General features: G+C 53.1%; 3 protein-coding genes across 6 annotated transcripts in view; all 3 read left to right on the top strand.

Annotated features, from left to right (window-relative positions):
- Positions 1–18907: 18907 nt before the first annotated feature.
- RAC2 (Rac family small GTPase 2) lies at positions 18908–34738 on the top strand. 2 transcript variants are annotated; one of them, XM_006207051.4, is made up of 7 exons: positions 18909–19086; positions 21000–21071; positions 28344–28461; positions 29222–29284; positions 29727–29886; positions 33249–33381; positions 33976–34738. In XM_006207051.4, exons 1-6 carry the CDS (start codon positions 19052–19054, stop codon positions 33377–33379), a joined length of 579 nt encoding a protein of 192 aa, XP_006207113.1. In that variant the 5' UTR covers positions 18909–19051; the 3' UTR covers positions 33380–33381; positions 33976–34738. The 2 variants fall into 2 exon arrangements, with proteins under 2 accessions (XP_031527558.1, XP_006207113.1); XM_031671698.2 differs by lacking the exon at positions 33976–34738 and having other exon boundaries at positions 18908–19086; positions 29727–29893; positions 33249–33324.
- A 15698-nt stretch (positions 34739–50436) lies between these two features.
- On the top strand, positions 50437–51793 carry SSTR3 (somatostatin receptor 3). Its single transcript, XM_072973944.1, has one exon. The coding sequence runs from the start codon at positions 50466–50468 to the stop codon at positions 51735–51737; it is 1272 nt and encodes a 423-aa protein (XP_072830045.1). The 5' UTR covers positions 50437–50465; the 3' UTR covers positions 51738–51793.
- Positions 51794–58470: 6677 nt separating this feature from the next.
- The window catches only part of C1QTNF6 (C1q and TNF related 6), an 11264-nt gene continuing 345 nt past the window's right edge, over positions 58471–69389 (top strand). The window contains exons 1-4 of one of the 3 annotated variants that reach the window (XM_072973466.1): positions 58471–58545; positions 62144–62272; positions 64632–64890; positions 67370–69389. The exon at positions 67370–69389 is cut by the window's right edge and continues 341 nt beyond it. In XM_072973466.1, the coding sequence (XP_072829567.1) occupies positions 64644–64890; positions 67370–67917 (795 nt within the window). In that variant the 5' untranslated portion in view covers positions 58471–58545; positions 62144–62272; positions 64632–64643 and the 3' untranslated portion in view covers positions 67918–69389. Of the gene's footprint in view, positions 58546–59730; positions 59788–62143; positions 62273–64036; positions 64434–64631; positions 64891–67369 lie in introns of those variants that run through there. The other 2 variants (XM_072973467.1, XM_072973468.1) reach the window with 2 other exon arrangements.

The raw sequence follows: 69389 nt of genomic DNA, 5'->3' as shown, positions 1-69389 counted from the left end.
CCTTAGAGTCTGATGTCCCAAGTGACTCTCAGTGCCATGCATGGACTCCTCAGGCACCCTCACTTCCACCTCCTTATTTGGGGCCCTATCACCTTTCCTTTTGTAACAACCCTGTGGGTCCTTTGGCCTCCAGCCTTGCCCCGCCCCCAACCCTGACTTTCTGCCCTTATGGTTTCCAGGCTGATTTTTCTAAGACATGAATCTGGTCATATCACTCTTCTGCTTAAAAACCTTCAGTGGCTCCTGACTGCCTTCAGGATGGCATTGAGACGCCACAGCATGGCCCACAAGACCCTCTGGAGTCTGACTGCTACCTGCCGCTCTGCCTTCTCCCCTCCACTCTGAGCTGCAGCCTATGGGCCATCTAGCTTTATCTTGACCAGATCATATATGCTCATGCCCCAGGGCCTTTGCACATGCCCCTCCTGCCACCTGATGTGCTCTGTCTCCTTCCCATCTCTGGCCAACTCCTCAAGCTTCAGGTTTTGGCTTACTGTGTTTCCTTTGGGCAGTTTTTCCTAACCCATATGCTCGTGGCTTTCAGCACACCCTACTGGAATCCTAAGACCCATTACCATAATTACTTGCTCAATATTGTTTTCATTGTTGGATCATAAACTCTGTGAGGGATGGGGCTGGGTTTATCTGCTTAGCCTGTGGCACATGGTGATGCTAAGCCAGTATTTGTTGAATTAATAAATGGCTCAGATGGGGTGGGTGTCAGAGTTTGACCAAATTAACTCTAAGGGTCTTTTGATCTCTGACCTTCTACAGTCTACCACTGTAAAGTTTCATCTAACCGAAAGGCAGATGGCCAGCCGGCACCTTTCCTCCATCTGCTAACCATGGTTTGGAAGTGGTAAGACTCCCAATGGGGCCCTGGGGTGAGATAAGCTGAGTCTATTGGCCATTTCCACCCATTTTCTGGTGTTAAGCTTGAACTCCTCGCCTTCACTTTGAGACTGGTCATCTTCATACGAGCATAGCAACTCTGTTAACCAGAACCTTCAGTTCTCAGGCAGCCGGGTCCCTTGGCCAGGCTGGGCCGTGGGAGTCACGTCCAGGGATGGTGAAATAGACCAGCCTGTGACTGTGATGAGCTGGCATCCCTGAATCTTAGAATGTTTTGCTGGAAGGTCCCTTAGGGTGTCTGAGATCTCCCCCTTATGGTTTCAGAAGAGACAATAGTGGCTCAGGACTTGGGGCCTCGTAGGTGGGGGTCACACTGCTGGGGTGAGGGCACTGGATGGTGCTGGGCAGACCTATGTTCCCCTGCTCTCTCTGTCCCTCCTGGCTGTGTGACACCATGTGAGCCTTGGTTTCCAACCCTGCAGAATGGGCCTATTTGCTCATTGATTCCCAAGAGCTGCTTACAGTGCCCTCCGTGAGGCATGGCGCCCTGGGCACCTGGTGAATTCTTAGCGCAGGCCCAGGAGCCCAGCAGACATGGCCAGGCCCTCCCTCCCTACCAGCTGCCGCCCACAGGTACTTTCCCTCTCTGGGCCTCTGCTTCCTTTTCTGGAAAATCGGGGATGATCATAGCAGCTCCCATGAGGGCAGGTGAGAGGGATTTCATGAAGAATCCACATAAGGCAGCTGGCACCCAGCGTGGCTGTGGGAGACCCAGGAGGGTCTGACTCCTTCCTTTCCCTTGTCCTCTTTCTTCGTTTCCTTGGAGACCCAAAGCAGCCCACGAGCTCCACCCTGTGGTGGCTAGGGGGATGCCACCCAGAGGAGCCAGGGCCTGGGGCTCCCCCGGGGCCGGGGGGGGGGGGGGGGCTGTGGGCAGTGACTATAGGTGGGACCAGGGCTGGGCGTAGGGAAGAGCAGTGGCAGCCCCCTGTCCCCCACTCCCGCCTTCGCTTTCATTTCCCATCGCACCCCTCCCCAGCTCTCCACTGCAGGCCTCAGCGTAGGGGTGGGGGTGGTTGTGAAGTGATGGGTTAGAGGCACAGGGTGGGGCATAGGGAGGTTCTGGGGGGTACGCAAGGCCTGGGCTGTGGGAGGCAAATGAGGTTGTGTGAGTGCTGGGTCAGATCTGATCTTTATTTAAATTTTAAAAATCTAACTTTATTTTGATATCTTTTCATGACTTTTTTTTGGCATTGATTTTGATTTATAAAGATACCACTTCAGGGATTATTTCTCTTGATTAATGACTTTACCTTCCCCTTAGATTCTGCACCCCAGGTGAGTGCCCCACGTATCTCCCCCTAGCCCTGCCTCTTTTGGGGAGTAGGTGGGAGGTGGCTGGACTACAGCCGGGAAAGCCTCACAAGGAATCCTCCTGACTCTGTCCAGTGACTGGCCCACCCTCCCAGCCTCCCTCCATCACTCACCATCCATTCTTCCAAGCATCCCTCCACCATCTGTCCGTCCGTCTGTCTGCCACAGTGATTAAGAACTTGCATTCTGTACAAACTTGTAGTTACCGGGGGTGAGGGGATAAGACTGGGAATTCAAAATTTGTAGATACTGACAGGCATATGTAGAATAGATAAACAAGAATATACTGGATAGCACAGGGAAATATATACAAGACCTTGTGCTAGCTCACAGTGAAAAAAATGTGACAGTGAATGTACATATGTTCATGTATAACTGAAAAATTGGGCTCTGCACTGGAATTTGACACAATATTATAAAATGACTATAACTTAATAAAAAAAAGTTAAAAAAAAAAAAAAAGAACTGGCATTCTGCATTTCCATGGCGTGAGTCTGCATCCTGGCTGCCTGTCCTGGGTGACCCATGACATCCACTCAGCACCTGTACTTCCCATTTGATACAGTTTTACATGAAAAGTGAACCATGTAGTAGTTGAATCCATGTTTAAAAAAGTCCACTGAGCTCTAATCTTCACAAACATTCGGTGAAATATATATGTTTATCCCCATTTTTACAGATGAGGAACTGAGGCGGGGAGTGCAAAGTGTCTTGCCCAGGGTCCCAAGGTCTGTACGTGGTAGAGATTTGAGACGCCACAAGTCTGAGTCACAAGGCCGTGTCCATCTTTTCACATCACTGCCTCTTCTCAGGATGGAGAGAGATCCAGCCCTGCCCAGGTGAGAGTGTCCGATGGGGCAGACCATTCTTATATGACTCTACGGGCACGTGATGAGTTCTCAGAACAGGTATGCAGGTAATGATGGATTCCGGGTGGGGAGAACCAGCATGGAGACCACAGAGGAGGAGGTTAGGCAAACTGGCTTAGAAGAGAGACTGCAGAAGAAGGAAGGGCATCAAGTGGTGGGAACAGCCTTGCAAACTGCAGAGGTGGAGGCTGAGCAGGCGATTTCTAGGCACATCCATCGGCCACGGCACATGCTGTTAGGGATGTAGTTTGTGTGTGTGCTTTCGTAGGGGGTGAGGGGGTGAGCCTCAAAAAAAAATGGGGACCAGACTGTGAGAGGTTTTGCATTCCAGAACACAGCTTGCACCTCTTATCTTACCTGACTGGTAATAGGTAAGAAAGGACCCACCTTTGGTAGGAAATCTCTCTTGTGCCAGACACCACAAAGGCATGTTCACATCTCTTGTCTCAAGTGCTCCTCATCACATCCTTCTGAGATGGCTGTTGCGATCCTGTGTCATGGATGATTGAGGCTGAGACTCAGAGTTTCCGTAACTCCCCCTGGGTCACACAGCCAGACGTGGGGAGCCAGGAGCCAACCCAACTTCCGATTTGCAGTTTAGAAAGATTTCCCTGACTGTTGTGTGAAAAAAGGATTTGATAAGACAGATGAAAAGCAGACAGACACAAACGTTTTTTGACAAAGGGGCCAAGACCATTCAATGGAAGGAAAGACAGTGTTTTCAACAAACAGTCCTGGGAAAACTGGATCTCCATGAACGACAGAATGAAGTGGGTCCCTTACCTAACACCACATACAAAAAATAACTCAAAATGGATCAAGGACCTAAAGGTAAGACCTAAAGCAATAAAATTCTTGGAAGAAAACATAGGACAAAATCTTCACGCCATTGGATTTGGCAATGATATCTTGGGTAAGACAGCACAAAGACACAAGTAACAAAAGAAAAAATACACAAATTGGAGTCCATGAAAATTAAAAAAATTTGTGCCTCAAAAAACACTATCAACAGAGTAAAAATTCAACCCACAGAATGGGAGAAAAAAATTGCAAATTATATATCTGATGAGGGATTAATATCCAGAATGCACAGAGAACTCCTAAAACTAAACACCAAAAAAAAAAAAAACCCACCAAAAAACCAAAAAACAAAACCCCACATAACCCAATTCAAAAATGGGCAAATGACTTGAATAGACATTTTCTCAATGAAGATAGACAGATGGCCAGTAGGCACAGGAAAAGATGCTCAACATCACTGATCATGAGGGAAATGCAAAACCACAGTGAGATCCCAGCGCACACCCATAAAGATGGCTGTTATTTTAAAAAGCATGCAAACAAAATAACAAGCATTGGCAAGGATGTGGAGAAATTGGAGCCCTTGTGCACTGTTGGTGGGAATGTAAAATGGTACAGCTGCTGTGGACAACTGTATGGGTTTCCTCAAAAAATTAAAAATAGAATTATCATAAGACCGAGCAATCCTACTTCTGATATATACCCCAAAGAACTGGAAACAGAATCTCAAAGAGATATTTGTATATGCACGTTAATAGCAGCATTATTCACCATAGCTAAAACGTGAAAGGAACCCAAGTGCCCACTGATGGATGCACGGATAAGCAAACTGCAGTACATATGCACAACGGAATGTTATTCCGTCTTAAAAAGGAAGGAAATTCTGCAATGTGCTGTAATACGGATGAAACTTGAGGACATTAAACTAAGTGAAAAAAGCCCCAACAGGACAGATACTGTATGATTCCACTTAGATGAATTACTTTGTGTCGTCAAAATCACAGAGACAGAAAGTAGAATGGTGGTTGCCAGGGGCTATGGAGGGAGGGAGCGGGGGTCATTGTTTAGTGCGGACAGAGCTGCAGTTTTACAAGAGGAAAAGAGCTATGGGTGGTGGTGCTGGGTGCACAATATGGTCCATGCATTTAATGCACTGAACGGTACACTTAAAATGGTTAAGGTGGTAAATTTTATGTTACGGGTGTTTGTTATATGTATTTGTGTACAACAAATGTATGTGTGTGCTATAGGTGTTTACACATAGCGTGGTGTCATGGATTTTCAGATCTGGAACTCCACAGCAAGGTCCAGTCTGGAGAAAAGCATCTGGGCGTTATCACCGTGCAGGTGACCACAAGGTCATGGGACAGAGTGAGCTCGTTCACGGAGGCTTTGGAGTGAGAAAAGGATTGCTCTCAGATCCCAGCAGAGCACAGTGTTATGAGGTCCAAGCTGGAAGAAGGGTCCAGGGATGAGGATGGGGTCAGAGAGGCAGAAGGACTGGGGGAGGGCCAGTTTCAGGGAGGGTGAGGGCAGGATCTAGAGACATCTGCTATTTGTGCTTGTGTGGCATCTGCTCTACCTTATCCAGAGAGGGTCTTTCCTTTCTCTGGGGGAACCTCACATCTCCACTTTCAGCCCATGTGATTTATGAGGCTGACCCCATCCCTAGCTCCAGGAAAGGGGTGGAGAAGACATGACCTAGGTCCAGTTAATAATATTCCATCTCCTGGCTGCGCTGATTGGTTCAACAGTGGCCCCAGGACTGAGTAGGGCCAATGTCTCCCAGCTCCGCAGGTCTGGCTATGTGATCCAGGGGGACAGTATGGAGGTTCCTTAACCAACAAAAAATAGACTTAAAACAGAGAAGGAGCCCTTCGTGGAGGCTGCAGGGTGCTGGCTCGGTCCTGCCTGTCTAGAGCAGCATTCTTTCCCTGGGGGACCTCTTGCTTTAAGTACCATCCACACCTGGACAACTCCACGCTTACGTCTCTAGTCAGATCCTTGCAATAGATACATCATCCAACCCCACGCTTGGCTTCCCCATGTCAGACAGGTTTCTCAACTGAAATTTCCAAAATGGAAGCATCAATTCCCAATCCTGCAAACCCTTTCCTCCCAGTCACTCCCTCCTGGTTAGACTGAACTTCTACCTGCCAAGTTGGTAAGGATGAAAATGCCACCATCCTTGACTCCACCAGCAAATCCTGTAGACTCTGCGAAATATATCCTGGGTCCAGTCCCTTCGCACATCCTCCACCACTACCTCCCTGGTCCAAGCCTCCCTCCCTGCTCTTGCCTGGACACCTCAGTGACCACAGGGTCTCCTAGCTTCTGCCCTTGTCCAGTCTATTCCTCACATGACCATCAGAGGGCGCCATCTAGTGTCAGATCCCACACTTCCCGGGCTCACAGAATGAATGCAAAGCTTTACCGGTGCCTCACGGGCCTTGCTGCCCAAGATCACTCGGAGCTCCTCCCCACCTTCGCCCTTGGCAGGTCCCTCTTGCAGTGCTGCTCCTCCCCAGATCTTTGAGAGCTCAGTCTGGTTCCTAATCAAGTCTGCCTCTTCCTTTCTGTGTCATTCTGTCCTCCCGGGACTCCTTTGTTATTTTTCCATGGCACTTCCCCACCTGTGCTATCATTATATTTATTCTCTTGTTTATAGTCTGTGTTCGTGCTGGGCTGTGATGTCTCCCTAGCAGGGACTTGGCTTTGTCTATTGCCATGTCCCCAGCATGTGGCAGCCAGGACGAGTTATTAAATATGTGTTGAGCAGTGCCATCAGCCTAGCGGGGCACAGGGGACCTGCAGGCAGGGAGCATCCTCCCCATCCCCTGGGCCGGGGCCCACTGAAGGTGTCTTCCTTCCTCCTCCTGGCTCAGCGTCAGAGCCCCCTATCCTCTCCGCATGGAAGCAGGCAGAGCTGGACAACCTACACCCATGACCAAGGAGAAAGGCAAGAACGAAGGAGTTAAATGGTCTGGACGTCCACGTGGGAGGGAGGGGACACGGAGAGTCAAAATCCAAGACCCTCTGTTGGAGGAGATAGGGGAACACATCAGATGGAGTGGAGAAGTTGCCCCAAGACTCCTCTGTCCACTGGAGCAAAGGTGTGTTGTACATTGGCTTGTTCTGTGCAGCTCGTGTGGGTGCCTAGGGGCTGGCAGGTGGGCTGGGTGGGGGTCTCTGCTCCTCCCTGTCCATGATAAGGTGGAGGGGCTCTGCTGAGGAGTGGGGAGGTAAGTGATGGGTGCCAGGGGCCCACGGGGACACCCAATGTGGAGTCTTGGGGAGAAATAGGATCTGGCCAGGCAGGAAGAGGAGGACAGACTTCAGGAAGATAGAGTGGGCAGTGGAGGACCTTCGAGGGGTCTGGCCTGGCAGCAGCAGCGGGGGAAGGTGGGCAGGGACGGTCAAGGAGATGGGAGTGGGCCTTCTTTGGGGAAACAGGATCCCGTGGACATCTCAGAAAGCTCAGGGACACGGACATATCAGGATGCCCCTGGGGAAACAGGCTGAATTCTAAACCAAGCCGTGGACATGAGAGAAGGAGGCCGATTCAGGGACTACTCAGGAGGGAGGACCCCTGGGCCCTGGATGCAGGGACTCTGGGGTAGGAAAGCCTAGGGGTGCTGCCCGGTCACATGGGCGAACGTGGCACGAGATGAAGGCCACTCTCAGTCAGCAGGGAGAAAAATACACTTTTGGTCAGTGGGTAGACATCCGGAAAAAATAAGGTCGGTGCAGTACCTCACATGGTACAGCGGGATAACGTGAGATGTATCAGATAGTTGAGTCTAAAAAGCTAGACCACGACAGCAAGAAGAAACTGTAGGATGTTTTCTTTTTTTTAATTTAATTTTTTTATTGAAGTGTAGTTGACTTACAATGTTAGTTTCAAGTGTACAGCAAAGCTATTCAGTTATACATATACACACATATATACATATATTTTCAGATTCTTTTCCATTATAGCTTATTACAAGAGACTGAATATAGTTCCCTGTGCTATACAGTAGACCTTGTTGTGTATCTATTTTATGTATAGTAGTGTGTATCTGTTAATCCCAAACTCCTAATTTATCCCTCCCGCACTGTCCCCTTTGGTAACCACAGTTTATTTTCTGTGTCTGTGGGTTTATTTCTGGTTTGCAAATAATATTTGTATCTTTTTCTAGATTTCACATGTAAGTGATACCGTATGATATTTGTCTTTATCTGACTTACTTCACTTAATATGATCATCTCTAGGTCCATTCATGTTGCTGCAAATGGTATTTTTCATTCTTTTTTATGGCTGAGTAATATTCCATCATAGACACCACATCTTCTTTATCCAGTTATCTGTTGATAGACATTTAGGTTGCTTCCATATCTTGACTACTGTAAATAGTACTGATATGAACACTGGGGTGCATGGGCCTGTTTTTTTCATTCTTAATTCTTTTTTTTTAAATTGAGTTATAGTCGGTTTATAATGCTGTGTTAGTTTCTGGCATACAGCACAATTTTTCAGTCATACATGAATATACATATATTCATTTTCATATTCTCTTTCCCCATGAGCTACTACAAGATCTTGACTATATTTCCCTGTGCTATATAGTATAAACTTGCTTATCTATTCTATATATACCTGTCAGTATCTACCAGTTTCAGACTCCCAGTCTGTCCCTTCCCACCCACCTCCCCACTGGCAACCACAAGTTTGTATTCTATGTCTATGAGCCTGTTTCTGTTTTATATTTAAGTTCATTTGTCTTCTTTTTTCTTTTAGATTCCACATATGAGTGATATCATATGGTATTTTTCTTTCTCTTTCTGGCTTACTTCACTTAGAATGACATTCTCCAGGGACATCCGTGTTGCTGCAAATGGCATTATGTTGTCTTTTTATGGCTGAATAGTATTCCATTGTATAAATATACCACAATTTCTTTATCCAGTCATCTGTTGATAAACATTTAAGTTTTTTCCATGTCTTAGCTATTGTAAATAGAGCTGCTATGAACATTGGGGTGCAGGTGTTTTTTTGAATTAGGGTTCCTTCTGGATATATGCCCAGGAGTGGGATTGTGGGGTCATATGGTAAGTCTATTTTTAGTTCTTTAAGGACCCTCCATACTACCCTCCATAGTGGCAGCACCAATGCACATTCCTGCCAACAGTGTAGGAGGGTTCCTTTTTCCCTCTCCAGCATTTATTATTTTGTAGACTTTTTAATGATGGCCATTCTGACTGGTGTGAGGTGATACCTTATTGTAGTTTTGATTTGCATTTCTCTAATAATTCGTGATACTGAACAAAGAAGAATGTTTTAGAAATGTAATTTCAGGTTGTAACTCATATGACCAAGAGCTAATTTCCCTAAAATGGAAATCAGTTTAAAAAAAAGACCAACCCCAAATAAGAAAATGAGCAAAGAGTACGAACACAGTTCACAGAAAAGGGAAATGCAAATGGTTTTCAACGCTCTGGAAAAAATGCTTGCTTATGTTAAAAAAATGCAAATTAAGCCTCCATTGCTCTGTCTGTTTTGACCTCTTGGAATATTAAACATCAGAAAGTTGTCTAAAAGACTGTTGGTGAGAACATGGAGAAACAAGCTTTCCTTTCCTGCATTGCTGGTGGGAGGATGCTCAGGTCCAGCCCCGGAGGAGGGGATTTGACACAAATGACACAGTCTATCACCTGGCAACCCTCCCACTGGGAAGGCAGCCTTCAGACACTGGCATCTGGCAAAGCAGCACTTGCACATCGTTACACAGGGCAGCACAGCTGGAGGAATGGCAGGTGGGGGAAACCTAACCATCCTTCAGTGGGAACTGATCAGATTACTTCCAGCTTGCCGAAACAGTGGCATTCTGTTCAGCTGCAAAGATGAATGAGCGAGCTCTTCGTGAGCAAATATGGAACAACCTTCAAGGTAAATAGTAAATGGAAACCAGCAACGTACAGGACACCAGGCATCATGTGCTCCCTTTTGGGGTGAGATAAAGGAAATTAAGCAGCTTTTTTTCTCCTGCTGGGATATCTCTGGAAGGACACACAAAACAATCAGCAATGGAGGTGGCCTTTTGGGAGGGGACTGTGTGGCTGGGAGGTGGGCTGGAAGATGGGCATGTCATGACTTTTCATGGTAAGCGCTTGTGTGCCTTTTGAGTTTTGGACCATGTGAATGTTTTACTCATTCTAAGGTAATGTGAAAATATTACAATAGCCAAAAATTTATTTTTAAACTTCAAAACGACGCTTGCTGCCTAGGCCCCCAGTTTAGGGGACTGGGATGGTTGTGTTGTACTGGGAGATGGGGAAGACTGTTGGAGTTCTGGGGGCCGATGGGGCATCTGGGGTTGGGGTGAGGGGCATCGCCAGCAGGCAGTGGAGATGGTTTCTATGGATCTAGAAGCTGTACTTTGGGGACCATGATGGAAGCCATGGCGTGGCTGAGATGGCCCCAGAGAAGTGTAAACAGAAAAGCGCAGGCAGTGCGCTGGGGAACAGATGTGGGAAACAGAGGCAGAGGAGGATGCACCTGCCTGGAGACCAGGAGGAGCAGCTCTCGGTAACTTGTCAGTCGGAGGGTGGCCTGTGGGGAACGCGGGGAGGACTCTCGGGGTCCGAGGGCTGGGGGTCAGTAGGGCCAGGCTGAGCTCAGTCTCTGGGTGCATCTGGGGCACAGAACCTGATCTAGGGACCGAAGGAGAGCCCCTGATGAAGAGAGGGGCCCGCACTCCACATCCAGGGCTTCACGGGGATCTCCTGGGAGAAAATTCCCTCCCTGTGCCCTGGACTTGCCCCCACGGAGGCTTCTGAGCCTGGATTTGGCTCTTCCGGCAGGAAGGAGGGAAGTGACTGGAACTGAAGCATGGCCCGAGGTGGTGGGCGGAGGCAGCTGGGCTGGGAGCTGGGGCTGGGGAACAGTCATCAGCGTCTGTCTGAACTAGCCCCTGAGAATTTGACCCCAGAGCCCAGTCATTCTGGAAGGACCGTGCCAGGCTGGGGACCAGACTCTAGTCACCGGAGACTGTCCGGAGCTGGCCACCCCTCTTCTGACACCCCTAGGGTGTACTGATGAGCCTGGGGCTGACCCAACGCAGGCTCCAGGGGTTCCCGGCGCTGCCTTCAGGGGGACTGCCAGGACACCCAGGGCACCCACTTTAAGGGGTTTCTTTTTTTTTTAATTTAAAATTTAATTAAAAATTCTTATTTCTGTAACAATTTATGAAGTGCTAAATCTGTGCCAGATCTTAGACTACAAGCAAAGACTTAGAAAATGTTGCCTATTATTTTAATAAAAGGTTAAAATTGTTATGAAGATATATTAATTCTGAAGTTATAGGCATTTGATGATATAGCCCAAAGATTCATAAAGCAAAAATCAAAAGCGACAATTATAAGGAGAACTGACATGTTCACCATCATCGTGGGAGAGTTAACATACCTTTCTCAGGAGCTGACAGATCAAGTGAGACAAATAAAAACAATTTGTAATGATATAAAAGATTTAAGCAGCAAAGTTAACATCTTTGATTCGTCAGACAGGCATGGAATTCCGAATATCTGCACATTAATGAAAACAACGAACCTCGTGCTAGGTTCTGCATAAAGCAAGTCTCAGCAAATTTAAATGAATCAGTTTGATGCAATCCATGTGCTTTGATGAAAATACCATTAAGGAAACAGTAAAAAAAAAAAGATAACGATCTTTTCCCCCAGCATTTGGAAATTAATAGCACACTTTCAAATAACTCATTGATCAAAAACACTAATGAAAATCTTAAGATGCTTAGAACTAAAGCATGATAAAATATCATGTATCAAAATTGTAAGCTGGGGTAAATTTTATGTATATTTTACCACAATTAAAAAAAAAACTATAAGTTGCAGCTAAACTAATATTTGAGGAAAATTTATTGCCTTAAGAGCTAATATTAGTAATAAAACAAGGCTGCAAATTCATGAACAAAGCACTCAAAACTGAGCAGTAAAATCAGAATGATAGAATAAACCCTAAGGAAAAAAGAAAATAAATAATAAAGATAATAACAGAAATTAAGTGGAAAGATTATACAGGAGGAAGGATAAATAAAACCCAGAGTTGGTTCTTTGAAAAGATTAATAAAGTTAACAGACTTGGGGGGCGGTTAAGAACAAAGATTGGAGGCAAAAATAGTCAATATAAGATGAAAGGAAGAGATATAACAGAAATTATAAAGTAGAGATTAAAAAGATATAAAGTAATACCAGAGTAGCTTTATATCAGTAAATTTGAAAAACCAAGCAAAATAGAAAAACGCATTAAATATTTTTATAAAAATATATAAAAGGTGACTCAAGAAGTAATAGAAATACTCTTATATCCATTAAAGAAATTGGTTTAGTAGTTTAAAGTCTACCACTGCTTCCTCCCACATAATCCAAAACCAAGCCCAGATGGCTTTACAAATATTACAAAATATTCGAGGAGGAGATAATTCCACATTATCCAAACTTCTCTAAAAATAGGAAGAAGTTACATCAACTCATTTAATGAAACTAGTCTAACTTTGACCCCCCCCAAAAGACAAAGACGAGGTGAGAAAGGAAAATTACTAGCCAGTCTCACTGATGAACATGGGGACCCCCCCATCAATATTGGTGATTTGAAGCCAGCAGTGTATAAAAGGCAATCACCATGACTGCGTTTGTCAGGGTATCCTTTAAGCTGCTGTAACAAAAAGGCCCCAAAACTCAGTGGCTTAAAGAAGACAAGGTGTATTTCTCTCTCACATCCAGAGGTGAGTGGATCCCCCAACATCCAGGATTGCACCAGAATTTCTACTTCCTAACCAGCGGGGAGGGAAAAAGATGTACAGGACATGGGGCATAGCCTTTAAGGAGATGACAATGGAAGTTGCACTCACCACTTCCATTCTTTCTCCCCATGTAATCATGGGGCCACACCTTGCTACCAGGGACACTGAGAGATGTGGTCTTCAGCCGGGTGAGTGTGGGGCTGGCTGCTAGTCTTGGAGCTCTGTTCTTAAAAAAAAGAAGTGGAGAATGGCTGCTGGGGGACAATCAGCAGCATTCCCCACAGTGACTAAGTTAGGTTTACGCAGGAACACACGGGTAAGTGAACAGTAGGGAATGTATTAATGTTGTTCACAGCATCTCCATAGATACAGGAAAAAAAAAAGCATTTAATAAAATCAAACACTTATGATCAAAACAGAGCTGTTGCTACTAAAAACAGCATGCAACCTTCTTTAATTGATAATAATATCTGCCAAGAGTCTACATTATATTAGATGTTAAAACACTGGAAGCATTCTTTTTAAAATCAGAAATATGCAAAGATGCTCGCCATCACTGATTCTATCCACCCAAGGAAGTACGTTGTAAGTATGTTATAAACAAGCCAAAGAAGGAAGAAATAAAGCTGTCATTTTCCACAGATAAGAGTGTCTACAAAGACAGTCTGAGACTTGTTAGTAGCAAACTCTCTAGATAAGTTATAATAAGAATTTCCATCCAGGTGGCCATATTTTTAAGTCCAATCTGCAACGTTTGACATTTTCCTACATTTAAGCAACAGAAGATGCAATTTAAGAAGGTATTAGTTACAGTGGCACTGAAAGTAATAAGGTATCAAGGAATAAATCTTATGAAAAATGTGCATGACCTTTCTTGGGGGGAAATTATAAAGTTTTATTGAAAGATAGAAGAAATATGACATGTTAAGGGATAGGAAGACTGAATATTACAGAGATGTCAATTCTCCCCAAATTCGTCCATAAATTGAACAGAATTCTAATCAGAATTCTGACAGAGTTTTTCTTGGAACTTGACAAGCTGATTCTAAAACTGATACGAAAGAGAAAACGGTCTGTGACAATTGTAACAGCCGTGAAAAAGTTCAAGAGAGGAGAATTTGCCCTGCCGGATGTAGAGACCTGACATGGAATTTTGGTTATTAAGGCGGCATTGTGCAGGCTCAGGGTGGACAAATAGACCAATAGACAGAGGAGAAGCTGAGAATAGACTCCCACATGTATAGACACACTTGCCGTGAGACAGCTTGGCTCACTGGGGAAAAGGCAGGCAGCGCTCCTCAATAAATGGTTCTGGAAAAATTGGTCATGGACACGATAAAATTAAATCTTGACTCTCACAAAAACTGAAGAACTCCTATCTTACCATGCCTTAAAGTCCATCCCAAGTGTGTAAAGACCTGAATATTATGGAAAACGAAACTTTAAAAGCCATAGAAGAAAATGTAGTAACACATCTTTATAAACTTGGAAGTAGGGAAGGACTTCGTAAGCAAGACTCAGTCCAGAAGCACAGGTCATTAGGGGAGAAATTTAAATTAGATGACGTTCAAATGAAAATTCTGTGTACTAAAAGTCACAGTTGATTAAAAGACATCCCAAAGACTGGAAAAAAAGATTTGTAACACATATGACAAATTTGAGTTTGGAAATCAGAATATAAAAAGGACTCCAAAGAAGTATCAGAGAGGAGAGAAGCGAACAAAAGAGACAATTTATGGAACAGGAAACACCAACATGCAGTAGATACTTGCAAAACTGCTTGACATCACCAGAAAGAAGTTAATGTAAATGAAAACCACGAGATGCCAATTCACTCACGTATAAAGCCTTATGAGGCCAAGCGTGGGCGAGGGTATGGACCGCGAGGACCCCTGAAGAATGACTTCTCAGTCTATATTCAGGTGCAAGATGTGCGTGTCCTGCAGCTCTGCTGTCCCACTTCTAGAAAAACCTCACCCGTCCGCTCCAGGAGTCCACAAATATTTGCAACAGAACTGTTTGTAAAGCAAACATCGCCAGCCTCATGCATATCCATCAACAGGAGATTGGAGAAATGCATTTTGGTATATTCATATCATGTAATATTACACACAAGCAAAAATAACTGAACTGGAGCTGTCAGTTAAACATTTACCAGCACACTCCTTGGTGGAGCCTGTGCTTCTGAACCCTGAGGCCCGTGGTGGGAAGGAGGGGGCTGACTGATCTGAGTGGCCTCTGGATGAGAAGACCTCTGTGGGCACAGTCTAGGGAGGCGGATTGGGCTGAAAATGAGGAAGGGTGTTCCAACAGGCCCAGCTGCCCAAGGATGGAAGAGACTGTCTTCTAAGGGAATGAGTTCCCCATCATTGGAGATATGTGAGCAAGGGCTGGGCAGCTGCTTTGTGGGCAGTGAACCAAGTGTTGGATACCAATGGTACAAAGGCAGGGTTGGATAACGATGGCCTTTACGATCCTTCCACGCATGCCCAGAGGCCCCGTGCTTCTGTGATTCAGTGAGCTGGCAAAGTGTGATTAAAGGAAGATAGGACTGGATGAATAACCAAACTGTGACACATCCCTGGACGGAACGCTGCTCACTAATGAAAGGGGATGGACCACGGCGCACGCAACAGCACAGAGGGGCCTCAGAAACATGCCGAGTGCAAGAGGCTGCATGTGTGTGATTCCATTTATGTGAAATTTCAGAAGATGCAAAGTCATCTGTCATGACGGAAAGCAGACCAGAGCTGCTGTGTGAGGGGGTGGGGGTGGGGGTGGGGTGGGTGGGCTGAGCAGGGGTGTGAGGAAACTTTCCACGGCAGTAGGAGTGTTCTGGGATGTTCTGCATCTTGACGGTGATGGAGGTTTCATGGGTGTGTATTTCTGTGCAAACAAATGGAACTGTACACTTTAAATGGATTCATTTATTGTCTATAAACTATATCATAATACAGATATTTTTTAAGAAGAGGAAAAAGAAACAGTGAAGAGGACTGGACAGGAGTCCAGGGCTGTTGCATCTTGGCTTTGGTCTCAGAGACATGGGCCTCAGTTTCCCCATCTGTGAAATGAGGGTATTGAATAAGGAGACCTATATTTACTTCCAGTGTGGTGGCTACAGGTGTGTCATCTGGACAAGTCCATGAGCCTCTCTGGGCCTCGGTTTCCTCATCTGTAAAATGGGGGAATAATAGAGCCACGGTGCATGGCTCGGCCCCAGTTCAAGATGCTGACAAACTTCAGGGCTGGCGCTTGAAAGAAGCTTTTCAAGAAGATAAGGTGTGTTTGAACATGTGATGACTGGCTTATACGGAATAAAGGTTTTGGCTTTCTTTGTCCCTTTCATGGCGGTAGCAGGGGTGAACTTTTGGAAAGGTGCCAAGTATCTGTAACAGCATATATCTGCCCCATAAAAAATGTCTGTAGAATTCAATTCTATCATTTAAAATCATTTTTCTTCCAACCAGCCCCAGCCTGAAGCTTGACACAGTAACTGGGTTGATGTAGTTACAACTACCGTAAGTCAACTTTGTCAACCACTTTAATTTTAAGTCCCATTTCTTTTGACTGTTTTAAAGATTACATGTTCCAAGGAATCCTCTTAAAATCTTTATGTGCTTACAGTTTTTTCTATAATAGATCATTCTAATGATTAAATTTGGTCCCTTTGACAGATCTATGGGTTCCTAAAGATCAGGGAGGAGTTTGTTTGCAAAGGGCTTGGGGGACTTTTGAAGAACTGTTCTGTACTTTGATTATGGTGGTGATTGCGTGTGTCAAATTTTGGGGTGAATTTTACTGAATGTAAGTTCTACTTCAACGAACGACTTTTTAAAACTTAAAAAAAAGAAAACAGAGCCACCACTGACCAGGGCTGAGAGCAGCGGTCGCTGTGCTAGAAGCACCCTGAGATTGCTACTATCCTTCCAGCCCTGCAGCCACCAGCTGCTGTCATCCAGCCTCCCTCCCCATCTTGTTCCCCTCCTGGCCCTGGCCTCTCCTCACAGCCTGAGGGCCACCTGCAGATCCCAAGATGTCCTGTGAGCCCACAGGCCCCTATCTAGCTCTCCTTACAGGTCACGAGTTCTTCAGGGGCAGCTTCTGGTCTTCCTTGTTTTGTAACCACTGCAGTGCCAAGCCCAGAGCTAGATATTCAAGTGGTGCATAATCAGTGCATGCAGAATGAAGGAAGGAGTCTGGTGGCTGTAAGTCAGCGAGAATTTTTCTTGGGCTCTCCTGGATAGTGGCCTTCTCAAGATGGAGGGCAGGTGCATTTCTAAGGCTGTCGTGGCTGTGTACGGTTGGGTAGGTTGTTTACTGCACAAGGAATCTCCACCCCAGGCGGCTAATGGGGAATAAAATCCAGTACATATATCCCTTAGCAAGTCATGTGACCATATTCATTGACTGTATCTTCCCAAAGAGGTGCATTATTCTTTTTTCTTTTCCTTTTTTTTTAATGAACACCTTATTTTGGAATAGTTTCAGATTTACAGAAAAATTTCAAGGACAATAAGAGAGCTCATGATATCCTTCACCCAGTTTCCCCTATATTCACAGCATTTACATAACCAGAGTGCATTTATCAAAACGAAGACATTAACCTTGGTACAATACCGTTCTCTAATTTTAGATTTGTCTTGGACTTCACTACTTTTCTCACTGACTCCTGTTCCAGGATCCAATCCTGGATCCCACATTGCACTTAGTATATTGTTTTTGTTAGATTAACACAGAGGTTGCCCTTACGGGATCACAGTGGTTGGAAAAAAGAATGTGGATGCGGGGGGAGGGGGGAACAGAACAAGACCTTAGGTGGCCTGTGAGGCACCCAGGTGGGTCACCAAGGGGACACTTGGCCTCCTGACCCTGGCCAGGCGCTGTGAAGTGCTCCCCACTATTTCTGCTCAGCCCATGCAAAGCTCAGAACAAACACATCAAAATTATTGTCAGATCTTAATCACTGGCTAGCCAAATGTTGGAGCAGGTCCTTGGGGAGGCAGCATTTCCCTTTCTGCAAACCCTGCAGCTTGTGTGGAAGCTCTGGGAAGGCTGGGCTCGGGTGCTCCCACCATGGGGAGTGGGAGGGGCACTGGCCGCCCAGCACACCCAGCGCTCCACACTCTCCTGCCAGTGTCCCAGTTTGTCCTGAGGGAATCTGGGGTGGGTGACCAGCGGCTCTGCCCATCCCCTCCTCACCCCTCATCCTTGGAACCGGAAGGGTGCTGGGCATGGGGGAGCCATGGCAGCGAAGAGTAAAAGCTGGGTGAACTTGGAGCCCCCTGCGGAGACACAGTGCCCGCTCAGATCCGGAGTCTCCCTGTGGCTGAGGAGGGGCACTCGCCCTCCCCACCTGACTGCAGAACTCAGGCTTTGTCCCCCAGATGGCAGCTGGGGTGACAGAAGAGTTGGGAGTCACTTGGCCCCGGAGTTGATTTCAGCCTGGGCAAGTCTAGTGAATCAACTGACTTCTCAGATCCCGTTTTAGCATCGTTAAAATGGACATGGTTCCTGAGCAAGTGTGCCTGGTCCCCAGGGCTGCCTCCAGTGGAGGGCCGGGCTGGCATGGGGCACTGCCTACCACTTCCCTTCTATTTTCCCTTCTCCATCAGTGCACACAACCCCCCACTCAGTCCCTTCCTGCCTCATCACCCTCCCCCTGTGTCTCTCCCATCCTTCCACACTCAGGGGACCCCCACTGACCCCTCTGACTTGCTCAGAATCCCTTCTGGAGTGCCCTCTCTCTGACCCCAGCTTTCAAGTGCTGGCTTAAATGCCACCTCGCAGGCCCCAGCTCACCCTCTGTGTAACTCTGAGGTCCCCTCCCTGTCAGTCCTCCGTGGTCCCCCATCACTTCCTGCCTTGTTTTGTGGACACCTGTGATGAGCTTGTATCCTCCCAAGGGACCGGCTATAATTCCTGCATCCTGGACTCATCGGCACCTGATACCGTACCTGGCACACAGTAGGTGCTCATTAAATGCTTATTGCTTAGAACTAAATTCTTGGAAGCCTCAAGTTCTTGGAGAACAACTCTGGCCTCATCCATGGAAGTGAGTCTCCCGCTGGTGCTCCAGAGCCAGGATGCCTGTGGGGGTGGCCCAGCCCAGCCCAGCACCTGAGGGCCACCCCACCCTTGAGCTGTTCTGCCAGACCACATGCTCCGCCTTCTGCAAACGGCCGTGGGGGCAGCAGCTTGGGTAAGTTCCCCTTCCGCTTCCTCCTGCCTTCTGTCTCGCTGCTGCTGCTCCTCGGTCAGGGCGCCTGTCCAGGCTCTCATCACCCCCGGTGCCTGCAGAAACGCTCCGTGCCCCGAACTGTCACCACCACCGCCCCCCAGGCCTCGGACACGATGCAGGCCATCAAGTGTGTGGTGGTGGGAGATGGGTAGGTACCTGGCTGGACTTGCACACAGCTCCCTCCTGGGGTAACCCTGAGACCCCCGCCCCGGGCAACTCTGGGGAAGCCCCCTGCCCTGCAGATATAGGAGTCCCTGGGAGGCAGCTGGAGGAAGGGCTCCCTTTTTCTCTCAGGGCCCAGAGAGAACCCCGGGGGGTGAGCTGAGAACAGCTCCACTGTTGCTGCCTATCTCACCCCAGAACCTGCCTAGGTGGAGGGTACAAGGACTGTGGTTGGGGGTGCCTGGGGCCCCTCTCTCCTGGATCCTCAAGTCTTCTACTCTGTGGATGCTAGTGAGGGTGGGTCCCCAGGCTGACCTGGGCTTTAGTTATTGGCTTTAGTTACTGACTTGCACTGCTGTGTGGCCTTAGGCAAGTCACACTGCCTCTCTGAACCTCAGCTTGGCAGTCTGGGAAGAGGTCCATGCTCTCAGGGTTGATGTGGTGTCACTTGAGATGCTCGGAGCGGTTGTCCTGCATGCACACACATACTCAATAAAGGTGGCCTCCTAACGTCAGCCTGCCTGGCTGGGGAGGATGTGTGGGGGATGAGGAGCAGAAGGGGGAGGGGCACGGGACACAGAGCTAAGAAGGGGGGAGGGGGCGGGAGGGTGACTGTGGGGGTCAGTGCGGGCCAGGCTGGGCTGAGGGGCCTACTCAGCTGTCAGATCTCAGGGACAACCTCAGGTTGTCGTGTCCCGCTACAGACCTCAGTTTCCTCATCTGTAAAATGACAGGTTCAATATGCTAATCTCTCCAGCCTCTCCAGCCTGGCCAGCAACGCTGTCTTAGGGTCCAGCCCCCAGGTACCTCCTGGGGTTTCCTGTAGGTGCAGCCCTGGCACCCCAGCGTGTTCCAGCTGGACAGGCCTCTTATCCAGCCCTATCATCCTACAGAGGGGCAGCCTGAGGCCTTGAGACTCGATTTTCCTGTCCTGGGGCGGGCTGGTTTATCAGGCAGGCCTCAGCTGATTCTGATGCATGGCTGCCCGTTATCTGCCCGCCTGCCCAGCCCCGCTCACTTCTGCTTTGTATCTGATCTGAAGAGGGGAGGGCGGAAGCCAAGGGCAACGTTCCAGTTGTTCAAAGTTACCTTGGTGGCAGGCCCTGGGGAGGGGTGAGGAGGAGAGGGGGCCAGCCCCCTCTGAGCAGGAAGTGACGAAACCTGGTGGAGCAGGGGAAGGCCCAGAGCTACCTGCACCCCCTCCCAGCCCAGCAGGCTGAGGGTGAAGACAGCGCAGATAATGGCGGCCATCCCTAATTTAGTACTATGTGTCAGACCCTGGGCTGAGTCACATTTTCTCTTCCCACCAAACCTAATATTAGGCCCATTTTACAGGTGGGAAAACTGAGGCTCAAAGAAGTTAAGTCATTTGCCAAGACTTCACGGGATTTGAACCCTGGTCTCTCTGATTCCTGAGGCATAGGGAGGTTAAGTGACTTGCCTAAGGTTGTACCACTACTGGGTAGGTGGTGAAACAGGGATCTGAATCCCAGGGGAGTGATGGCAGCACCCTGGTCAGGCACCAGGGGCCTGCGGCCTTGTCCATTGCAGCTGGCCTCCTGGCACCCCATGCTCTTAACCCTTTGGCCCACATCCATGTCACCTGGGGACAGCCTATTAAAAATACAGATTCCCAGCTCCACCCCACACCCATGATCCAGAGTCTCAGGGGTAGGACCCCGAAGTCTGCCCTTTAGTGAACACCCCAGAGAAGTCTTCTGACTCCCAGGTGTGAGAAGAAGGATACAGGGAGTCTCAGATGGGGACACTGAGGCCCAGAGGGGAGGGCTTGGGTCTTCCCTGAGGACCAGGCTAGGGAACCCGGCAGGTGCCCAGAAATGTCGTGGTGTCTCAGGCAGGGCCCGTGACGACTGGCCTCTCGAATTTCCTGTCTTTCAGAGCCGTGGGCAAGACGTGCCTGCTCATCAGCTACACCACCAACGCCTTCCCGGGAGAGTACATCCCCACTGTGTGAGTTCTGAGGGCGGGCTGGCTGCTCAGAGGACGGGGGGTGGGGGGGACATGCATCACCAAGCCCACCCTTTTCAGGCACTTCCTGTGTGCCAGGCGTGCGTGCGTGGGCACTTGGGGTCGTGCCACAACCAGTCTGTGCCCGGCACAGCTGCCTGCTGATCCAGTAACCAAAGCCAGATGATCGCCGAGGGCTCCCAGGGGAGCGGAGCGCTGGCCTGAGGCAGCGCAGGGTGGAAGAGGGGCTGGGTCGGAGGAGTGGCAGGATAGGGGTGGGGTGGGTGGAGGAGGAGGTAATTGAGGGCCTTGACACAGAGAGCCGAAGTGGGGCACACGCGTGTCCCGGGGGAAAGGGCAGTGCCTCCTGGAGGCCAATCGGAGGCCTGCCCTCGTGTTGGGTGTGGAGGCAGGGCTGTCACCTGACGGGTCTGTTCGTAGGAGGACGTGGGTGTCAGACTCAGGGAAGGGTAAACCGCAAGCACCAGTCCCTCCCTCACCAATGCTCAGCGGGCCCCCATCCCTCTCAGGACAGCCCCCCAGCTCCGTAGCTCGGCGTTCAAGGCTCTATGGGACCTTCTCTGGCTTCAGGGCTCAGCACTTCACTTCCTGTTCTGTCTGCTTCCCGCCTCCTGGTCACCAAACACTCCCTGGGCATTTCTACCTCAGGGCCTTTGCTCCAGCTGTTCCCTCTGCCTGGAGGGCCTTTCCTTCCCACGTCCACATGTCTAAGAGCTCACATGCCCCCTCCTCCAGGAAGCCTTTCTGATCCAGCTGGAGGGAGTCTCTTATTCCCCAGAGTGACTTTGTCTGATCTTTCCCAAGACCATGAGCTGCTGGAAGGCAGGGGCCGTGCTTGGTTCTTTTCAGGTCTTCCCACTGTCTTAGGAGAGTGTCTTATGCACAGTGTAATCTACACTTTGTCTTATACACGATACACGTGTTTTGAGTTAACCTGAATTGAACTTCATGGAGAGGCCCTAGAAGGATGTATCACAGCTACCATCATTGAGTACCTACTGTGTGCTGGGACCTGGATGAAATGTCACACACAGGTCACCTCGTTTGACCTCACGGGAGATGGGTGTTTTTATACCCAGGGTGCCCGTGGGGTAAGCTGAGGTTCACAGCAGCTCGGGGGCCTGTCCCCTAGGTGGGCTGGGCTCCCTCTACTTACAAATCTCCCCGGGACACTGATCCAGGCTTCGGTTGCCTCAGGGACCCCAGCCCGAGGAAGGAGAACGGCAGACAGCCAGGAAGGGGGCAGAGAAACCTGAGTAGGAAGCCTGGGAAAACTGATTCCTGCCCCAGTTCAGTTCCCAGCTTCCCAAGTGGCCTGGCACCAGGGCCCCTCCCCACGCCTGCCCTTATCTGCACACTCACCGTCAGCCATCAAACATTTCTCAGCACCTTCCAGTGCCGAGGGAAGGGAGGCCGGTCCTGCAGAAGGTCATCGTCACCAGGCCTGTGCTGGCACTGCCCGTGCTCCTGTCTCTGCCTGTCACAGCAGGGCTGGAGACCCCCCTGACTCAAAAACCTTAGACCAATGGCTTCCCTTCTCTGAGCCTCAGTTTCCCTTTCTTTAAGAGGCGGTGTTGGGCTGAGAGACGCTGCGCTCATTGCCTGGGCGCCTACTCTGTGCAGGGAGAGGGGAGGCGAGTTCTCTGGGTGCAAGATGGCAGGACTAGAGGGGCCGGGGTAGGGCCAGTCGCTCTCAGCAACCTGGAAAGGCTGGCCCCTGGTGGCCCCAAGTGGATTTGGTTGTCCTGGGCAACACTGCAGACGGACAGACAGGACTCTAAGGAGTTGAGCCGGGGAGAGGGCCAGCTTCTGGGTGGGCAGAGCACCCCGCAGTCTGAAGGGTCCTGCACTTGGTTTAATGCTCTAATGTCCCCATCCTGAAATTCTCTCTTGTTGGTGTTGTTTTTTATTTGTTTGCTTTTTTTTTACTGAAGTATAGTTGATGTACAATGTTGTGTTTCTGGTGTACAGCATAGTGATTCAGCTATACATATATATATATTCTTTCTCATTATTAATTATTACAAGATATTGAATATAGTTCTCTGTGCTATCCAGTAGGACCTCATTGTTTATCTACTTTGTACATACTGAAATTCTTTTTTTAGTAAGTTTTTTTTAATTAAGGTATAGTCAGTTTACCATATACCGAAATTCTTAACGTTTGAACACGGGGCCCTGCATTTTTGTTTTGCATCGGGCCCTGCCCTGTATGCGGCCAGTCCTGCACCCCACCCTCTTTGCCTTCCCTACAGAGTTGCTCAGTTCTGTACCAGCTGCTGCAGAGCCTGCACCCCTGTGACAGGGAGGGGAAATAAGTCACACTGAGCCCTCTGCACTGGAGGGTGGGGGCAGCCGGGCAGAGTAGAGTTGGGGAAAGCAGGCAGCTCGTGATCTCTGGCACAGAGATAAAGGTCCAGAGAGCGCTGGAGCCGGGGATGGGACGGTTTGGTGGGGCCAGGAGAAGCGAGTTGGATCAGATAAGAGGGAGAGCTGGACTCAGCTTGCTGCGGGGGTTGGGGGTAACAGCTCAGGGTCACACCCCCGTCTCACAGGCGAGGAGACCGAAGCCTGCTCTCTGGATGGTCCTGTGCTGGGTGTTGGGGATACAAAGACCTGGCAGGAGACCCTGCTCTCCGGTGCCTGTGACATTGGAGGGGAGGTCCTCCCTGACCTGCCCTCCTTTCTTACCATCATTCTCAAACGGAAGCCCAGCTTTCAAATCAAAAATTAGATGGAGCCACATGTTGACCCAAATTCCTCCCTTAAAAGCCATCTCTTAGCCATTCCACTCTGGACTCCCGGCTTCCTCAGGGACCAGACCTGACAGCCTCCCCCAGGCCGCTGCGCTCCCCACTTCTGCACTCAGTGCCCTACTCAGGTATCCCCTCCCTGACCCCTACCTCTGAAGCCGCTCCACCCTCTCCCCGGGCCCTGTCCATCCCACCCCTCTCCTGAGGGTCTTCATAGCCCGTCCTGATCTGACTTCCCCTGCTGGGATGGGAACTCCATGAGGACAGAGCACTGGTCTGTCTAGTTCACTAGATCAGTGCCGAGCACACTGCGGGCGCTCCATAGTGACCCGACCACCTGAGCATGCTCCAGCCTGCCCTGAGAAGGTGCTGGAACCCAGCCACCAGCAGGGGCTCAGCTCTGTGGGGCTTCTCTCTGGGAAGGAAGGACGCATGTGGTTAATTTAGGTCAGATCAGCTGGTACTTAGTTTTCACCTTCCTTTGTAAACTGGCAAAGCAAGCAATTCCCATAGACAGGGTGCCCTCCAGCCTCCCGAGGGGGACGCACCAGGGGTCCTGCCGAGCTGCCCTGCCTGGCCTCCCAACTCCCCTGACCCCGTACTCCTGCCACCAGGCATGCCGGCCCCGCACTGTGTCCAGCTGGCTCAAGACTCCCCGCTGCTCATACACCCTCTCTGTCCCCTCGAGCCCTATCTGGGGCCCCTCTTTGCTTCCCCCATCTCCTCTCTGTAGGAGCCTCCTCCCACGGCTCTCCCGGCTTCCCCTCTCACCCTTCTCCAAGACTTCTCCTCCCACCGGCCAAGAGGGCCTTTTCCTAAATGCAGAGCTAATCACGTCACCTCCCTGCCTGGGTGGATCCCCACTGTCTGGAGAACCATGGCCTTCAGACAACAGTGGTCCACGCTCCACCTGACCTGTCAATCCTCCCTGGCCCCCAAGTCACCAGACAGGCACACCCCCTGGTCTCTGTGGTCTGTGAGTGCCTTGGCGGGGGTCAGGTGATGCCTGGTGCTGAGCCCCCTTTCATGTCCCCCATCCCCCTCCTCCACTCCACGCCAGGCCTGCAGCCCTGGTGCGGGGAGGGGGTGCAGAAAGAGGCCACACGGACTCTGGGTGAGAGCACTCCAGCCGTGTGGCCGTGAGCACTCTCATGCCAGGCGTCTCTCTCAGGCACTGAATCTTAGTTTTTTTCCTCATATGTAAAACGGGCACAATGATAGCATCCTCTTTCTGGGCCCACTGAAACCATCTCAGTTTAAGAAGATCATTGAGCTCCCTGCCCTCTCCACGGCTCAGGGTCAGCCCCCACACCCTGGCTCAAACGCCACTCAGTCTCCAGCCGGGAACTGGGAGTGATGCTTCCACCGTGGGCTTTTCTGAACTGGGTAACAAGATCGAGTCCTGGCTCTGCCACCAACTGATTGTGAGATCTTGGGCAAGTCCCTTCCTGTCCACGAGCCTCAGTTTCTCATCTGGAAAATGGAAGTAAGGGTTAGCCATGGTGGTGGTGTCAGGTTCCTCTGGTCTTGGCTGCCAGTGGGTCTCCGAAGTAAGGGGGACACCAGGAGTTTTGGATCATTGTCCCTGCAATGACCACTCAGGCTCTGGCAGCTGGTCCCCTGGGGAGGGGCCGGGGATGGGATGTTTAGGGATGAGAATGCTCAGCTTATCAGCATCTCCCCATGGGGTGGCTTGAATATCCTCTGTCCCTGGATCCTCCTAATGGCCCCAAAAGATAGGGTTTTTTCACAGTGAAGAAAGCGAGGCTCAGAGAACCTGGGTTGCTCACCCAGAGTCACACAGCCAAGATGAGGCTTCACAAGGAATTCTCTGCTCTCTCCCAGCTCTGGGAGGCTATCAACCCTCCTGCAGTGCATTTGTCTACTTGCTCGCTCACAAATGAGCGTGCAGAAGGAGCCAGTCTCAATCCTAGCTCCTCTGCTTATGAGCTGGCTGGCTTTGGACAAGTTATTTGACCTCTAGGGGCCCAGGTTTTCTCAACTGTCTAATGGGAATAACTTCAAGTTCTTTTGTCTTGGGTCACATGGTCCCTAATGTATGTATGAAGGTCCCTGGACCTCTGCCCAGCCTCAGAGTAGGTGCTCAGTGTTGCTATATGTCCCAGAAACCAGCTCTTTCCCCATTGCTACTGGAGGTAGCTTGGAGAAGACAGATGCTTTTGGCTCAAGGAATCTTGGGGGGTTTTTTGGCGCTAGAATTTCAAACTGGACATTAGAGGAAAATGTTCCTACATCCTGAGCTCATCCCAGAGGAGTGTTTCTGGCCAAAGCCAAAAAAAACCACAGGCACTTCTTTCCCCATCATGCCCAGCGGTGTCTCTCTGGACAGCTCCTTCTATCTGAAATCCCACGGTGGTGTGGGTGGTACCCAGAGTAGGTACACAGAGCACCGACTATGTGCCCAGTTCCATGCTGGCCTCCAGGGGCAGTGAGGAACAAGCCAGGCTTGATGTCTGCCGTTTGGGTGCTGAATTTACCAAAGATTTCTGAGCTGGGATGGGGTGGGGGCCCCGAACAGGCTGGGGCTCAGATCAGTCTTCCTGGAAGAGGTGACCTTGAAATGGGCTAGACCGGGGATGAGTAAGAGTCAGCCTGGCACGGCGAGAGAAGAAGAGTGGGAAGTCAGGCGTTTGCAGGAGCTTTCCAGGCAGGAGGGAGCAGGGCCGTCTGCGGAACCAGGGCTGAACAGGCACAGCGTGTTAAACACGTCAGACTGCTCACTCTTTTTAGGGGTGGGTGCCTGTCTCAGGACAGATGTCTTTGGAGTTGCTCTGAAATATTAGGGCTTCTGCAGCCTGTCACTGAGCAGCATTCTGTGAGGGCTTCGTGGAGGAGGTGGCACCCCTAGGGCTTCAGTTCAATTTGGTTTGACTCCGATCCACCTACCCTCACTAGGTGCCAGTCCTGAGACTTCAAAGGTGAAGCAGACAGGGGCTCCGCCCCCACAGAGCCCACAGCCTGTGGCAGGAAGGAGACACACTAAATGTTGGCTCATAGTTGAGGCAAAGCAGTTGCCTGAGGGTGGGGACGACAAGCTCTTTCCAGGTGGAGGGCAGGGAAGGAGGTGGCCGGGAGTTTTCCCCACAAAGGAGGGACTGCTTGGGCAGGGTTTTGAAGCATGAATAGGAGACAAAGGTGACAAGGGGGTGAAAGGGTGTTCCTGAGAGGGGCACAGACAATAGCAAAAGCTGGAGAGTGTGGAGGACCACGTGGTCTGGGTACAGGCAGGGGCACATGGTGAACAAGCTCAGGGAGGCAGGAGGGGTGAGCCTTACCTGGAAATGGAATGGCTTGGCTGGTGTGTGATGGGAGGACTAGGAGGAGAAGCTGGAGGAGGCTGAGGTCTTAGTGGCCCAGCTTAGAGGACAAGGAGCAGCGCCTCCGTGGGTGACCTCAGTGAGGAGAGAGAAAGTGGTGGTCCCCAGCCCATCTGTGGCAGTGCAGCTGTGGCAAGGGGCAGGGAGCACTGGATGTGGAATCAGATGAAACTGGCTTCTCACTTAGTTTGGTTGCTCACTGGCTGTATGGCCTTGGGCCAGTCACTCTACCTCTCTGATCCCAGTTTGCTCTTCCAGAGTATGAACCAGCTTCTCCCTCTTAGGGATGTGAGAAAACTACTGGACTGAATTTAAAAAATCTGAAAGCTCGTTTGATTGCCGCGGAGGCCTCTCTGGTACCAGAAGGGAGATTTTAGCATCTGCCCCACCCTATCCCTTAGCAAGAGTCTTTCCAGTATGTGCCAGTGCTATTTCCAGAAATCTTCCATGACTGACAGCTTTTGGCATGCGCTTGGGGTGGGCTGGAAGGCCAGGGAATTAACACCCCAGGACATCCCTCTGTCAGTGCGTGGTGGAGATGGTGGGTGAATACCCCGGCTCCCTCCTGCATCCTCTGGGGGACGCCCTGAGCACAGTGGCACCAGCAAAGCCTAGTTCGAGTCCCTCCATGCTCTCCCCCACCCCCGCCAGTAACAGCTCAATAGCATGTCCTATATCGGCTGCTGTCCCTTCCTCTCCCCCACTCCCTTTCCTCGACTGCCCGGGGTCACTTCCAAATAAACCACTTGTACTACTTCCTCATCGCTGGGTTTGCTTCTGGGTGAGCCCAACCTAAGATGGGGATGAACACTCATTCAACAAATACTGGGTGACCAGCCACAGTGTCCAGCCTAGGAGGCAGGAAAATTTATTCTCATCATGCCTTGGTAGGAAAGTTGTGCAACCTTGAAAAATCATCTCTCGCAAGGATGGGTAAGGGCAGAACAATAGCTGATGCTTGCTTAGCTGTGTGTAAAATTATTTAATGCAATGAATCAGTATTTCAAAAAAAGAAAAAAGAAAACCCAACTGCATAATGCTGTGTGACTTTGGTCCTGTTGTAGCCCTTCTCTGGGTCTTGGCCTCTGCCGTGGGACCATGGACTGCAAGTCCTCAGACTCTGGGACTGGAGACTGACCCTTCTGTCTTGCCTGCTCCCACAGGTTTGACAACTATTCAGCCAATGTGATGGTGGACAGCAAGCCTGTGAACCTGGGGCTCTGGGACACGGCTGGACAGGAGGACTACGACCGCCTCCGGCCGCTCTCCTACCCGCAGACGGTACGCTGCCCCACCCCATCTTTGTGGTCTTGGCGTTTGCATTCCTGTTGCCTCTGCCTGGGATGCCCTTTGGCCAGCTCCCAGCTCGGCCTGGTGAACCCTGACCCTCTCCTTAAGGATGAGCTGGCGGAATCCCCGCACTCCCTCCCAGCCCTCCATCGGCCCCTGCCATCATTCTGCCCATCTGTCCTCCCAGCCCCTCTGCTTCAGGGGCTCTGGCACCACCTGGTTCTCAGTGAGTAGGGTAGGCAGATCCTGGACAGGGACCCACTAGGGAACTCAGGATGGTGAGCCCTGGGGGTGCTGGGGTGGGGAGGAGAGAGGTGGGTACACCTACAGTTGGCTCTGTGGCTGCTAGTTTCTCCCTTTGGGATAGGGAAAGGGCTGGGGCTGGTGATCAGACGACGGGGTAGTGAATGCCTGGTGAGGAGTGTGGATTCCGGAGTTCCAGATAGCAGACCCTTTAATCCTTATAAGCCTCACTCTTCCCATCTGTAGAATGGGGCTTTAGCAGTGCTGCTATAGTGGTGTGTGAGGGTAAACTGCTTAGAACAAGCCCTGGCTTTTAGGAAGGATTGTTCCTTCCTAACAAGCAGCAGCCTGGTAGCAGAGGCAGGAAGGGAGTCCCTGCTCCAGTGGATCCTCAGTACACAGCATCCCCGGGGCTATTCCAGCCCTCAGTGGCTGCCCAGGGGTGGGAGGGCCCAAGGGGGATGCCTCCAGACCTCCCTTTAGGAATGACCCTTGCCTGATCCCCCAGGATGTCTTCCTCATCTGCTTCTCCCTCGTCAGCCCAGCCTCCTACGAGAATGTCCGTGCCAAGGTGAGTGGGACGGAGCAGGGGCTTAGGGTGATGGAGCAGGTGACCCTGAGGGAAGGAGCATGGGAGGGAGGGACCGGTGACTTTGGCCTGTCCCTGGAGCAGTGATGGTATGGGCAGAGAGAGTCCTCCGTGCCAACCAGGGCAGGTGTGGGGCAGGGGGACTCAGGGGATGAGACTCAGAGTCTCAGCGGAGGCTGGTATATTACACTTTACTTTCTAACTGTGTCTCCTCCCCTCCTCCCACACCCTCATGCCTGCCTCTTTTCTCTGCACAAAATCTGGCCTCCTCTTTTCCCACAACCACATGTCCTGGGCCCTGCACACGTCTCTTCTCACACCCTCACACACCCCCCATCTTTTCCCAACTTGGTGCCCCTCTTCTCCCCCACTCTCCCGCTCCCCTGCTCCCTGCGTGAACCCCGCACCCCACTCCCTGGCCCAGTGGTTCCCCGAGGTGCGGCACCACTGCCCGAGCACACCCATCATCCTGGTGGGCACAAAGCTGGACCTGCGGGACGACAAGGACACCATTGAGAAGCTGAAGGAGAAGAAGCTGGCGCCTATTACCTACCCGCAGGGCCTGGCACTGGCCAAGGAGATTGGTACGGGGCTCGGGCTCAAAGAGGGGAGCTGGGTGCAGGGGGAGCCCCGACTCTGCCTGGTGGTGATGGCAAATACAGGCTTCAGGGCCAGGCTGTGCGCTTCCCACCCTGGCCCTGCTGTGGAGTAGCTGTGGGACCTGGGCGGGTCACTTAGCCTCTCTGTGCCTGTATTTCCTCAACAGTGTCAGTTCTGGGTGGTTGGGAACATTAAATGAATTCGTACCCAGGAAGTTCCTAGAGCAGCACCACCCATGGGAAGCACTCTGAGTTAATTATTATTAGCAGTATAATCCATAAGCAGGTGTTGAGATGAGTGCCTTTTGACAGACAGAAGCAGGGGTGTGCTGTGGTTGCACAGAGCACCAGCAGCCAAGCTGAGCTTGGGTCAACCGGGGAGGCTTCCTGGAGGAGGTGCTTCTGCTTGGGTTTGAAGGGTAATGCCTTCTCTTCTGCCTCCTTCTCATTTTCCTTTCCCGACTCCCACCATCCCCCAGCCCCCGCCCCGGCTTCTCAACCCAACTCCTCTTTGCTTCTTGATCACTGGGCCACAGACGTGTAGTGGCTTCTCAGGGTCACGCAGCTGGTAGGTGGCAGAACCAGGATCTGAACACAGGACAACAAACTACTGGCTTGGGGGCCTCCTCATGGTGGCTCAGGGCTGCCTGCACCGTGGAGGTGATGACCGATAGGTCTGGCTTCTTCCATGGCGTACAGGCCTGCTGTCCTTGGTCAGGCCCTAACCTGCCTGCAGCCCAGGGATGGGACACTTGTCCAAGAGCCTGGGACCACCAGCTGGATTTGGCCACTCTGAGCAGCGACCTGCCTGCTCAGGATGCTCTCTCTGTCTCACCACAGGGTCCCGCAGGCCCAGGGTTTGGCCCCCGAACTAGTTGGGCCTTCCCCAACCCATCCCTGCCCCAGCCCTACCCTTCTTCCTTCCGCCGGAACTGGGAGGGCCCTGGGGACTCACATCTCTTCACAGGAAGAGAAACCGCAGCCGTCACCTCCCCCTTCACATGACTAGCCCAGGGACATGGCCATCTGTCCCAGGAGCTCCCACTGCTGCTTAAACCCTGGCCCTAGGCCCCATTTTAGGGGCTCTGGCTCGCAGCCCCGCTGGTCTTTCCTCACTAATGCTGGGGACTGCATGCCTGCCTGCTCTTCTTTCTGCCAGCCTGTCCTCTCTGGACTCCTTCCACCCAAGACAGTGACTCTCCAGCTGCATCTGACCCTTCCTTTTTAAAGCGCAGGATTTGGTATAAGACAGGCCCTGGAAGCCTGGATTCTGCTCCCAGCTCTGGCACTGTCTGTCTGTGTGACTTCGAGCCAGTGGCTCTCCCTCTCTGGACTTCAGTTTCCCCATTGACACAAGCCAGCCTACACACTCCCCAAAGGTCCCTTCTCCTCCGTGAGATGACTGGGGGGGTCCTGCCTTGGCCTCCAGCCAATCCTTCCTGCAGCTGATCCCAGGTGGGGATGGGGCAGGGGAAGTGACCTTGAACTTGCCTCAGACCAGCCCAGGCCAAGGGGGAGCCTGGGGGACCTGCGGGCTGATGAGCAGGACAGCTGCTTCCTCTGCCCACCAGCCCAGGACGATGATAAGTTGTGGGGCAGCTCTGATCCCAGCTGCTAATCACGGGCGGCATGGATTGAGCGCTTCCTGGGTGCTGGGCCTGTGTGTTCGCCCACTTCACTGTCATAGCAACTATGAAGGAGGGGCTCTCATCACCTCACTTTACAGGGGAGGAAACTGAGGCTTAGGGAGGAGAAGTTACTGGCTCAAGGCCTTCCAGCCAGGATGTGGCGGAGTCTAGACTCAAACTCGGGCTGCCTGGCTCCCTCAGTCATGACTGAAATCATCTGTTGCTCCCACAGATGAGAGACTGAGGCCCAGAGAAGGGGACTGGCCAAAGTCCTGGAGTGGCCAGGCCCCCAGTCAGGACCCTTTCTCTGGACACCACTGAGTCAAGAAGCAAGAGGGTGGCAGGTGCCAAGGAGTACGCAGTTGGTGGGTGTGGAAGGAACAAGTGGTCACTGGCTAGGGTCCCTTGCAGGGAGACAGTGGCCAAATGCCCAGTGACACCCTTCTGGGCACAGAGGGTAATGGTGACGAGACTCCTGGACCCAGCTGGGGATGCTCCGTTCCTGCCGAATGAGCCCTGAGACCACTGCCCGTGCTCCCCGGTGGGAGAATGTTCCCACAGGCAAGGGGGACATCCAGTGTGGGACGTTGGACAAGTGACATCCCCTCTGAGCCTCAGTGTCCTCTTCCTTGCCCCACCATTTCCTTCTCCCAGCCCCAGGGATTGGTGTGCTTCCCTGGTCCCCAGGCTGCCCCTCCCTAGAGCCTGGCTCCCCTCTCCCAGCTGTGTGTCTCTGGGTCCAGGGCTTCCCCTCTCTGGGCCTGTTTCCTCACCTGGGAAGTGGGGAATCATAGTATTTCTTCACAGGGTTGTCCGAGGCGCCCAGCTCAGTGCCTGGCAGGGAGCAGGTGCTGATCACCGTCCATCTGCTTCCTTCTCCCCAGCGAGGAGACACAGTTTCCCCCCCTCCCCTGGCCCTCTCCTTCCTCTTATTTCTGAAATCAGCCCCCAGGCCTCTCTCAGGGGGATTTTTTTGTTGCTCACTTCAGGGAAACTGCTTGGGTTGTAGTGAATACAGGAACTCACAGATTCCTTCCAGAAGGCCATGGAACACTGGCCCTGGGAGTCAGGGCTCAGCTTGCCTTTCTCGCTGGCTGTGCCCCAGGCTCCAGCCTTGAATGGTCACATGGGAGGAGTCTTGTCCCCTCCTGGGGGAAGGGGGGCTCCCTAGTCCCCATTCTTCTTGCTGAGGGCCCCCAGCCACCCCTAGGGGGAGGGGATGTGTCTAGCGTGTGACTTTGGACAAGCGACTTCTGAGCCTCAGTTTTCTCATCTGTAAAATGAGGTGATGCTAAGGACCAATTAGGTGACATTTGGAAGGGCCTGGGGCATGAGCCGTGGGGTCCTCAGGCCTCCCAGGGGATGCGTGGAGGTAGGTATGTGGCGATGTTCTTGAAGAAAGTGAGGTGCCCATAGATTTAGTCACTGTAGCTTGAGCTCCTTTCTTGCCAGGAAAGTATCAGAATTCCTGCTGCCTTCTGCAAACCGAGGGCTTCCCTGCCCAAGAAAGACACACACCTGCTCTCATGGGTCTTAACTTCTCCCTCTGAATTCAAGCTCCCCATTTCAGACATGAGGAAGCTGGGCCCGAGGGGTGAATACCCTGCCCTGAGTGACACTGCCCAGGTGGGCCCCACAGCCTGGCACAGTGATGTGGCTTGGGAGGGGGCTCTGCCCGGCCCTGACCCAGGCCCCTACCCTCTTTCTGCCCTGACCCAGACTCGGTGAAGTACCTGGAGTGCTCCGCCCTCACCCAGAGAGGCCTGAAGACCGTCTTTGACGAGGCGATCCGCGCTGTCCTGTGCCCCCAGCCCACACGGCCGCAGAAGCGGCCCTGCAGCATCCTCTAGGGGTAAGAACCCCTCCCCCTCAGCTTCAGGACCCTCTGTCCCCTCCCCCGCTCCCCACACCACTTCCCACACAGAGCGGGCTCCGGCTGGGAGGGAGGCCCCTGCTCAGGGGCCCTAAGTTTCACTGGGATGGCATTTAGACCAGGAGAGATGAGGGAGCATCAAAGAGGCATCAGTTTCCCCATTTCTCGGATCCAGTCCTGCTCTGTGAGCCCAGTTCCCAGAAGGAAGGTCCAGGGTCTCAGAAAACGCCAGGAAACCTGAGCCAAGGCGTGGGGTCAGTGAGCTCCCACTCCGCGTCCCTGCAGGAGGGTGGGAGGACCAGGGTGCAGATACCTTGGCCCCTGCCCCTCAGGAGACCTGGGCTGAGCCAGGAAGGCCTGACACCCATATATAGGGGTGAAGCAGGGCAGCCTGAGCTATGAGGCTGCTGGGGGCAGAAGAGGGGTGGGTGTGGGTTGGAGGCAGCCACAAGGCTTCCTGGAGGGGGGACAAGAAGAATGGAAAGGACTTGGCAGACCTTGAGCAAAAGCTGGGTGTGGGCTGTGGATTCTGCTTGTCCCCAAATTCTTACTGCCTGCCTATCTTCCTTCCAGGACGTACCCAGCCCTCCCAGCCGTGGGAGGTGCTTCTGACCCTTCAGGGCCCCCAGCAAAAGCCCGACGGCACCCCGGCTGGCCATGCTGTCCCCTCCCTGTGGCGTCTCTTAGCCGATGGCTTCAGAGCTTGGTTGATCGTCTTCTCTGTGCTGGAGGCCCTCTGGGGCCCGAAGGGTGTGAATTTGTAGGCGCTGCATCCCCATCCTCTCATGCTCCTGCACTCCCAGGGGCCAGAGGGGAGCCCCAGGACCCAATAAACCACCCCTGCGTTGCTGCGGTCAGACGCCCCCACATAGCATCATCTACCTGTATATGCCTTCCATCCAATGCCTGAATTCCCTCTGGAAACATCAGGCCAGATGGTTGCCAGCCACCACTCGTGTATGTTCAGGGACAAGTCTCTCCCTCCTGAGGCAGTGTACTCCAATATCGATGGTTTTTCTTGTCTGAAAGTTCTCCTACTGAGCTAAAATGTCTCAGCAGTTTACTTCTCTGGTCTTAGTCCTCTTTTGGGACAACATAAAACATTCAGATTTTCTAAAATGTCTGCGGGCATCTGCCCAGCCAGTCAAGAGGCTGGGTCCAGCTGACTCCTGCCATCTCAAGCCTTTCTGCTCCACTCACAGGATCCTGAGCTGCATTTACTTGTGAGAGTCTTAAGACTTTCAGACCCTGCCAGTCAGGACTTTTGCCATTGCAAATAGAAACCCAGTTCAACCTGCTTAAGCAGAAAATAAATTTATTGATTCAAGTTTGGAAATATCATGACTTCAGGTATAGCTTGATCAAGGGGACTCGATGGTATCATTAGGGCTCACTTTCCTGTACCTCTTTGCTCTACCTTCTGCTGTCTGGTTCATTCTTAGGCAGGTGACTCTTAAGGCTTCATCCTTCCAGCTTCAAGTTCAGTTTTAAAAAAAAAAAGCAAGTGTCTGCCGCAGGCAAAGTTCTGATTCAGGCTCACTCTGATTGGACTAGCATAGGTCTTGGGCTGTCCCTTCAACCAATTATATTTGTTAGGAAGATGCTGTGGTCCGATTGGTCAAGTCTGGGCTACATGCTGCACAGAGCAAGGAGTGGAGGCAGCCCCGGGCCAAACCACACACTCTAGGTGAAGGGGGGTTGGGTCTGAAATGGAGACTGAGAACCTTACCGGAATTTGGGAATATGGGTGTTAAGCAACCAGAAACTCCCAGTCGCCACTATTGGAGGTCCCAGGAAACTGTCTGAACGGTGTAAAGAAGCAATGCCAGCCCCAGCAGGCCCTAAGCACAGTCAAGTTTCTTTAAAAGAGAGATGAGGCTGTGGTAAGGACTTAAGAAGTTCATCCGTAAGGGTCATGGTACCAGGTGTGGAGCCTGTCCCACCTCCGTGTTCACTAACTCATGAGTGCCAGACTTTCCCATCCTGAAGACGATTCCGCTTCTCTGTCTAAGCTTCATCCATTCATTCAACACAGATTTACTGAGCACCTACTCCTTGCCAGGCACTGTTCTAGGTGCAGGGGTCCAGCGGTGCACCTGAATTCTTGCCCTCAGGGGCTGACACTCTAGAGAAGCTAAAAGAAAGGAATGAAAACAGAGATCTAAGACCCCGTTCCTGACAACACGGAAGTCCCCCAATCCCCAGCCAGGGAAACACTGTGGGCTTCCATTCCCCACTCTCCCAGAGCTCCTGGCCACCTCCACTGCCCTCCTAAGTCCTGAAGTTCCAAGGCAAGACCTCAGCTTATTTGCCTCCCAGGAGACCCACCCTCTTGAAAGGGACAGGGTGCAGGGGGAAACCCCAGGGCCTTTCCTGGTCTCAGCTCAGACAAGATCGTTGTGCTTTTAAAGTTACTTCTCCTCTGAAACAAACCAAAAATCCACTAAGTCTCCCCATTCCCACCCCCATACACACACACGACACATGACACAGACACAGATGTGTAGGGGTCAGACCCCATACATTAATACGTTCAGTGTTTAAAAGCCCCGAGAAACCCCTTCCAGTGGGCCAGAATAGAGGAGAGCCTCTCTGTTCCCTGCTCTTCTGGGGCCTTGGGATAAATTGAGGACCCTCCTGGTGGCCCTGGGGCCTGGCCACACCCCGCCTCCCTCTCTCCTGTGCTCACACCTGCTCTGCCATGTGTTTCTTCCACTGAGCCCACCCCAATGGACACAGTCCTTGCTTTATACCAATAATAACATCAGTAAATAAATTCTCTCACCATTGCGTGGTCTCACTGAGCACACACAATCTCATTTAATTCTAATGTAGGTACGAGCTGGTCTGGTTTGTAAAGAAAGAAATAGAGGCACAGGAGTTAGAGCTCGGCTCACTAAAGCAGACACTGTACTTTTCCACCCACTACCACTACTCCCATCCTCCTTGCTAACAGGATCCTAGTTTTGTGCAGAGCAGCAATCTATCTAGCCCCAGACACAAATATTTGTTTTCCCAGCCTGCTTTGCAGCTGAAGTTCCAAGTTTGCACAGTTCTGGCCAACAAGACCAGAAAATCAGCTGGAATCAAAAAAAGTTTTTGTTTTTTTCCCCATAAAAAACGATAGAGCCAGCCAACACTACCTTTTGTCCTGTCCCCTTCCCTGATGAACACTGAAGAGATGCCTGGAGCTGCAGCAGCCACATTATGAACCTGAAGCCACGAACTTGAAAATACAGCCCAACATGTTAAGAATAGAAGAGCAGAAAGATAAAAAAGCCTGGATCCTTCCCAACTTTGGTCGACAGCTGAGCAAATGCCAATGGCTGCCTTGTTAAGGCAATAGAGTGAAAATGAAACCACCTATCTCTTTATGTCACTGTTGGCCAGGCTTTCTGTTACTGTTAGTTGACAGCAATTATAACTGAGATTTTAGGACTCCTGGCCTAGTGCTCATTCCGTTGTATCATTGTGTCCAGAACTCACTGGACATGGGGTGAGTAACTCATTTCTGCTCTGAAAATTGGCTGAGGACCAGATCCCCTTTAGGTAAGAAAGAAAAACCTTGAAGGAAGTGGGTGAGGGGTTTTGAAACAGGAAGAAATGTTAGTTGTGGGCAGGAGCTGACAACATGATGATGCTCACTCATTCGACAACAGCCACTCCCAAGCACCCACCTAGTGCCAGTCCTGGGCTGGGTGGCAGGGCTTGGGTGCATTAGATTTGGCCCCTCGCAATAACGTCACTGCCTGATGGGTGAGGAAGGCACCTGCCAGATAAGCCTACTTCATTTGGGGCTCTCTGTCTGGCTTCTCCATGGGCCTTCTCCCAAAGCAGAGGCCTGGGGTCCACCTGACTTCTCCCATTCTGTCACCCAGCATTCATTGGTCACCAAGCCTGGAAAATTCAGTCTCCCAATATCTGTTAAACCCAACCCCTCATCTGGTCCACTGCTGCTCCTGGCTCTAAGCCTTGCAACCATCCCCTGGACAGTAGCTACAGTCTCCTCACTGGCCTCCCTGCCTCCACTCTCCCTGCCTATACTTCAGCCTCCTACCAGGCAGCCTGGGGGATCTTCTTCATTTAGAAACATAATTATGCCACTCAGATGCCACGGTGTAGGGCCACCATGATCCACTAGTACCTGGCGCTTAGTGGACGCTGGGTAAATGTTTGTTGTTTATATAAATGAATAAGCAGATGAAAGAATGAACTTTAATGGAGAGAGAGACCTAACCAGTCTAGTGATCCAGCTGAGCCCAGCCTTCCAGCATTCTCACCCAGGCACCAGTCATTTGCATGAGCCATCTTGGATGTGCCAGCCCAGTCGAGTCCCCAGATGACTGCAGCCCCAGCCAACAGCAGGGGGAGCAGAAGAGCCACCCAACTGAGCCCAGCCAACTCACAGAATTATGAGAGATGATACAGGGCTACACTGAAACAATGACTTTTCTGGGGCCAAAGTCCCTGCTGTCTCTGCCTTTGACCTCTTACCCCTCCTCCCTACACTCTTAACTCCCTCATTGCCCAAGAAATAGTCATCCCTGGGGACATCTGACTATCTAGGCCTTGTGGGATGTGGGTGGCAGGGCAAGGTAGGCTCTGGGGAGGGTGACATAGATCTAGGATAGTTCTAGAAGACTTCTGAAGTCTTCGAAGAAGTGAAAGGATGAGCAGTCATCCATATAATCTAAAGTTCAGTTCAATTCAGTTCCCATGTATTAACAATACACTCTATGCCAAGTGGTGCTTGGAGGCAGGGGTGAGACCCAGCCGTCTGCTCCCCAGAGGCTCAGAGGCTAGCGGGAGAAACAGACGTGTAAATCAACACCTGCCATGGGGTTTGATCGACATACCACAGAAGTGCATTCAACAGAAAAAGGAAGAGATGCTGGCCTCAAGGTGCCAGGTAGAGATGTTTCCACCCCCTCACCCCTGGCTGAAAAGCAGCCCAACAAGAAGGAGAACATGAAACAGAAACACAGACTCTCATCTTCAAAGAAAGCCGGAGACACCTGTGACCCCAAACCACAGCACAGAAGCAGGAAGAGCAGATGGAGGGGTGGTAAATGATTTAACAGAGCCTAGGAAAGACAAACTTAAGTGTCTGCTGTTCCGTGGTGGGTGGGGTGGGGGCTTGGAGATGGGAGAGATGCAAACCTACTGGCCTTATGGAATCCTGAGGGGCTCTAAAGTAGGGGATCCAGACACCACAGATGGTGAGGCAGGAGCCTGGAAACAGAGGGGTTGTTTGGAAATCTATTTAAGGAGTACTTAGACTCCCCAGATCCTCCCCCCTATGCTAAGCAGCCAGGCAACCACCCCTTCCTAATGGGGGTAGGGCAGTCCAACCAGAGAGTTCTGGACCCAAGGACACTAGCTACACATCAGGTTGGGGTGAGGCCCTAGACTGATTCTTGGGGATGTGGTAGACTTAATTATGCTTAGCAGGTAATCACTCTGTCCATCCCCTACCTCCAGGGAGGAGGGTACTTTCCCACTCCAGTGAGGCTGTCTTGGCCATGTGACTTGCTTTTGGCCAATGGGATGTTAGCATATGCACCACAAGGACAGACTTGATGCACTTGCACCATGTTCTCTTGTGCTGACAAAAGAACAAGCCTTGGTAAATCTGCTGGTTCCAAGAGTACAAAAGAAATAGGGAGCAGAGGTATCCAGCTGACCTGAAGACCTGCAACTCAAAGGAGATCAGCCTAGCTAAGCCCAGCCTAGATCAACCAATCCCAGCTGACCTGAAGTTGTGTAGTGAAATAAATGCATATTATTGTGCACCACAGAGACTTTTGTAGCTGTTTGTTACACAGTAGTAGCTGACTGATACAGGGGGGGTTCAGTGAAAATCTGAATACTTAACAGAGTGTCTTCAGCCCCTTTCCCTGGCCCAGTTTAGGAATGCTACCACCCAGGAAGACACTCATCCCAGACAGGAAACTGGGGACAAGATCCGACCACTCCAGTGAAAAGTTTTACAGATGCTGACATCTGGTGACACCTGGATGTCCTTGACAAAACATCCAGCTGTTCCTACAGAGATGTCCACTATTTTGCAAGCCCTGCCTTCCTACATGGAGCTTCCAGTCTGATTTTTTAATGCTTCATTCTGAAAAATGAATGGATGGCAAAAGATGGCTAGTTAATTGAGGAAAGCTCTAACATGAAAGAGACTCAATCAAACAAGAAGAAAAAAAAAAGAACTAGCAAGAAATAGAGACAAGGCAGTAATCAGAAAAAAATTTTTAAAGAAATCATTATTGCTATCCTTAGAGATATAAGGAAACATATTATATCCACAAATAAATACAAAATGCCATGACAGAGGACTAATCAGGAAACAGAGAAGAGCTCTTAGAAATTAAAAATACATTGATAAAATTTTTTTCAAAATAGAAAAGTTGGAAGATAATAAGAATAAATTTTATCTTAGAAGAAAATAATTCTATCTCAGAAGCCAGAAAAAGAGTAAAATTAAACAACGAGAAAATTAAAGGATTAGTCTAGGAGGCCAGTAGTAAAATAATAAAAGTTTCAGAAGGAAATAATGAAAAAAAATCTTCTCTAAAACTGAAGAACACATATCTTCAGCTTCAGACAGTTCACTGAGTTCCCAAACACTTGGTGTTGGTGGGGGGAACATGACTCAGGCATTATAAAATGTCAGAAATGTAAGGATAAAGCAAAGATTCTAGAAGCTTCCAGAATAATGAAAAAAGCTATCTAGAGTTACACACAAAGGACTGAAACTAAGAATAGGGCTAGAAACCAGAGACATGGATCCACCCTCTGAATCAAGGTCTATCTTCTCAACCTAGAATTCTACACCCAGCCAGGCCATCCACAAGGGTGAAAGAAGAATGAATTTCAAACATGCATAATCGCTCAGGAAATTACTAAGGATGCACGCCAACAAAATAAGGGAATAAACCATTAAAGAGGAAGACGTGGGATTTAGGAAACTGGATGTAACACAGGAAAACACTGAAGGGAATCCCTGAACTAATGGTGGAGAGAGAATCCCAGGGTGTCGGCTGCGCCCAGGCAGCGGGGGACTGCGGGGACAGAGAGGAGTTTAGGAGTCTCCAAGAAAAAATTATCCCTGAGGTTAGCCCCTGGAAATGTCATTGTGAAGTTTTTATGAAGCCGTAGGTGTGTATGGAAGTAGTCCAAGAAAACGAAGGTATTTTTTTTTTAAATCTAAGCAAATGAAGAAATGAGGCAATTATTAACCCCTGGCTGAGCTGGAGATAATATCTACATTGCATTAATAATGGAAACATTGAATATGCATTTAACAGAAAATTTGTTACTTTGAGAGGAAGAGGAAAAGGGACCAGAGTGTGTAAGAAATCTAAAATCCTCATCTACCATAACAGGAAGTCAGTAGATGATGGGTAAAACTGAGGATTTGAGAGACAGAGAAACAAATCCTATTTAGCAAAGTGGAGATAAATACAAGGAGAAGTAGCTAAGAGGGTGAATATGCCTCTGGGCCACAGGGTGGGCCAGGGCCTTGGGAGGACTCCTGTTTTTTTTGCTCTTCTAAGTCTTTTTAGCACTATTGGTTTTTAAAGCTTATTTGCAAAGAGTACTTTGAGAAAAGCAAATTAAAAATAATTTCATTACAGATAGAAAGGAAGCCCAGAGGAGGGAGTGGCAGAGAATGAAAAGACTTCAGAGAAGGCTTCCCTGAGCAACTGATGCCTAAAACTATTGAAGGATGAAGAGAGGGCCAAGGAACAGCCTGTGCAAAGGGCCTGGGGCATGTGTGAGGTTCAGCCTGAAGGCCAAGGCAATTAGAAAGAGACGAAGGGTGAGTGTAAAGAGAAGCAGGCAAAGGCAGCTTACATGGGTACCCTTACATGGGTGGATTTCATTCTACAGCAACGGGTGGCCCTAGGATGGTCTCAAGGAGGAAGCATCTGGTGTGACTTATTCTTAACAGACCCTTTCTCCTTGCTGAGGAGGGGGTGAGGGCAAAAGCAGGAGGACCAACAAGAGGTGATGGTGGTTTGGCCCAGAAAGGAGGCTCCAGGGCTGGAGAGCAGTGGACAGGTTAGAAGGAAGATTTCGAAGTAACAGCAATGAGGCTTGACGCAGAGAGAGGCGGGGACCAGCTGACAGGAGTTTCCTTCGTTTGACCTTCACATGAAACTTGGGGGCTGGGTGGGAATGGGGGCACATTATACTGAAGAAGAAAGTCTGCAGAGGAGTTTCACAAAGTCGTGCTGCTTGACTGAAGCAGAACTGGGGCTCAGACTCACCTGCCCAGTCTGCTAACCCACCTCCCTCGAACGCAGGAGGCGTCCCTGGGAACTGCTGCTGGGAAAAGGGGTTAACTAATTCTAATTCCCAGCAATCCTATGCAGCAGGTGTTGAGGATGAGGGATGGAGGCTCAGAGAGGTTAAGTCACATATCTAAGATCGCACAGCCAGTAAATGGCAAAGCTGAGATTCAACCCCAGCAGGTGCCAGCAGGGGCTGATGAACCAGAGGACGTCCTTAGCAGGGACTCCAGTGACGGAGCCCCAGAAGCTGGGCATGGAAGGCTTTTTGGCTCTTCTCATCTTATTTGAGAAGAAAGACCTCAGCCTCACTAGCTGAGCCCCCAACCCTGCCCTCCAGCCTAGGCATTGTTGGGGCGGGGAGAGGCGGGAGGAAGTTTGGCCCTGGCTCTCGGGATGGGAGGAGGCTGAGCCGCAGCTCCTGGAAAGCCACCTGTCTGATGGCAGGGGCACAGTCGTTGATCTGGGGAAGCCCTCCAACCTGAGTGTAGAGACACGGCCTTAGTCTTGAGGAGGCCAAGGTGTGATGGGGGAGACATAGCATTGTTCTGTCTTGGGGAAGTGGGCCCAGCAGCCCCTCCAGGACACTAGGCAGAGGTTACCGACTGAGGGGCCAGGTCCAGGCCTGAGAGTAGAGGCTCTCACTCCAGGACCTCAACGCCAGGCAGGGCGGGACCACCCCACGGCTCCCAGACACCCAGCGACACAGCTCCCCAGAGTTCACAGGTATGAAGCTGCCTTTCCTCTTTCTGCCCCGCCATCCCCAGGAGGAGGGCTTATCAGGGGCCCCAGGGTCACTTCTGCTGGGCCAGGTCCCTGGGGCGGGGGCTGGTGTCTGACTCAGGTCACACCTCCCCCAGCCTGATGCCCAGGACCCCTCACCATCTCTCCAGCCTCCAGCTGACATTCAGTAGATCACAGCCTCCCCTCCTTTGCCACCTGGCAGCTGACCATCCATCCATCCACCCTCTTCTCCTCATTAAATGTGCGGTGCCGTGCTGGTGCCAGGCCTGGGGACACGGAGGGGAGACCCACACAAAGTCTGCTGTTCCGGAGCTCACAGCCTAGCATAGGACACGGCTGAGTCTTGCTGAGCCTGGATTAGAGACTGTGTGGGGCTCGGGGCTGGGGGGCTGGGTATCCAGGAGGTCCATGGGAGAGGCCCAGCTAGTCCAGGGCAGGGGAGTTTTCCAGCAGGAGGCTCCCTGAAGGAGGACTCCTCACGGATGGGGATGGAATGGGGTGAGAAGAGTGTCCCAGGCGGGGGACACAGAGTGTGCAAAGGTCCTGAGGAGAAGCAACACTTTCTCACCGGTTCCTGACTGGTGAGCCTTTGAAAAACAAATCAGGTCACGAAACTCCTCTGCTTGCACCCGGAGAGGCTCCCAACACTCTGAGCCTAAGACGACAAGGCCCTCCGTGGCCTCGGTGGTCTCCCCACCTCCCTCCTCTCTCCTGGTCTCCTCCTCATCCCTTAGATGCATGCTGGTCATCACCTCAGTGCCCATAACGGCCCTTCCCGATCTTCCCAGATATTTGCTCCATCTCTCTGACATCCTCAGAGAGGCCTTCTGAGGTCATCCGGCTGATGAATGAATGATACATGGAACAAACGAATGAATGAGCGAGGCTGGGTGTGCCTGGAACACAGACAGGTGAAGAAAATGAGCAGAGGAGGAGACATGAGCAGGTGGTGAGGCTGGGAAGGTGTGAAACCCCTGGGAATGCTTTGTGGGGGGACTGTATTCTGAGCTGCTGAGAAGCCCTGGAGGGTTGGGCCAGGGAGGGACAGTGCCCCTGAAAGCCCCCTCACTCCCAGGAGCTGCCTCAGAACCCAACTACTCCTCGCAAACTTGTGCAGACAGAACCCTGCCGCCTGGAGGCAGGGCCTTGCCAGAGAGACAGACGGGGCAGTGGGGAGGCAGGGAGGGGGGCTCCAGGTGGAAGTGGTGTGTCCTTCCCTAGTCCTACTGTGTGCTGCTGCAGCCAGAGCACCCCCTCCGGAAAAGCTGGATTCCCTGCTCTCTGAGGGCCTACCACGTGGCAGCCCTAGGGACCTACTGACAAAGTAGGTCCAGCTCTGGTCCTAAAAAATGACTCAGTACAGAAAGGGGCCTGGATGGTGCCTGGCACACAGTAGGTGCTCAACAAAGACTCATTTCTTTTTTCCCTCTGTTCTCTGATTGTTACCTCCTTTGCCTTTCTGTGGGCAAGGTGCTTCAGAGCACACCTTTGGCACAAAGCCGTCCCACCTCTCCACTCACTAGCTGTGTGACCTGAGTAAACTGCTTGCCCTCTCTGAGCCCCAGCGTCCCCATCTGAAAACCAGATACACTAACTCTGCTGATCATAGGTGGTGTGGTGGCCATGAGGCACAGTGATGTCCTTGAAGCAGCCGGCTCTTGGGGGGAAGGCTTCATAAAAAAGGCTGCCATTACTAATTGACTCTTAGGCACTTATAATGCTCATATTCAAAGAACTTAGGAGTGATCTAGTCGACCTCCCAAAGATCCAGATGGGGAAACTGAGGCTCCGAGAGGAGACAACTTACCCACAGTCACACAGCTGGTTAGCACAAGCTAGGGCACGGCGTCCAGGGGCAGCCAGGACTGTGCTCAGGCCCCAGGCAAAGGATTTTAAACCAGGGGTCTACCAATCTGGCCAGTCTACCGCACTGCCTATTTTTGGACAGTCTGCCAGCTAAGAGTGTTTTTTTTACAGAAGACTATTTGTAACCAATTTGATGAAAGGAAATACTCACTTTGAACTCCAAGTAAGCAAAATGTTACCCCATTCAAATAAAAAAAGATTTTACTGAAAAAGTCCTCCTCAATTATTAGTATTAGATTTGAAATTTGGTCAATTTACAAATATTGGAAATTTGTTTCCTCCTGTATAATAGCTTTGATTTTTCCTCTTGGCCCTCAAAGTCTGAAATAGTTCTTTTCCCTGTTCTAGTCTTCACCATTCCCGGGGCTCCCCAGACCCATCTAGACTGATAATCCCCGCCTGGCTTTCCTCTGTGGCTGGCATCCAGCCCCTGGCCGAGGAACCCAGACTGCGGAACTGCGGACTCCCTGCCCAGTGCTCATCCGATGCTCCCAGCCCTCTTCGCAGCACTGGCCTTGGGACCCAGCTGTTGCTCTGGGGGATGTGTGCCCACGGTGGCCTGGGAGGCGTCTGGCCACTGGCTCTCGGCCCCCAGCAACCCTGAACACCACACTCTCATTTCCAAGCCCCTGTGGAAACCAAGGCCAGCGTGGGTGGCTGAAATCTCCCCGGTAACAGGGTCTGCCCCCCTTCCAGCCTCCTCCCCTAACCTGCCGCCCCTCCCCGCACCGCCCCCCCACCCCCCGCCTGCACCTTCGCTCCGGCCCCTCCTCCTGGCCCCTCCTCTCAGCCCTTCCCGCACCCCCACTCCTGCTCCCTCCTTCCCTGGCTCTCCATGTCACCATCTGTGGCACAATCCCTCTCTGTCACTCTCCCTGCCACCCCCTCCTTCTCCTTTCTTCCCTGCGCTCTTTCCCTGCATCTCCCTCTGCATTCCTTTCTCTTGCCCCTTCTCTCACTCTTTCCTTCTCTTTCTCTTCTCCTGTCAGGCAGGCATTTCCCATCACTCCCCCTCATTCTGGCTTTCCACCCACTCACCGTCTTCTCTCTCTGGCTCTTCCTCTCTCTCCACCTCCAACCGACCCCGCTTTTCCCTCTATTTCTATTGGTTTCTTAGAGTCCCCTCTTCCCCATTTCTCTTCTTTCCCTTAGGGAGCTTCTCCCTCCACCCCCACCCCAGGCTCCTGCCTGCAGACCCCCTCATCTCTGCCCCTACCCTCCCACCCAAGGACGTGTCCTGGAGATGGGGGGGTGATGCACCAGGCGCCGGTGGGAAGTCAGGGCTGGAGACCAGATGGGAGCGGCTCTGTGGGCAGACGTGGCCGCCGCAGGCCTAGGAGGGGGCCCAGTCCCTCAAGCAGTGTAGAAGTGGACACTGTGTGGGGACCCCGGCTAAGCGGTGCTCAGTGGGGCCTGGGGACTGGACAGGGAGAGGGGGCAGCAGAATGATAACCAGCTTGGCAGCAAGGAGGGGAGCCCTCAGCCCGCGGGCAGGTAAGGAGGCTGCGGCCCTGATGGGGTCCCAGAGGGTGGGGTGCTGGAGCCCACCCTCTGCCCAGGATAAACTTGGGAGGCTGGAGCTGGGGGCTGGGAGAGGGTGGGTGGTCCCAGGGAGGAAGAAGGGCTTCCTGGGACCTCTCGGTGGATGGTGGGGGCTTGGGGAGTGGACATTAATCTCGGAATCTCATGCCAGGATTCTAGAATCTTGAAGTCACGTAACAGCAGAATGTCGGAGCGGGACGAAACCAGATGCTCATGGCGTGGCATCTGGCCTCCTTGGTTCAAGTGCCAGCTTTCCTGAGCCCCTCTCTGTGCTGGGCTGTGCTCAGCATGCTCCCCTTCAATCTTTACAGCAACCCTAGGAGGTGGGTATGCTTGTCTTCATTTTCATAAGAGGAAACTGAGGTCTAGAGATGGGAAGTGAGTTGCCCGAGGTCACACAGCAGTTTGGCATCATCGCTCTGCGGCAGAGCCCAAGCCCCCAGCCTAGGGTTTGTGGGCTTGCGGGCTGTGTTCCTGGGGGTCAGACCCGGGTCTGAGGTCGGAGTGAGGCAGCTGGCACTGATCAGCACAATCTGGGCCTCGGCCCTGGGGGTCGGCCCAGGGGAGCAACAGGGAGCAGAATGCAGAGTCAGCCAGGGAGATCAGAGGTTGTTCCAGTCCTCATTTTCTCTTAGTCTGAGGCCCTCAGGGAAACCCACAGGGCCGGGAGGTACTGATAGTTTAAGAATGGACAGGACTGGGTTTGAATTCTGACCTCCTACTCATCAGCTGAGTGACCTTGTATAATTTACTGAGCCTCTCTGAGCCTCAAATTCCTCCTCTCTAAAAACCCTCCCTCTTGGGCTTGGTGAGGATCTCATGGATGTGAGTTCGAGGCCTCTGCCCGGGAGCGCCCTCCCACCTGGCTGGGGCTGCTTCTTGCTGAACTGCTCGGTCTGCTCCCATTTGCAGATGTCCTGGGTGCCGTGTTAGGCGCTGGGGTTACAGAAATAAATAACTCAGGGTCCTGCGCCCAAGAACCGACACTCTAGAGGGGAAGGGGTGGGAGACAGACAAACGGAGAATGACTGGGGTGTCTGGCATCCCTGAGGGGCAGTCCTGAATTGCTGTGGGGCTCAAGACAGCCACTCACCCTCTCTGGACCTCTGTTCCCTCTGGAACAGTCCTCTGAAGAGTCCGCCCCCGGCTTCCAGGCAAGCTTGTGCCAAAGATAAACCAGACAGGGAGAAAAAGGCCCTCCTCCCCAAAGGATGAACTAAATCATGCACAGTGTTCCGGCTCCTTAAAGAAAAGATGGCATCTAAATTGCAGGTCTGACTTACGCCCATGGAAAGCTGTAATTTCCTTGCTTCTGGCACTCCGACCCGTTAAACTTTGATGGGGAAGATAAGCCCAGATAAGGGTGCAGGGAGGGAGTCTTCCAGGGGGGCCAGGGGCTCTGGAGGGGCTATTTCATTCTTCTGAACAAAGGCAGGGCCTGGCTGGTACACTGCGTTCCCATGGCCATGAGTGTTAGCACGTGTTCGTGTGTGTGGGTACACACGTGTGTGCCTGGGCTGGAGGGGCTGTGCTCAGAGCTTACCCTCAGGCTTTGCCGGGGGGCATCTGTCCCTGCAGCCTGGAAATTAGGTTTGCCTGGCTCGCTGCTCCTCTCCCGGAGCCTGGTGCTCCCCTCCCTCCTCCAGCCCTGGGTTGTGATTGGCCGCCTGGCGAGGATGCTATAAAGGGGATCTGCACACAGGGAGGTGAGTCAGATGGATGGGTGACGTAAGGCTCCCTGGCTGAGGAGGTCTGGATTGTAAGGTCCCAGGTTCACAATTCCAGGTCTAAAGAAGGCTGATTCCAGCATTCTGGAATTCTGACCTTTTCCAGTTCAAAGACACAGAGTCTAAAAATCTATGACTCTACAACTCAGTTCTAAGATTCTAAAATTCTATTTTTAGGTCTCTAAGTGTCTAGGGATTTGGGTCCATGATCTTAATAGTTCAAGAGTCTGAGAAGCAGTGAGGAGAGCTCTGAATAGACTGGTGGGAGGGGTGGATGCCAGCTGGAGGCCCCGACCAGTTATGACACTTAGATGAGTGCCTTCTTCAGGACTGGCCTCAATCCACCCACCTGTGAAGTGGAGGGGTGGGGGATGGTCTTAAGAATCCTCGCAGCTTTGCCCCTTCCTAGCTGTGTGACCAGAGCGCATGGCCTCAACTCTGTTCTCTGTCTGTATTATGGGGACAACACTAGTGCCTCATAAAACCCTGTAGGACGGTGCACATCACTCCTTAGCCTGGAACCTGACCGTCAGGGCTCAGTGACAAGGGGCTGGCAGCACTGTTGGGATCCTGTGAATGCACTGTCGACTGCTCCTCCCTTAGTGCCTGGGGTGAGGGTGGGATGAGGGCTCTCATCAGGCATGGAAGAGCCCGGAGGGGATGCTCTGAGCCTGGCCAGCCTGCGGAACCATCAGGAGGAGCCAGGGCCAAGGGGTTCTTTGCCACTCTTGGCATTGCCTCACCTGGCTCTTGAAGCCCCTGGAAGCCCTAGGTCATTGCGCAGGATCAACCAGGCACGCTCACCTACTAGAAGTGTTTCCTCTGAGTTGGGGCACCTCTCCTTTCCAGGAGGTTCACATCTGAAAAGTGATGTCCAAACAGGGCAATGCGGACCACAGGTCCCACTGGAGGCACTTCAGATCCAGTGTTGGGGGGCAGGAGGATGTCGGAGGAAGGAGCCTCTGAGAGACTTCTTTTTCCTTTGGCGTCTCTGTAGGAAGAGTCAGGGCAGCCAGCCCGCAGGAGACTGGTGACGAGGGGGTCATTGGAAAGAGGGGAGGCGGTCTAGGCCCCAGAGGAGGCTCCATCTTTTAGCCTCGGCCTCTAACTGGGTTTCCTGAGGTTCTGCTGAGGGAGGCTAGCAAATCCTGAGGTAGGGAACCTCTCATAGCAGGGCATGAACTTCCACAGTCAGCAATCAATCCTCCCTTTGCAACCAGATTTGTCCACCCAGGTTCCTCTGATTCCCTCAATGCCTCAAACACAGATGCAGAGCTTGTGCTTGTGTGAAAGGGACGAGGGAAAGGGCCAGAACTGAATCCTGGCATCTCCACACTTGAGGAGAGTCAAGTCCAGCAGGGGAGCCAGGAGGAGTCCCAGCTCCTCATCACACACGGGAAGTGTGGTAAGAAGATGCTCCCAAGGGAATGAGGGCTCGGGTTCCCATCGAGCTGCTGGGCAAGCTCTTACTTTCAAGATCCACTTGAAGGGTCCTCTCCTGGGAGGAGCTGCCCCACCAGCGCGGGGGGAGGTGGTTGTTCTTGTACTTACCTCCTGCGTGTTGTGAATTTCACCAGTCATCCTCTGGGGCAGAAGGGGTCCCAGCCGCCCACCCCCCAGGTTCACAGCCAGTCATCCTGGGCAGGGCCTTTGTGGGGACGCTGTGGGACGGCCGGGCCTGAGAGAGGGCCCTCAAGGGCTTTGATTCCCAGGGGAGGGCACACCTCCGAGCCAGTGGTTCTAAACTTCATGCAGAATCTGAGGAATGTGATGAACACACATGAAAAAAACAAGGACACATTAACTTTCACGTGAGTTTGGGGGGTTTGTGGATCCTCTGATGCTCATATAGGGACCGGGTTCAAGGTTAAGGACCTGTGATATGCAGCAGAGTTTTCAAATGTGAGAGCTGAGACCTGTTGGGGGGTGACCTGTTGGAGCGTGTCAGTCTGTTCCAGTTGCTGTAACAGAATACCACAGATTGGATGGCTTATAAACAACAAAAATTTATTCCTCACCGTTGTGGAGGCTGGAAAGTCCAAGGTCGAAGTGCCAGCAGATTCAGTGTCTGGTGGAAGCCTGCTTTCTGGTTCATGAATGCCTGTTTCCTTGCTGTTTCCTTGCTTGGTGAAAGGGACAAGGGAGCTCCCTGGGGTCCCCCTTAGAAAGGCACAAATCCCATTCATGAAGTCTCCACACTCATGACCTAATCACCCCCAAAGGTCCCACCTCCTAATACCATCACACTGGGGGTTAGGATTTTAACGTATCAGTTTGGAGTAGGGGAGGACACATTCGGTCTATAACAGTGGGTGATCCACTTGGGGATATGCCAGCTGGGCAATCATATGTAGAAAAGGCAAGGATCGTTTTATGAAGTAATGTGACCTCACCGGCTTGCAAAGTAAAATGCAATGGTGTCCAAAACGTTTAAAAAGTGCTGCTGTAGAAGAAAGGGCTCATGTTGTCATCAGCTGACTGAATGCTCCACTCAGCCGTTTACTGGACATTCGTGGAGCCCTCTTCCTGTGCACAGGCGAAGGGACACAGTGCAGCACAGGCCAGGGCTGGTTCCTGCCCTTTGGAGCCAGGCAAGCCCAAGTCTCACGCCATAGCCCTGCTATGTGGTACAGGGCGGCCACTTCACCTCTCTGAGACTCAGCTTCCTCATCTGAGAAGTGGGGATAACTTGCAGGCCTCCCTTACTGTACTGTGCAGAGTGGATGCGCTGTGACACGTCAAACTCTGGCCAGGTGCCCAATAAGTCTCCAAGTTCAGTGTGATGGGGGAGGGGCTATGGAGAGAACGCCATTCCTTGCCATGACCAAGCTGTGTCCTCCCTCCTCCAGGCCAGAAGCTGACTGCTGACCACCCTCCCTTGGCCATGGACACCCCTGGCTCTCCTTCTCTGGTGCCCACGACCTCGGACCCTGGGAACACCTCCTCGGCCTGGTCCCTGGATGTCGTCCTTGGAAACGCATCTGCAGTGCCGAGCGCAGCAGGGTTGGCTGTCAGTGGCATTCTGATCCCATTGGTCTACTTGGTGGTGTGCGTGGTGGGCCTGCTGGGCAACTCACTGGTCATCTACGTGGTCCTGCGCCAGACGGCCAGCCCGTCCGTCACCAGCATCTACATCCTCAACCTGGCGCTGGCTGACGAGCTCTTCATGCTGGGACTGCCTTTCCTGGCTGCCCAGAATGCCCTGTCCTACTGGCCCTTTGGCTCCCTCATGTGCCGCCTGGTCATGGCAGTGGACGGCATCAACCAGTTCACCAGCATCTTCTGCCTCACCGTCATGAGCGTGGACCGCTACCTGGCGGTGGTGCATCCTACCCGCTCAGCCCGCTGGCGCACGGCGCCTGTGGCCCGCACAGTCAGTGCAGCCGTCTGGGTGGCTTCGGCCGTGGTGGTCCTACCCGTGGTGGTCTTCTCCGGTGTGCCCCGTGGCATGAGCACCTGCCACATGCAGTGGCCTGAGCCGGCGGCAGCCTGGCGGGCTGGCTTCATCATCTACACGGCCGCACTGGGCTTCTTTGGGCCACTGCTGGTCATCTGCCTCTGCTACCTGCTCATTGTGGTCAAGGTGCGCTCAGCCGGGCGGCGGGTGCGCGCACCTTCGTGCCAGCGGTGGCGGCACTCGGAACGCAGGGTCACACGCATGGTGGTGGCCGTGGTGGCTCTCTTCGTCCTCTGCTGGATGCCCTTCTACGTGCTCAACATTATCAATGTGGTGTGCCCACTGCCCGAGGAGCCCGCCTTCTTTGGCCTCTACTTCCTGGTGGTGGCACTGCCCTATGCCAACAGCTGCGCCAACCCCATCCTTTACGGCTTCCTCTCCTACCGCTTCAAGCAGGGCTTCCGCAGGGTCCTGCTGCGGCCTTCCCGCCGTGTGCGCAACCAGGAACCTCCTGTGGGGCCTCCAGAGAAGACTGAGGAGGAGGACCATGAGTTAGAGGATGGGAGTGGTGATAGGAAGGAGGCGGCAGGGAAGCAGGGGGAGAAGGAGATGAATGGCCGGGTCAGCCAGATCACACAGCCTGGTTCCAGGGGGCAGGAGCAGCCGCCCAGCGGCACCGCCAGCAAGGAGCATCAATTCCTCCCCCAGGAGCCCTCAGCTGGGGAAAAGTCGGGCACGCTGCACATCAGCTATCTGTAGGGGACTGCGGAGGGCCAGGGTAGCCCGAGGACAGGGCACATGTGGGTGCGCTAGGGCATGCTGCCCAAGGTGCCAGGGGCCCATGATGGGATGTTTGGAGGCCTGGGCTCTGATCCCATTGCTGCTGAGACTTGCTGTGTGACCTCAGATAGGTCACTTTCCCTCTCTGGGCCGCGTGTTCTCTGTGACTCAGGGATGGGAGATATCCTCCTAGATGAGCTCCATCAGATGAGAAGTCTGGAGGGGCACCCCTGCTGGGCTGATCTTTCTGAGTGGGGCCAGGTTAAAGGGGTAAGTGCAGACTGGCCTTCCCCTTCGGAGACAGAGCATCCTGGTGAAGCAGCCTGAATCTTGGCCCTCAGAGGGCTAAACCAAGACCTGGATTTCCTGGGCTCAGAGTCAAGTTCACAAAGGAGGGATTGGGGCCCCAGGTTCATGGGGAGATTCACTGAGGCCCAGAATAGGAGAAAGTATTTCCTGGCAGGAAGGAGGGGCTGCTCAGGCCCCACATCCGCCCTCCTCCTCTTGCTGCAAGGCCGTGGGCCGGCTCTTCTCCTCTCTGGGCCTCGGGCCTCTCCCGCTGACCAACCCAGCAACCCCCAGGCCCTCTTGGTCCAGATGGTCAGTGCCAGGACTCCTGCGTTCCTGGACAGCAGGAGAAGAGGCAGATCTTCCAGGAAGCTAATTAAGCCCAGCTTCAAGGTTCCTGACTGTGCGGGCCCCTCTGAGGCCTGAGTTGAATTTTGTATTTGTAAATTTGTATCCCCTTTCTCAAAGAGGGACCTCAACTTGCTCAAACTTAGGCCACCCAAAGCCTAGCTCAAACCCTGCTGGGGGCAGCCGACCAATTCTCAAAGCAGCTCGCTCTGTGTCCTGTGGCTTGAGAGGGTCTCTGGGTCTTTGAGGGCTGCAGGATCCTCCTCATAGAAATCCTCCCTGTCCCTATCTCTCAGTGACGAAGGCAGGGACCTGGCCCACGCAGGCTGGTGTGGAAAGGCAGAGTGTCTAAACAGGGCTGAGAGGAAAAGGCAGATAATGGGGAAGGGACAGAAGGGAGAAGAAGGAGGACAAGGAGGAGGTGGAGACCAGATCTGTCCCATGACCTTGGAGCTGACCTTGGCCCCTCTGGGCAGAGCTCAGTTGCAGCATCCATGAAACTGGATCGCTGGTGCCTGGCCTGATCTGATCAGCCTCAAAGAAAAGATGCCATCAGGGTGGAACAGCAAATGCTCTGAAAGGTATGGGGCCGGGCCCCTTGGGGGCCCGCAGCGCTGGTAAGAAGGGCTGGGTGTTGATGGAAGCCTGGGGGCAGAGCTGGGAAGCAGGGCCTGGCTCCCTGGAGAGGTTAGGAGGAGTGGTGTGGCCCCAGCAGGCTGGGGAGCAGGACTTCCATCTTCTGTATTCCCCAGGGCGACAGGTCGGGAAGGCCCAAGGAAGACAAGACTAGAGGAGTCTGGAGGGAGACCACAGGGAGAGGCCACTGTGCAAGGCTGGGCCTGGACTCCCTCCCAGTGGCGACCCCTTAGAGCCCCAGCAAGACTGGTCTTGGGGACGGTGGTACCTCTGGCTAAATCCCTCAACCCGCGGCCCCACAGAGGGTAGGGTGTCCTCAGGTCCTCAGGGAAAGCGTATGAACCACACGTTGGGGGACCTAGATTTTTAGCTCATCTCCGGATCCTGTCTAGCCTTGACCTCTCTGGGCTTCAGTTTCTCCATCCTAAAATGGAAGTGGTTGTCCCAGCTTGCCTGCCTCCTGGGATTTGGGAAGAAAATGAGTCATCTGGGGGCACTGCCAGGCTCACTACGATGGGTGGGGGTGGGGCATAGCAGATTACAAAGTGGAAGCAGCCCCCTGCCAGGCATGGCCTTCACCTCCTTCTCCTTCATCAAGTGGCCTCTCTGTCTCCAGCTCTTGGGGGTGACGACACAGCGGGACATGAGAGAGGGGGAGTTGGGGGTCAGAGACCAAGGATCAGGGAGGCAGGGCATGGGGTAGGGTGAGGGCCCCTCAGGGGGAAGGAAGTTTAGAAAATTGAGCTTGTGTGGCGGTTGGGGGCTGGAGGCCCAGTCCTCAGTCTGGGGTTCCCCTCAGGAGGATCTGGGGGTCTGAGGGAAGAGGGCCCCTGGCATTCCAGCATGCCCTGCTTTCCTGATTCCTAGGGCAAGTGAGCCTGTTCCACAAGGGTGGCTGGGAGGCCCCTTAGGGAAATCCTTTGCTGTTTCTGACCCCAGCTTTTGTCAATAAAGATGGTAACATATGACAACTGGCCTGGGCCAATTTCTCTGCCGGGCACTGTGTGTTAGATCAGTGTGCGTGAGTGGGGGTGTGTACAGGCACCCGTCTCCATCAGGATGCTCCTAACTGTCTCTCATCGCTGCATGACCAGACCTCCTTGTATATAGCCTTCCATAGTCCTGGCCTCCAGGGGTCGTGGAAGATGCTCCTGACAAGGCCCAGACTACATCCTTACAGATCTGGATCCCAGAGCGTAGATATTCTTCCTGTGTCCAAATATTAGATCTCATGGAAGAGAGCTGATTGGCTCCAACCGGGTCACATGATGGCCCCTTGGGCCAATCGCCAAAGACAAGGTGATAGAATGTCATGATTAGCCAGGTGTGGGTCATGTGCCCATCTTTCCAGTCAGAGAGAAGGGGGGACACTGTGATGGACAGTTTGGCCTGACCAGTGGGGTAGGGGTTGGGTCAGGGACAGACTCCCAATGGCAAGGAGAGATGAGCCAGGAAGCAATGAGAGTAGGATTGGGGAGAGGGGGTCTCAGCACAGTGCAGGGCACATAGTAGGTGTGCAGGGCATCTCAGACATATCCGTGAGTGAACGTGTATTGGTGTGTAACACCTAGGGCCTGCTGTGTGTGTGACAGGGATGCGCGGAGTGGGAGCAGAGAGACTGCTGGCAGCCGAGGTGGCATGGGAGCCATGCCTGGGCCAAAGTCCCCTCTCTGGATCCCACGGCCCCCCAGCTTCCCCATCTCACCGTGTGTCACTGCCTGTGTACGCTCATGTGCCTGTGTGTGTGGGTGTCCCACGAGACTTGTCCTTCCAGGCAAGGACTGTGCCCAATGCATCTGGGTTCCCAGGGCCTGGCAGTGCTGGGGGCTCTTCATATGAGTATTTGGAATAAATGAACGAATGGGGGAAATTCCATTTCACAATTCCAGGGGGGAGATTTTCACACTGTGACTCTAACTTTTGGATTTGTGCAATGTAGTGACCCTGAATACTTGGGGGAGGATCAGGGAGTGGAAGGAGTCAGATGGGGGTTTGGGGTTGGAATATGTGGATTATGGGAGCCGAAGGGGCTGTGAGGTGAGGGGAGGCTCTGGGGCTGTGAGCCTGAGCAGGCAGGAAGGGGTGGTGATGACCCTCCTTGACTGACTCCTTCTCTCCAGACATCTGAGTTGCTCAGACCCAACACCTTCCCTTGAACTTGTCTCTCAGAGGCTGTTGCCAGGCAACAGCCCATGGCCACCAGGCTCTGGACCAGGACTTCATGCATCAGCATCAGCATTAGCGGAAAGGAGCTGGGAGTCTGTATGGTCTGGGTTAGGAGAAGCCAAGGTCCCAGGGCTTCAGACTTGCCTCACCTCCAAAGAGTTGGGGAGACAGGCCATCATCCCATGGGGAGGTGACGGCCTGGGCTCCACAGGACTCCAGACACAGAAGAAAGCATCTAAAGGCAGCGAGGACCCCAGGCTGTAATACGAGGGGCTCTCCCTGGACTCTTGCAAGGCACGGTCTCACCAAGATCTCAGGATGCCCCCCATGCCACCGTCACTGGCAGGCCCTGGTGAGACTCTGGGCAAGTCAACTGGAAGGCCATGGGGCAAACGCATCCCCTAAAAGTCATGAGAGTTAAACTCAGGAGGCCTGGGACCTACGCCCTCTCTATCATGAAACTACCGCACGGCCTTGACCATTCACTTGACCTCTCCGGGCAAATTTCATTAAAACAACAAGGATATGACTGAGCATCCACTGTGCGCAAGGTCCTGACACTGGGCTGGGAGCACAGTGGATGGAAACAGACACAGTTCCTGTGCTTCTGATGCTCGCACGCAGCCCCACAAGTAAAATGCATCACTATCTGGTGGGGACAGAGGTGCAGTGCGCTCTGAGGGGAGCACAGCGTTGGGGAGGGGCCATGGTGGGAGTGGTACCGAAAGCAGAGTGAGACTGGGAGTGCCTGGCAAAGGGGCTGTATGTGCTAAGGCCCTGTGGCTGGAGGAAGGCAGGGAAGGAAAGGGAGAAAGGCAGAGGGGAGGCCCAGTTTGAGGACAGAAGCTGTGTCAGACAGGACCTCCTAGGAGGTTAATTCCTGCTGTGCATTGGATTATGTGCCCCTCAAATTCATAGGTTGAAGTCCTAACATAGGTTGAAGTACCTCCGGATGTGATCTTATCTGAAAATAGAGTCCTTGCAGTTGGAAGTAGTTAAGACGAGGTCACCCTGGAGTACGTAGGGTGGGCCCCTTTTCTGGTGTGACTGGTGTTCTTAAGAAAAGATTTGGACACAGACATGGACACAGAGAAAATGCTGGGGTGATGCTTCCAGCCAAGGAATGCTAAGGATGGCCAGCAAGCCATCCCAAACTGGGAGAGAGGCCTGAAACTGACCCTTCCTCACAGCCCTCAGAAAGAAGCAACCTTGCCTGACACCTTGATCTTGGACTTCCAGCCTCCAGCACTATAAGCAAATTAATTTCTCTTGTTTAAACAGTCTAGTTTGTTGCACTTTGTTCGGGCAGCCCTAGCAAACGCATACAATTCCCACCTGCAAAATGAAGCCAACAGCCCCTCCTCTCTTAGGTCTCCAGAGGACCTTGGACAAATTCATTCATTCTTTCATTCAACAAGTGTTTCCTGAACAGCTGCCAAATGCAAAAAGAGGAAGGCAGAGAAGTACCAGGCCTGTCTTCAAGGGTGAAGGAAGTCACATTGAAGATAAGCGATAAAGAGGTGGTTCTTTAGCCCCTGGAATCTGGGACTTTCTGGGTTTGAATCCTGGCTCATCCATTCTCTAGCTGTTTGATCTTGAGCCAGTTCATTAACCTTTCTGTTCCTCAGTTTCCTCCTCTTGAGATGAAGATGAGAGCAGATGTCTATTGTTAAGAGGTTTAAATGAGTTGATACTTCTAAAGAGCTTAGAACAGTGCCCTGTGCATTGTAGGTGCTGTATGTTAAATAAACATTTAACAGAAGCAAGAATCCATCCATGGGTAGGGGTGGAGGTCTCCCTGGGAGAGGTGACAGCCCAGCTGAGTGTCAAGAGGAAACTGGAGTCTGTGCACCAGAAAGGAGGCATGAGAGATGTTCAAGCTACTAAGAACAGCTCTGATACCCATTTTACAGCTGAAGACAGTGAGGCCTGGGTTGGTCATGTGATTTTCCCAGAGTCACAGCACCAGAGGCAAGGCCAAAATCCCCATTTTCCTAGCCCCCAGTCCAACGTCTATAGTTTTTAAAAAGTACAAAGATGAGGGCCAGGGTGGAAGGAGTTATTCTGGAGGTGAGAAGAGCTTAGAGGCTACTGGTGCCAGCTCCTTGGTGGCCACTGAAGGTGACAGATGATGCCCTTGGGCAAAATTCCACAGGCATGAGAGGCAGCCCAGACCCCATCGGGACCTCAGTTGTTTCCTAGAGCCCCCGCCACCCTCCAGCGAGCCCTGCAGCTTCGGCACAGGCTTTCCTGGCAGGCTAAGGTGGTGTGCACGCTGAGGTGAATGACAGTGACACACTCGTGCCTACATGCGTTCATGGAGGGCAGGCCAGCCTCCACTGTTTCACAGGCTCAAAGAAAGGGCCCGGGGTCACACTTGGCCTCCTCCAGGGTCCCAGACACCTCAGGTCCTGGCTCGCATACCCTAGGAACACAGCCTATAGACAGCCAGGAGCTCCTGCCCTCTATGGCCATATTGCTAACAGATAGGAAAATGACCCTGCAGTAGCACATGGCCTCTCCATTCTGCCTTCTGCTTTAATGACCAGGAAATATGTCAATATTTGCACATGGGAATTGCAGGCCCTGCCGCCCTTGGTCAACGTGTCCAGAGTCTGCTTGGTTTCGTTGTCTGGAGGAGGGGTTATCTCTGTGCTCCGGAGCGGGCGGCTCTTCAGACAGGGCGGGTCCCTCCTCCTCTCTGGACATAATAAATGGCAGCAATTATGGGGAGAACAAAACAAAAACACAATGTCCATTGACGTGCGTGGCAGTAGCAGGTGAGCTCTCTGCCACACAATCGGTTTCGAACTCCACAGCCACCACTTCTTAGCTCTGGGCCAGTCTTGAAACCTCTTGAAGCCTCAGTTTTCTCATCCATAAAATGGGCTCCGCAGCCCTATCTCACCGGACTGTCGCAGGTCGGGGAGGCGGCGGGTTGGTTCTGGCCGAGGCCAGCGCGGTGCTCTGTGTCCGGCAGGGGGCGCCGCGGAACCTCCCCCTTTCCGCTTGGCGCCCTCCCGCAGCTCCGCTCCGGCCAGACTCAGCTCTATTCGGCCCCACTCGGATCAAACTCGGTCAGACCCGGCTATGGTCGGCCCTACACTCTGGGCTCTGCCGGACTCGGCTCTGCTCGGCTACCCTCGGCATGACTCGGCTCTCCTCGGCCAAGTTCGGTCTTGTTCGCTTCTGCTCGGCTCTGCGGAGAGCCGGACTCTCAGAGGCCCCGCCCCGGCGCCGCAGCGGTTCCTCCCGCCCCTCTAGCGTTCGGCTTCCGGGATAGAGGCGCGGAGGACCGAGCAGAGCACCCCCCTCCGCCCCGACGCCGGCAGGTTTCCCGGCGGCGGAGGTTTGGTCTAGTTAGGCCCTGGGTCGTGCCAAGAGTGGCCGCGGCTGGCGGCAGACTTTTTCCAGGGCTTGAGGCCGAAACGGGTGGGGATGGAGGGGCTCCCCGGCCTTGGGGGTGGGGGAGTCGCTCCCCTTACTCTGCCTAGAGAAGCGGAGAGGATGGCTCTGGCATCCCGCGTGCCTTGGACCCTGTCGTCTGGCACTGCCACTAGTCGACCATGGCGAGGGAGCCAGTTGCTGCACCTGTTTTCCCTGAGCCTCAGTTTCCCACTCTGTAACATCAGGATCATCGTCAGAGTCCAGGGGAACTGTGATGGCCCTGGTTCTTTCCTTCTCTGGGCCTCTTGGGGATTCAACTTTCTCTTCTGTAAAGTGGGATTAAACTCGCCCAACTCGCATTAGCACTTTAGAACAGACATGGGTTGCAGAAAGATCAGGAAGGAGAAACTGAGCCCAGAGAGCGAAGGTCACCCAGGGTCACCGAGCTACTGGAAGGGAGGGTCTCCGCAGAATTAGGAAGCCAAATGAGCTAGCTGCTTGGGAAAGGGAGAGTCCTGTTGGACCCTCTGCCCTCTTTGCCGGGAGTGGGGTTTGGAGGAAGCAGTGAGAGAATGGGCGCTCCAGCCAGCCCGTGGCGCGTCTCAGTGGGCCCTTCAGCCTCCTCCTCCTCCATTCCCTACCTGCTTAGTTCCCTAAGAAGGGTGGGGGCGGGTGGGGAGCATCACAAGCTGCGGGTGGGATGGGGCGGGTGCCAGGCGCGATGGCTCTCCCCAGTAGGTGGCGCTCACAGTTTCCTTTGTTTACTGTCTTAGTTGGTGACTGTCCTTGAACAATTAGATCTGTGACTTGCTGTTCACAGCTTGCATCTCTGACTCCGAATCATGTTTTCTGTTCTATATCACTTTTTGACAGGCACGCATTTTACTTTTTAAACACACGAAGGGTTCTTGGCGCTTTGTAAGCACTGACTAAATGCCATTATCTTCCTACCTTCTTCCCAGCCCTGGGTGGGAATGTGGATGTGGCTACGAGCTTGGTTCTGGGAGTCAGTGAATCTATGCATCTTCATCATCTGTGTGCAGGAGGAGAATGGCTCGTATTCATCCCCGTGTTCAGGGTTTAGCCAGGGAGAAGCACTGATTAGTGGCCAGTGTGGAGTACCCACACTGGATATCGCACCGGGCCGCTCAGATGGTCTTGTCCTCCGCATGTCCCTCCGGCCCAGGGACACCAAGGCTCAGAGGTAGGGAGACATGCCCACGGTCACACAGCTAGAAGGAGGTGGAACTGAGACGTAACCCAGTTTTGTCTGCCCCAAGCCTAGGGCTCTGTCTCCAAGCTACCTGGCGGGCCTGCTGGGGAGATCCTCAGAATGGCTGGGAGACCAAGGGATGATGCACAAATGGTGCGCCAGTGGAGGAAATTTTGGTATGGTGCAGGAGAGTGGGAGGAAAAGTATTAAAGTACTGTATAGTATTCCTGAGTCCGGCTCTCTTGTCTGTCCTGTCCCGTCAGCTGCCTTGGACCAAGGCGGGAAGGGGGCCCTTTTCTGGGGCATTGATGTGGCTGGAAATCAAAGGAGCTGCTGGCTTTAGAACCTGGTGAGACTCGTGTACTTTCCAGGTCTCAGCCTCCTCATCTGCTAAGTGGTCTGAGCCGCCTTTTCTGCAGAGGGGCTGTTGAACGTGCCTGGAGCACGTTGCCTGCACACAGTAAGCCTTGGACCAAACCATTCCTGTGTCCCCACCCTGCTTCTCCTATTCCCCCACCCATATTCCCTTCCCTTCCCTTCCCTTTTCCTCCAATGCTAGGCTTACTAAGCCAGATGGCTCAAAGACAACCAGGAGCTGTGTCCCCTCCGATGCTGCTGACTCAGCCCTTTTCCCTCTGGTGGCAGCAGCCAGGGGAGGGTGGGGAGAGTGGCTCCCCTTGCCTCCGTCCCTCTGCTGGCGCTGTGCCGTGGGAATGCTGCCTGGGGCCAGGCCACGGAGAGGGCACAGCCAGTGTGGACCTGAGAGTTTTCCCAGCATCTGTAGTGCTTTCAGCTGCTTTCCTCTGGGACCCCCAAAATAGGCCTGGGGGACTCTCAGTGGGCTTGGGAAGCAGAAGCAACACAAAGCAGGAAGTTGGGAGAGCCTGGCTCTCATCCCAGCTTGGACTCCAGGCTGCGGTGCGACCTGGGGCCGAAGACTTGCCCTCCTGGATCACAGCGTCCCTGTGGGACAGATTAAGGAATTGGATTAGATCATCTCGAAGGGTTTTTCCAGGTCTGGATATTCTGCTGTGTGATTATCCCCCAAACTAAAAGGAAAACAAGTGCAGAGAGGAGAGCTGGTCAAGGTCACACAGCCAGGGCTGTTACACCCTCCGCACTTGGCCCAGCTGTGAGTTAGGACTGGGGTTTAATGCCCAAAGACCCAGATTTCAATAAAATCCCCCTGAGGTCTCTGCACTCCTGTGCCTCCAGAGGGTGAGAATGTCACCACCTCTTGTTGCCCAGGGGATGGACCCTGAACTGCAGCCTTTGCCCCGAACCATGCCCAGTTGTGCCATCGTGGGAACTCTGCTGAGGTGGAGGGCACTTCCATTCTATAGGGTCGTGGTTCCTCTTCACTGTGTGACCCTGGGCAAGTCACATCAGCTCCACCCTAGCTCCTTTTCCCAAGGCGGGGGTAAGATTAGTAAAAATAAAGGATGTAGATACCCTTGGGGTACCAGAAGCCCCTGCAAAGATAAAGCCTGAGCTGGGTGGTAAGTGTGCAACAAATGCAGAAAGAGAGGGGGCTGGAGGGTGAGGGACATTTGAAAGAGCCTCTGCCCAGAGGTCTCTGACCCCAGGGAACCCGGGCTGCAGCCTTTGCAAAACTTCCTGCAGCCTAACCAGAAGGAGACTAAGGCAGCACCCTGCCCTGGGCCCAGGCCCGGGGACATCTGTATGGGCTGCTCTCCTGTGAACTTCTTGGGGGTCATTTCTGCAGGAGGATTGGCTCTAGGAAGATGGTTCATCCTGGCAAAATCCCAGGCAGAGGAGGAGGAGGACTTTGGTGTCCCTTGGGGGTGGAGCTGTTGCCCTGGCCGCCACCCTTACGTACCCGAGAAGATAATGCCCTCACTCAACACACATTTACTAAGCCTCCCCTTGTGCGTGGATGGGGCTGGAGGCTGGAGTTGTACAGACAACTAGGGTCTGAAGGAGAAGGGACAGGCCAGTGGGTGCCAGTGCCAGGATTTGAACCTCAGGCTACTGGGTCTGGTGTTCTGCAGCTTAGGCTGGAGCCCCCCCCACCCCAGCACTGCCTCCTTCCTGAGCAACTTACGGGACTCCTGCTCTTCTCCCTTCTCGGCTCAATTTCCCAGCCCCCACTCAGCCTCAGACCTCTTCCTGACTTGATTGGGTCTCTATTAAACAGGACCCTCTTGGACCACCAAAGAGTTAAGCAAAGGAAATCCATAGTTCCCTTTATCTCCGAAGAACCCAGAGGCTGGAGGGGAGGGAGCAGGGAGGAGGGGAAGCGGGAAGCCAGCTCAGCCCGCTCCCTCCGCCCTCGCTACCTCCCTCCCTCCACTCTGTCTCCATCCCTTTCTCCGTCCCTCCTCAGCCAGCCAGCCAGCCGGGCCTGGGGGTCTGGGCCAGCAACAAGTTATTATTGCAGACATGGACCAAGGAACCAGAGGCCGCCCAGAGGCCCGGGGTCCATGAGCTGCTGTTGGAGGCTGCAGGACACTGGGTGAGTGATGTGAGGTCCTGCAACATTTTCCAGCAGGGCCGAGGGGTTTGGGGTCAGAGACTGGAATTCCTCTCCTTCGCCCTCTCTTCCTGGATACATCTTGGACCCCACTCTCTCCCTCTGACCTTGGTCAGCCCCTCTAGGCTCTCCCCTCCCAATTCCCTCCTGTGGCTGGGACCTTAGCCCTGGTGAAGGGCTGCCCTCTGCTGCTCCCGGCTTGTGCCCACCCCTGCCTGGACACAAACCAACTCAGCTCAGCAGCGCCTGGCTCTCCCCCCACCCCACAGAGGTCCCAGCTCCCTAGTGGAGGCAGGCGGGACCCCCAAAGCACCCCCGTTGTGGCATGGTCCTGCACACTTGATCTCTGCCCGACACCCCCCCCCCCATCCCCAGAGGCCAGTCACTGACCCGTGGCTGTGGTTATTACTACTTTTGTTAAAGGCTGCTTTGCTTCCTGCTTCCTGCACTCCCCTTCCCCCAACCCTCCGGCCCCAGGTCACAGTTCTGTGTCAGAGATCTTTTGACTCCCAGCTGGCTGGGCCAGCAGAAATGTCCCTAAACCATGCCAGTGCTCTGGGAGAAGTTCTCCTATCTCAGGCAGGCCCTGGGAAGAGGTCAAGTTGGGCAGCAGAGAAAGGAACAAACTTTTTATTGAGTCTTTTACAAGTCAGGCATTTCCCCTGCATTTAAATCCTCCCAAACAGCTTGGTTGGGAGATGGTGTTGTCTCCTTCCAGTAAGTGTCAAAGAGCAGGAAGCTCAGAGAGGTTAAGCCACTAGCCTTAAGTCACACAGCTTGTAAACTCTGCTGGGATCTCAGGTCTAACTCTAAAGCCTCACCTTTTCCCATGAGGTCACATCTACGGCCAGGAAAAAGAGGGCATTTTGCTCTTCCGAAAACCACTGGGATGTGTAATTTACAATTAAAAGTTAAGGGTGATCATTTCCTCTGACAGAGGGGAGTTGACCTCTGAGGATTTGAGCTGCTTTACTGAGCAGAACTAGGAAACCTGACCGGTGCAGGGTGTGTGTAGGGGGAAGGGGCATAGAGGAGCTTGGGAACGGTCACCTCCAGGAGAGGGGTGATGGCTCTGCAGGCTGCCCGCCCACCCCTCCCTTCTCCTGCTGCTACTGCAGCCTCAGGGAGTAGGGAGGAAGGAGGGTGTTGGGGGAGGGCTCCTGCCCCTTTAAAATCCAGCGCTTAACCCCAGCGCTCAGGTTAGGATAGAATGGCATTTAAAAAAAATAATTTTACCTTATCTACCTGTATTAACCACAGAAAAATATTTTTGAATTGTACTAAATGTTAAAGGAGAACAAAAAGGAAATAAACAGAAGAAACGCCAGAAGTGTAAAACCCAGTCTCGTTTCAAGAGCCGAGTTTCTGATCCTGCGATAACTCAGGTGCCAGCCCCCAAAGACTGTCACCACCTCAAAGGCTCTTTGCCTGGCTTCCTGCCCACCCAGCCCGGCCTGTCTCCAGTTGCTGCTGTCCAGTCTACTTCCTGCCCTTCTTCTGGAACTCTGGATCCCTTCTAGGCCAAGGCCAAAGACAGATCCTCAGAGACTCTCGGCCTTCCCTGTTTCTTTTGAATTTTCCCGACCTCCTGGATCTGGCCCCTTAGTTCCAATTTACCACCTTGGTAGCTGATTGGCAGGCCTAGGATGATTGACATAACCACCTTCCAATGACTTGACGCTCTCCTGCTCGGTCCCTGAAGGGCTTCCTGTGTAAGGCTAAGTTGTGTAGCTTGTTGACTGCCCAAAGATGCTGGGTGAGGAGGTGCGCTGGCCCCAGTTACACACCTTCAGTGTTGCATTCCTGCAGGGACTTCTTTTGTTTGTTTGTTTCTATCTTGTCCAGCCCAAGTTAGCGCCTCCTTCTACCTTGCACTCCAGGGACATTGGATAGAGTCAATGGCAAGAAAACAAGCCAGAGGGAGGTTGGGAGGGTGAGAAAAGCATTTTCTAGTCTCATTGGCAGCTGGGCATCTTCCTCACCTGCCCCAGCAACGGCCTCTTGGGATGCTCGTCTGCGCCTGGCTGCTGCTCTCCTCGGTGGGTGGTGGTGGTCAGGAGGGGATCGTCCTTCACGGGCCCACATGTGGCAGAAACTCCCAGGGTCTGGATTCCAGGAGACAGCCTCCAGGTCCTGCACTGCAGTAAGTCTCTTTGTGACCTTGGAGAACTTGCTTCCCTGGGTAAGCCTCAGTCTTCCTGTCTATTCAGTGGGGCTCCAGTGCTCCCTCCCCAAGCTACGTCAGGAATGCACTTGTGCTGCTGGTTGCATCATCTACCCTGGGCATCGGCAGAGTGTAGTTGTTAAGTTCAGTGTATTTCTGTCCCTCCTTCCCTGCCAGGTCGCCACGGGGATGGCTGCCCTGGGCCTCCTCTGGGCGCTTTTCCTGCTCCCTCCCTCGGTGTCTGGGATCCCCACTGAGGAGCCCACTGCTGGGGAAGCTGTGGCCTTGACGTCCTCTGGAAACTGCCGGCGGTGCTGTGACTCTGAGGACCCCCTGGTCCTTGCTGACGCTGCAGATACATCCTCGGCGTCTCCGTCTGCCCTTCAGTACGTGTTGCCTGAGGTCAGGCCCTACATTAACATCACCATCCTGAAGGGTGAGGACCCATCCGGGGCTCAGGCTGGACTGGCCTGGTCAGGGACAGGGAGGGTATGGGGATCTCTTCCTGGTCCGGGGGAGGTGAGGTGGAGGGAGCAGGAGAAACCAGGACAGAAGACTGTCTCAGACCCTTTCTTTCATTCACACATTTAGTGAGTCCCCACTGTGGGCCAGGACTGTTCTGAATTCTGGGATGGAGCGTGGACAAACCAGACAGAGATGTTCTAGTCAGGGAGGCAGACAGTAAGTGATAAACATATTACCCAAGTTAATGAGATGGATTGTTGGATGGTGATAAATGCTATGGAAGTGAGGAGGTAGAGCAGGGTAAGGGGCATTGGGAGGGTGGGTGTGTGGGGGTCAGGTTGCCTATTAAATGGGGTGGTCAGTGTAGGCCTCACTGAGAAAGTGGGGGAGAAGCCACATGGATATCTGGGGAAGAGCATTCTAGGCAGAGTGAAGAGCAAGTGCAAAGGCCCTGGGGCAGGAGCGGATCTGGTCTGTTGAAGGAGCAGGGGGCAAGGGGAGGAGCTGAGGTTAGAGACAAAACAGGGGCCAGATCAGACTTGGGCTTCTCCTCTGAGTGAAATGGGGAGCAGGGAAGGATTTGAGCAGAGGAGGGAACTGACCCAACTTAGATTTCAAATGGATCCCTCTAACTTCTCATGGTAGGTGATGGGGGACAAGAGTGAAGCAGGGGGATGTGCGGGGGCACCTTGGGCTGTCCAGGTGAGAGCAGGCTCCCTGTCATCTAAAACCAGACCTGAAGGAAGCTACTTCTGCTGTCAGAGGCTGTGAATGGCTGGTCCTGAAGCCAGGCCTGTGACATCTTTAACCTCTATCTTTGCTCAGAACAACTCTGTAACGTTGGTACATCATTTCTCCCACTTTGCTGATGGGGAAACTGAGCCTCCGAGAGGTGGGGAGCTCTCCTGGGGTCACATGGCTGTCAGGGGCAGAGCTAGGATCTGTCCCTGAGGTCTTCATCCCACAACCAGGGGTCAGCTGGCATCTGAGACCCTCCAGCCTTCAGATTTTGTGGGTGAGGACACTTCCCTTCCTCTCCCCATCTTTCCCCACTGCCTCACATATCACAGCTTCCCCTAGGCCAGCTGAACCCCCGTGTGAGGTTGATACGATGCCTGGATGCTGACAGTGTTTCCCACTCACAGTCCTCCTTAAAACTCCCTGTCACCTTTCCTGGACCAGGCTAGCTGCCTGCCGGGCCAGCGGGCAGTCTGTAGGGGCAGAAGACACCTGGATGGCGTCAGGAGTCCCAGGTCCCAGCCCAGCTCTTCAGCTCCCTTGCTGTGTGAGGCCGGCTGGTCTCTCCCTCCCTGGGCCCACTGACTGACTCATTTGTAAAAAGGAGAAGGGAACCCCCTCCTACACCACCCTTTACCCCCTCCCTCAGGGCTGGGGCAAAGCAAATGCTCTGCAGACTGTAAAGTGCAATGCACGTGATGCGTTTGTTAGTTGGCCCATGAGGCCACTGAGGAAGACCTCCCCAGAGCCATGGACCCCCTCCTCCCTGCTTCCCTCCAGGCTTCTCCTCCGAGGGCCTGCGCCCTCCTGCCTGCCCTTTCCTCCCCTCTTCCCAGCACTATTGCCATGGTCATAGGGGACCTCAGGAAAACACAAGGCCGTCCACTTCGTTCAAAGGGACCTGGCTGAGGGTATGATTTCGGGCACAGTGACAGGCAGCAGGGAACTATTTGGGATCTGGTCCCTCAAGAAGTCGGTGGTCACCTGCTTGCCTTGCGTTCAAGGTCAGCCTGGAACAGGGGCTAGGCAGAGGCGTGCCTGCCTGGGGATGAGGGCAGATGCTGCCAGAGCCAAGGGCCCATGGAGTCAGGCCGGGCAGTGCTGAGTGAACCAGCCCACCTCCTATCTGCAGAGTAGGCTGAGAGCTTTCCCACAGGGCTCATGAACGCCCCCGTGAGGTGGACATTATCCTCTTCAAGATACAGACCAAAAAATTCCAAGACCCCAACCACGAATGCCCCTGGTCATAGAGAGGCAGTAACACCCACCAAGGGCTGCCTGGCTCCAAATCTGGACGCTTCTGTCCAGGTGATTCCTTCTCTGGGCTGGAGACGCCAGGTGAGTCCACACCCACATCCTCCCAGAGCCCTTTTGGGTGCAGTGACCCCCCAGAGCCGGGTCTGGTCTTGGAAGGGAGGAAGCAGGCCGGCGTGGAGACAGACTGCGGTTGGAGTCCTGTCTCCCCTGCTCCTGAGCTGTGTGACCCGGGCGAGTCCCTTCACCTCTCTGTAAGTGGAGGTGGACACAGAGTCTCCTTCAGAGGGGCGTCCAGGCAGCGTTGCCTGGCATGTAGTCGGTGCTCAGTGAGTGCTGGCTCCTCCTCTAGCCTGCCTTCTCTGGGCGGGGGCAGAGCCTTCTGCAAACACGCGCAGGAGCCTCCTCGGTGCAGGCCTGGGTGGCTGTCCTGACGTCTCTCCTTCTTTTACCCACAGGTGAGAAAGGGGACCGAGGCCTGCTGGGTACGCCTGGGAAGCTGGGCAGGGAGGGCCCCCGGGGGGAGCGCGGCCCCCAGGGCACCAAGGGCGCCAAGGGGCAGGCGGGCAGCCCCGGCGGCCCATGCCAGAGGCGCTTCTCGGCCTTCTCAGTGGGCCGCAAGACGGCCCTGCACAGCAGTGAGGGCTTCCAGCCGCTGCTCTTCGACACGGTCTTCGTGAACCCGGACGGGCACTTCGACCTGGCTGCTGGCCACTTCATCGCCCCCCTGCGTGGCCTCTACTTCTTCAGCCTCAATGTGCACAGCTGGAACTTCAAGGAGACCTACGTGCATGTCGTGCACAACGAGGAGGCAGCCGTCATCTTGTACGCACAGCCCAGCGACCGCAGCATCATGCAGAGCCAGAGCGTGATGCTGGCCCTGGCGCCTGGCGACCGCGTCTGGGCGCGGCTCTTCAAGCGCGAGCGTGAGAACGCCGTCTACAGCGACGACATTGACACCTACATCACCTTCAGCGGCCACCTCATCAAGCCCGAGGACGATTAGTGCCTCCGGCGGGGCAGCTCGGGCTGGGGGTGGCTGCGGGCAGGTCTGTCCCCTGCAGGGCCTCAGTTTGCACATCTGTAAAGTGGGCCGCAGGACCTGACATTCTGGGCAGCCTTCCTCTTCTTTCCTTCCCTCCATCACCCCTCTCAGGCTGTTTCTGCCTCTCTCCTCTCTTGGATGACTTTTAAGAAACCTCCTAACCTAATTCTTCTAGAACTTTCCCAACCCTTTAGACCAGCACCTCTCAAACTCGAATGTGAGTATGCATCACCCAGGGACTGTGCTAAAATGCAGGTTCTGACTCAGCAAGCATGCAGTGGGCCCAGGGTTCTGCATTTCTAATTTCCGGGGTGATGCTGATGCTGCTGGTCACTGGACACCACTCGAGTAATCAAGTCCTATAACTTTCACAACATTCTAGTACTTTCTGAACATTCTGGAATCTTCCAAACATCCTGAAATTCTCTCATCCCTCTAGGACACCCCCTCCTCTGGTCTCTTGCCCCTTCCCCCTTCTCGTCTCACTCCCGTCTGCACCCTTACTTGTGTAGTCATGGTTCATTTATTCAGTCGTCAGACACTCACTGAGCCCTCACTCTGTGCCAGGTTCCGGGAAGGCTGAGGTGGATCAGTCACAGGCCCTGCCGTCGGTGGGCACCCAGTCCAGCCAGGGTGGGGATGCACAGAGGATTCTGAAACCAGACCCAAGGAAACACGTGGGGCTCTGATCACAGAAGTCTGCATTCTGGGCTCTCAGGCACTGTGGCCGCTCGTTACCCACCAGTCCCCAAGGCTGGTGGCATAGGGCACCTGAGTTGGGGTGTGGTACCCCCTGCCCATTCCTCCTTGTTTTTCTGCCCAATGCTTGTATTAAAGCAAACCCAGAGGGGCCTCAGTCAGGGCAAGGGTGTTGTGAGGAGAGGACCCAGGGGCTTGGGGGCATTTTGAGGTAGGGGGCCCCTGGAGAAGGGAGCCTGGACCCGTTTCTCCCCACCTGGCTCCTACCCTCCTCAGCACGTGCCCTCCCTGCCCCGCTCCCTGGACGCCATCGGGGCAGTGCTCAGCCCACCCTGCCAGGGTTGCCTGGGCCTCAGTTCTCCCAGGCTCCCGGCCAGTGTCAGACACTGACGTCTGTCCCCAGGTGCTCTGACCTCCGTGGCCCCTCTCGCCAGCCCGGTGCCCCCGGCTCTCCAGGCTCTGTTAAGGTGCTGAGGCCCTGGTGGGCAGCTCCTGCCCAGCAGAACCTCCTCTGGCCTCTGCTGTTGTGACAGACACTGCCGGGCAATGAGCCAGGATGGGAGGCCCCGGGCTTTGGACCCCTCAGCAGGTCTGGGGAACCAAAGCGAGCCATGTTCTGGGTCAGTCAGGGGGCTTCTCCTCTGAGCCATGATGCCAAGGGAGGTAGGTGCTGGGAGAGGCTGAGGCAGAATGAGGGACATCAGGGCTTCTGTCCCCTCCCCCTCTCAGGGAGG

Source organism: Vicugna pacos, chromosome 12 (genome assembly GCF_048564905.1).
Source record: "Vicugna pacos chromosome 12, VicPac4, whole genome shotgun sequence".
Taxonomy (NCBI): Eukaryota; Metazoa; Chordata; class Mammalia; order Artiodactyla; family Camelidae; genus Vicugna; species Vicugna pacos.
This window is presented reverse-complemented; position numbering and strand designations above follow the sequence as displayed.

Coding starts and splice junctions, on each gene's coding strand:
- SSTR3 (XM_072973944.1), top strand. CDS start 50,466: ATGGACACCCCTGGCTCTCCTTCTCTGGTGCCCACGACCTCGGACCCT.
- RAC2 (XM_006207051.4), top strand. CDS start 19,052: ATGCAGGCCATCAAGTGTGTGGTGGTGGGAGATGG. Junction 21,072..28,343: donor GGAGAGTACATCCCCACTGT/GTGAGTTCTGAG, acceptor CTGCTCCCACAG/GTTTGACAACTATTCAGCCA. Junction 29,285..29,726: donor ACGAGAATGTCCGTGCCAAG/GTGAGTGGGACG, acceptor TCCCTGGCCCAG/TGGTTCCCCGAGGTGCGGCA.